Source organism: Lycium ferocissimum, chromosome 7 (assembly GCF_029784015.1).
Source record: "Lycium ferocissimum isolate CSIRO_LF1 chromosome 7, AGI_CSIRO_Lferr_CH_V1, whole genome shotgun sequence".
In the NCBI taxonomy this organism is placed as follows: domain Eukaryota; kingdom Viridiplantae; phylum Streptophyta; class Magnoliopsida; order Solanales; family Solanaceae; genus Lycium; species Lycium ferocissimum.
Window position 1 is genome coordinate 42,632,215 of NC_081348.1, and position 71,841 is coordinate 42,704,055.

General features: G+C 36.3%; 4 protein-coding genes across 9 annotated transcripts; 1 reads left to right on the top strand and 3 right to left on the bottom strand.

Moving 5' to 3' along the window:
* Positions 1-5,664: 5,664 nt before the first annotated feature.
* On the top strand, positions 5,665-11,116 carry LOC132062864 (uncharacterized). 2 transcript variants are annotated; one of them, XM_059455340.1, is made up of 14 exons: positions 5,669-6,017; positions 6,120-6,231; positions 7,491-7,603; positions 7,714-7,836; positions 7,940-8,148; positions 9,023-9,098; positions 9,196-9,282; positions 9,386-9,466; positions 9,717-9,749; positions 9,833-9,886; positions 10,012-10,053; positions 10,320-10,398; positions 10,500-10,570; positions 10,745-11,116. In XM_059455340.1, the coding sequence occupies exons 1-14, from the start codon at positions 5,853-5,855 to the stop codon at positions 10,823-10,825; spliced, it is 1,326 nt and encodes a 441-aa protein (XP_059311323.1). In that variant the 5' UTR covers positions 5,669-5,852; the 3' UTR covers positions 10,826-11,116. The 2 variants fall into 2 exon arrangements, 1 of the variants encoding a protein (XP_059311323.1); XR_009416268.1 differs by lacking the exons at positions 10,500-10,570; positions 10,745-11,116 and having other exon boundaries at positions 5,665-6,017; positions 9,967-10,053; positions 10,320-10,370.
* A 2,992-nt stretch (positions 11,117-14,108) lies between these two features.
* On the bottom strand, positions 14,109-15,873 carry LOC132062225 (protein ASPARTIC PROTEASE IN GUARD CELL 1-like). Its single transcript, XM_059454841.1, has 2 exons — positions 15,039-15,873; positions 14,109-14,629 (listed from the first exon to the last, which is right to left on the bottom strand). Exons 1-2 carry the CDS (start codon positions 15,871-15,873, stop codon positions 14,109-14,111), a joined length of 1,356 nt encoding a protein of 451 aa, XP_059310824.1.
* A 1,108-nt stretch (positions 15,874-16,981) lies between these two features.
* Positions 16,982-22,963, bottom strand: LOC132065187 (uncharacterized). 2 transcript variants are annotated; one of them, XM_059458454.1, is made up of 5 exons: positions 22,764-22,963; positions 21,608-21,859; positions 21,209-21,352; positions 19,604-20,353; positions 16,982-17,496 (listed from the first exon to the last, which is right to left on the bottom strand). In XM_059458454.1, the coding sequence occupies exons 1-5, from the start codon at positions 22,872-22,874 to the stop codon at positions 17,275-17,277; spliced, it is 1,479 nt and encodes a 492-aa protein (XP_059314437.1). In that variant the 5' UTR covers positions 22,875-22,963; the 3' UTR covers positions 16,982-17,274. The 2 variants fall into 2 exon arrangements, with proteins under 2 accessions (XP_059314437.1, XP_059314436.1); XM_059458453.1 differs by having other exon boundaries at positions 17,402-17,985; positions 22,764-22,949.
* A 3,826-nt stretch (positions 22,964-26,789) lies between these two features.
* Positions 26,790-47,233, bottom strand: LOC132065188 (serine/threonine-protein kinase ATR). 4 transcript variants are annotated; one of them, XM_059458456.1, is made up of 18 exons: positions 46,914-47,233; positions 46,669-46,813; positions 45,567-45,679; positions 44,588-44,925; positions 44,340-44,464; positions 43,582-43,726; positions 42,868-43,434; positions 42,717-42,792; positions 41,290-41,602; positions 39,740-41,002; positions 34,818-38,205; positions 34,171-34,737; positions 31,956-32,582; positions 31,621-31,815; positions 28,949-29,261; positions 28,465-28,657; positions 27,253-27,536; positions 26,790-27,177 (listed from the first exon to the last, which is right to left on the bottom strand). In XM_059458456.1, exons 1-15 carry the CDS (start codon positions 47,068-47,070, stop codon positions 29,094-29,096), a joined length of 8,187 nt encoding a protein of 2,728 aa, XP_059314439.1. In that variant the 5' UTR covers positions 47,071-47,233; the 3' UTR covers positions 26,790-27,177; positions 27,253-27,536; positions 28,465-28,657; positions 28,949-29,093. The 4 variants fall into 4 exon arrangements, with proteins under 4 accessions (XP_059314439.1, XP_059314438.1, XP_059314440.1 ...); XM_059458455.1 differs by lacking the exon at positions 28,465-28,657 and having other exon boundaries at positions 28,953-29,261; XM_059458457.1 differs by lacking the exons at positions 28,465-28,657; positions 45,567-45,679 and having other exon boundaries at positions 28,953-29,261; positions 46,914-47,054.
* Between the last annotated feature and the right edge of the window lie 24,608 nt (positions 47,234-71,841).

Genomic DNA, 71,841 nt, shown 5'->3' on the forward strand with positions numbered 1-71,841 from the left:
GGACCGTCAACCTGTATATCGTTGCCTGCATCGCGAGATGCATGCCCCCAAGTAATAAAAAGGGACATCAGCACATTTGAATTGTAATGGTATGTAATGCAACTGAAAGAAGAAATACAAGTACTGAAACTGAACTAAACAAGAAAGTAAGAATCTGAAGTACTCCCCGCTCTGAATGAAGAATCACCTGTATAACTATAAATATAAACTGTGGCCTAGGGCCCAAATAATGTGCACAAAAACTGTGGCCTCAGGCCCAAGCAATACGTATGCATAAACTGTGGCCTAAGGCCCAAAAATACAGATACAGGTGTTCAACATTAAACAATTTACAAGACTGAGACTGGCTATAGCTGATGGGTGTACAAGGACCGGGTTGGTTCAGATTTTTTAAACACCAAACCAAACCAATTGCGTCGGGTTTTTAAATTTATACATCAAACCAAACCAATAAAATTCGGGTTTTTTCGGGTTATTCGATTTTCTCGGGTTATTCGGGTTTTTTTTCGGAATAGTCTTGATACAAAACATATAACTTTTACTTCAAATATTTCTTTAATCCTAGTAAGATACAACTATGTAATTAAGGTGTTTCAAAAGAAAATAACACAAAATGTGAGAAGAGTGATGACATTGTATTAAAATATTCAACAAAATATAATAAAATCGGTTAAAATAAATATTGCTAATTAATAAGCCATAAAGAAAATGACCATAATCTAAAAATACTAAGTCATGCTAAAATAAGTACGGCTAATAAGTATTAATTACATGACAAGAAAAAAAAAACTTAAGTTATGTATTTTCACTCTTTAAACCAGGTTATGCAAAACTAAAGAATAGATATCCAACATTATTGTCATTTCTATGGGTAAATTGAAATTCTTTTGTTAGTATTAGTGTTGAGTTGGTTTTGGTTTGGACTTTATATGAGTTACTAACATCAATATAAAACTTACTCACATTCAAAATCCTAAGTTCAAGCTTGAATAATATGATAATAGATGAAAAACTACGAAAAAAATTAAGAAATATTTATAAATTACATTACAAATAAATATTTTTATGTATAAAATATTTAAAAATTTAATACATGTAATGTCGGGTTGGTTTGGTTCGGTTTGACTTTTTTTAGCTAAAACCAAACCAAACCAATTATGGTCGGTTTTTTTTTTCCAACACCAAACCAAGTCAAACCAAACCACTAGTCGGGTTTTTTTCTCGGTTTATCGGTTTGGTGCGGTTTATCGATTTACTTTGTACACCCTTAGCTGATAGCATGATAATCAAGTTTCGATTATGGAACATAAACAAATAACTGATTATATACTGACTGAGACTCATATGATGTCAATACACAAGTCTATAATGATTACGTACTGAGTTCATGATATTCAAAGTGATTACCATGAACGAATTATGAAACTATAGCCCCAGAAGATAACAATTCTACAACTATTCAAGAAACTAGGGCTAAACTGTATTCTGAGTCAAATTACTGATAAACATGTAGAATGAGGCGTAAGGAGAATCATAAATGTTCCCTAACGTAGATAGTTAGCCTCACATACCTGTAATCGCTCCAATCCAACGAACTAAACTGCTTTTCTTACGTAGAACGCCAAAACTCTAGCTTTGAATCACTTGGAAAGGATTTACCTTGGAAATCCTATGTTTTGGTTGAAGAATCATGTTACTAATCATGAATAATTGTTGGAATTACTTAGGAATTGTTAGAGCGATCTTACCTTGACGTGGGAGCATGAGGAGAGGAGGAAAATGACTGCTTAGGGCTTTAGAACGAAGTTGTAATGTCTAATAATTGAAATTTCCAGTTAAGTGTTGAATTTATAGCATGGGGCATTTTGGACCCCAGGCTCGCCGAGCGCGGTCTATGGCTTGCCCCTGCCTCGCTTTGGGGCGTGCTCAGCGAGCTCCCTTATCCATTTTACACTTAGACGATTTTCTTGAATTTGTCCCACTTTTGGACCCCTACCTCGCTGAGAGCGGTCCAAGGCGAGCCCTTTCCTCGCTTTGGGGCGAGCTCGGCGAGCTCCCCTGTCACTTTTACACTTAGTCGATAGCGTTCATTAAAATGGGCATAACTCCTAGCATAGAGCTCCGTTCGGGCTTCACAATATACCGTTGGAAATCTATTTCAAAGGGCTACAACTTTCATGTTTTACTTTTTCTCAAATTCTTAACAAATTTTTACTAAATCGGGCTGGAAGGCAGACCTACCGAAAAATTAGCCGATTCTATCGAATCTGAGCACCCCTCTATTAGCCATTTTGAGACGATCATATCTCCTTGATTTGGACTCCGATTGGCCTGATCCTTATATGCTTGGAAAGGCATTTCGATGTACTACAACTTTCATTAGGAACCTTTTCCAAATTACTAACGAATCAAGGTATTATGTTTGCCCGAAGTAGGCCCCTCAGCCACTTTCGCAAAGCGTTCAAACCTTCAAATTTCCTCTGAAACTCTAACGATACGAGTCTAACCTTTATTTTATGATATGGGTGTTACACGCTGATCCTCTTTTGTCAACTTGCTTGTGCTATTGGATATTTTGTGATATTTAGAATGCATCAAAAGTATCAATTTATGAAAAATAGACTACCTAAAAGCAAGATATGACAATTACTTGGTGACAAACAAAATAATAAAATTCCGCCTGAATATTCCATGGAAAAACAAATGTATCTGATCTGACTAAGAAAACTGACAACTGTAAAAATTACACGTAATATACTTTGTTAACTTTTCAAGCACAATTGTAAAGTAGATCCACTATCTTTTCTTATTCCTACCTTTTCCTTTTTTCTACTATAAAATAGAGTAATTTTATGATGCTTTTGTATTATTTTCGTCTTTATCCTGATGGTCTCGACGAAAGTTGCCGGGCAGTACAAAGAAAATTTTAGGTAAAAACGAAAAAGAATATGAAGTTAACGCACCAATCTATATCATCATTATAATTTATCATTATGCTATTATTGCAAAATTAGGTAAGAAGGAAAGAAAAAGTAATCGAGGAAGTCTCAGATTCAAATTGCCGGCTCACAAATTGTAAACTGAAATGAAATAAATGTTACAATTGTCAATCAACTGTTGATATTGGTATTATTACTATACTAATGATCATATACTAATTGTTAAAAGAACTAGCAATTATGATCATAGAAAAAGGCATTGAAAAAGCAATTTAGCACCATAAGACCAGTCACACCCATCCAGTTTAGGAGCAATTTCTTGTCCCGGATCCTGCTGACGCAGAATGCTTTGTGTCGAACAGTCCTTCTTTATGTTTTTTTTGGTCAAAATGAACATAGATTCTGCAGTAAATTATGTCAATGACAAAATAAGAATGTAGTGAATTGAAAAAAAAAAAAAAAAAGAGTGTCAAATGAATTTCAACAAAGAAAGCAATTTGTTACCATAATTTAGTTTACCTTGTTCATGAGTTAAATAAAAGGAACATTCAGAATTCTGGACATGCTTCAGTAAGTAAATGTGAAAGGAACTTATGCGTGTAAGTGTAACTGAAAGCAAGTTCAGAGTCTTCCATTGACCAATACTATCAGAATTTCAGAAATTATGACTTTATGAGTTCAGGATCCAGCTAGATTATATGTAGGAATCCTACACAAACTAAGAGTGCAAGGTGGATTAAGAATTTTGAATCTATTGATTTTGGATTCCAAAAAAGGCTTCTTACTGAGTTTTGAATAAATTATTTATATATATAAAATAATTCTTTTTAATACAAATACAGTTGATCAAAGTTATTGAGTTTTACTGGTAACTGATAATCTAGTGCAAGAAAGAAGGGTCATTTGCACTACTATCCCTCTTTTGTGCTGGTCTTTAATTTCTGTCCCTCAATGCAAACAACTTTTTCGTGGGGCATAAGTTTTTATTTCGGATCATAATATTCCTCAAATTATGTCTCACACCGAACTTATATCTCGATTTTGAGGAACAAACATATTAAAGATCAGCCCATTTTGAAGGACAAACCGTGCAATTTTATGAAGAAAGAAAGAATTGGAGAGCCCAAGGAGCCACTGTCCATGGTCCAAGGAAAGATGAAAAATGGCCAATTTGCATGATTGTCCATATTTGGGGGTGGTGTTTAATTTTTGTCCCTCAAATTGCTGGTCGTTAATTTTGTCCTTCGCCTAAAATTACTGGGTTCCGAGTTCAAACCCCCCCCCCCCCCCCTTCAGTCAAAAATTAAAAAAAAAAAAAACGCAAGGAAGAGTTTGTCTGCAAACTCTCCCTTATAAGACAGAGTTTGCCTTAAGGTAGCAACTCTATCCATAAGGCAGAGTTTCCATGAAACTCTACCTTGGCATAAGGCAAACTCTGCCTTGAGAATCCAACCTTTGTCTTGCGCTTTTTTTTAAAAAAATTTTTTTTTTGATTGAGCGGGACTTCGAACCCGAAAATTCAGAATATTTTTGATCACTTTTTTAAGCGAATGACAAAAATTAAAGACCAAAAATTTGATGGCCAAAAATTAAAGACCAATGCCTTTGTAGGGAAACCTGCGCAAAATTTTTTTGAAAAAACCCAAGAATCCAAACCCAAGGAATGGCCTGGGCTTTTGCATTTCTAAACGAGGAGAGTGGGAAATAGGGTGAATTCACAAATAGCCACTTTTCAGATCCTAATTGAAAAATAACCAATCACGCGATTTCAAATTTCATAAGTGAAACTTTAGGATATTGTCCTATGGTTTCTCTCGTGGAATTTGAAAATCTATGATAATGACTATTTTTTAAAGTAAAGCCGAAAAGTAAATAGTGAGCGTTTTGTTTACGCGCAAAATGCTCTTCCTTTCTAAATTGCTTTTACATCATGTGTTATTTCTTTTTTTACATAGTTAGCAAAAGAAAAAAATGAAAACTTAAAAATTCAATTCATATAATTAGATAAGAGTTCGAATGTAACTTCTTGACAATCGAGATGTCTGTATCTAATCATAGCTTTAGCTTTCATGCATATTCTTTTTTCTTTCATATATACTCCCCACCGTCAATATTTAGCTTGACATATTCAGGTAACTTTCCCATTTTCAATCAAGAAAACATTAGATACACATGCAAGTGTACCTTTCAAAAATTAGTTCCTAAGTTAAAATTATTCTGAGAAAGTATGATTCAACTAATTAATAGGACTCGGTTAAAAAAAAATGAAACTAATATGATTCGATAGGAACTACTCACTTCGCCAATAATCAAATTTAAAAGCAAATGAAGAAAGTAAATATGCAGAATAATCCAATATATTATTCTAGTCAAACTAATGATCGACAGTTTAAAAGGGTCCCTCATAGTGCATAACATGACCTAATTCGTCCATGTGTAAGTAGTACCAACCGTGTTAGTTAGAGGTTGGTAGTATATGAAAAGATACTATCCGCAAAGGCGTTCATCCAAATATCCTTGGTATAATAAATACACTGTACATATAAGGCTAAAATTATTTTTTAGGTATATTAATATGAGCTTTTTTGTATGTTTACTTTTTTATATTTTAGATCTCGTTAGTGAAAATCTTGGCTCCGTCACAGCGCCACTGCATCAATCTATAATTGTCATTAGGATAAGGCTATGGCCTTTGAAGGTGTCTTAATCCCTTTCTCTTTTTCACCAACCATACCAATAAGACAAACAAATTGTCAACTCTTGAAAAAAAAAATGAAGAAAAAAATCATCAATTATCTGTAACTACGTTGAAAATGTTTGTTGAATATCAAGCTACAACAGCTCTCAATTCAATTTATAAGAAAGGTGATCACTTGAAGGAGGAGCAAAGCAGAGTGAAAAACAAAGCATAATATGGACAAGCTTAGCAGTTTGAAACACTTATTTGTGACAGTGTTTCTCTCAAATTTTGCGTTAAATGTGGTGACTCCAGCAATGACTGATATTACTATGGATGCACTTTGTCCTTCTCAAGACAAGTGCTCTCTTGCCATTTATCTTTCTGGTTTCCAGCAAGCCGTAAGTTAATGAATCGGTTCACACCAATTCTTCTATTTTTTATAGAAAAATATCTGAGTTATCTTTGTTTTCGATGTTAATTCGTTAATTAGATGATTGCAGATTATGGGATTGGGATCAATGTTGTTGATGCCATTGCTTGGAAAGCTATCTGATGTATATGGAAGGAAAGCTTTGCTCACAATTCCCGTTACTGCTTTGATTTTTCCTTCAGGTAAATCTTGTCTTCTTAGCATGCAACTCATGAGTATCACTACTGGAATTTGTAATTAAACGAAAAATCTCACTGAAATGTATTTATGACCACGATAGAGTTGTCAGAATACAATTGGTTGATAAAACATTATAGAGAAAAAAGAAAAAAATCGACTGTTTCTTGGGTACGTTAAGATGGTGCATTTTGGAATATTTGGACAGCAGCCCATCGGAAACATTTTTCGATGGCTAGAGTCTATCAAAATAATATTACCAGTACATTTTTCAACAAACAAAATATTCTGATAATTCTTTTAGGAACTTCCCATTACACGATCGAAAATGTTATATTCTGCAAAAAACTTAACAGTCTTATTGACGTACAACCTGTGGCAGAGCCACAGCCCAGCAAGGGTGTTCGACAAACACCCGCCAATTTTTTTTACCAATTACTCTCTCCGGACAAAAAAAGAGTCCACTTAGCCATTTGCACACCCCTTAAGAAAATACTAACTCGTAGACAAAAATAGATAATTTGACTAAATTACCCCTAATCAAATAAGCATTGGGATTTAATCATATAACACTTAATAGGAGCAAATCTGAAAAAATAAGATTAATTCTTTCTTGATTTGATAAGTGGACACTTTTTTTTACCCAAGAAAAAAAAGCTACGTGGACACTTTGTTTGATCCGGAGGGAGTATTACATACACAGAGATATATTACATATTAAACACCATAATATATACTCCCTCCGTTTGAATTTATGTGAACCTATTTCCTTATTAGTCCATGCCAAAAAGAATGACCTCTTTCTAAATTTGAAAACAATTTACCTTTCTACAATGATTTATAGTCATTTAACACCACAAGTGACTCATTTAACACCACAAGTTTGAAAGTCTTTTTTACTTTCTTAAACTCCGCGCCCAGTCAAATGGGTTCACATAAATTGAAACGAAGGAAGTGTGTGTGTGTCTATATATATATATATATATATATATTCGAACATCCTTGACAAATGTTGAAATTTTTTACCAATTATTACATATTACAGATATATATTACATATTGAACAACCTTAATATATATATTATGTAAATTCAAACATCCTTGACAAAATTTTTAGCTCCGCCATTGCGTCCAACCGTTGAAAATCTCATTTTCCCTTTGAAATACCTTAAGAATTTAGAAAAATGCTCGTTTTATGGTTACCACATAGCCTTCCAGTTACAACAACGTAAACAATAGTACCTAATTTGTTCGATTTTTGAAGTAATAATGGCATACCGGAGGACAACAAACTATTTCTATGCTTACTATGTCATAAGGACCCTGACTGGCATGCTCAGCGACACTGGCATTCAGTGCCTTCCCATTGCTTATGCGGTAATATTTCAATTTGAATTTAAGCCTAATAATCCTAGCTCAATTTATGAATTCTTTATTAACTCGAGCTTTATCGACTCTAAATTTTGAATTCACTTTTCTTAAATCAGGCTGATTGCATGTCAGAAGGGAAGCGTGCTTCTGCTATTGGAATTGTGTCAGGTGTAGGCTCTGCTGCATATTTATGTGCTACCTTTGCTGTTCGTTTCCTCTCCACAGCACAAATATTTCTGGTTCACTTCTCATTTAATCATCTTCTTATAATTTCTATTTATGACTCATTAACTTTTGCTCTTAGTTTTGTTACAATTTGTCATAAAATTTGTTGGAATGAAGGTGTCATCCATTTCTTCATCAGCCGCAGCAATATACATGACAATATTCCTGAAGGACACAACTAGTCACATTAATAAGAACGACGATGCTCTCAATCAACCAATATTAGCCAATGGTGATGATAGGTCTGAAAGTGACTCTTCAGAGAGAACGCTGAGTCCTAAGAATATTCCACCATTTCACCATATTATTTGGTTGCTCAAGAGTAGGTAAGATGGGTGACCTTACCCTACAAATTCCTACTCTAGCTTTTAGTTTTGTTATTTATGCAATTCAATCATTTGGTAGGTAAAATAATTTAACATGTTACACATGGGAAGAGTGCCAATTTTTTTTGTTTGAAAAAATAAGACTTCCATTATTCATTGAAGATACTGATACCACTTAGCACCAACTTTTGGTATGCTATTATAGTCGTTGAAAAAGTCATTGAGTTTTCGTTCAATTAACACTTGTAAGCTATTAATTCGGTTATCTTTATTTTATCTCCTAACTTTGGACCTATGAGAATCTATAAAGAGACCATTGATAAAAGCTCTTGAAGATAACTTTTATTTATGATGGTACCTACCTTTTCTATATACTCTTCACTACTTCAAATTCTTTCAGCCAAAAAGGAAAAAGAAAAAACCTGCTTCACAAATATGGGGAAAATTTCATAAATAATGACTATTCTTTCTTTGATAATATGGTTAATAAGTGGCCAAATGGGTGCTATTTTTATCAAGCATGGGGTCCAAAGTCTCTCTCGAGCCCAATACCAACTTGGAAATTGGGCAATATTTATAGTTAAGCCCATGTATCATTTGGAGCCCATCATGGATTATGTCTGTTCTTTTGCTTGCTTCTTTAAAAAATCAATCAATTAATCAACTGCATCTCAATTCTAAATCAGTTAACGTCGGTATAGTTGATTGGGAAAAAAATAAAATAAAATCAAAGTATACTTATCTATAAGTAAGTTTGAGAAAGAAAAGAACTAAACACGCAACTAAGCACGCACATTTAACAGAGTATTATTTACTTTTGCACTTCTCTCAGATTCATTTAGTTTTCTATTTTCTATTATTATTATTTTTGCAGTACCACACTTTTATTGGCAACAATTATTTCATTCTTGTATGGTCTTGCTGAAGGCGGAATTCAAACTCCATTTATGGTACTCACATATCTCTATCTCTCTAAAGTGTCAATTGCATTAGAATATAACAACCTCACAACTAACATTTATTTGTTTATTTTCTAATATTTTGTAGTACTTCTTAAGGGGTCGATTTCAATACAACAAAGACAACTTTGCTGTTCTAATGTTTATTTGCTACAGCGGAGCGACATTTTCTCAGGTACATGTTCAAATTGATTCTTTTAAAAAAATTAGCTTAATTCATTTACTCAGTTTATAATTGTTTTATAATATTTGTCTTTCCTTGTTAAATTTTGGTGCAGTTGATCTTAGTGCCTAGATTGGCTCCTATAATTGGAGAGGAGACAATACTTTCCTTGGCGCTCATAGCTGGTTTTAGCAATGTATGTACTTCTAAGATTTGTGCAGTTTCTCTTCTTTTATTTTTTCCTCAGAAAAATATTTTCCTACATTTTTCAATAAGAATATATCTAGATGAAAAAGAACTTCTCATGTCATACCAAACGCTCAGAGGATTGTATAGTCAATCAAACTAATTTTCAAATGAAGGAGTAAGTAATTGATTGATATTTCTTTAGTCCTTTTTATGTGTATGTATTAGTGATGGTTTTCTTCTTCTTCACTATTCTGCAGATGCTAATAGATAGCATTGCATGGGCAGCTTGGGTAAGCTAAAGCTTTGTATTACTCTTTTTCCCAATTTAACACCTTTAATTTTTTTTTTTTTTTAACATTTTTCATGATTTCAGGTTCCTTATGCAGTTGCTTTGTTTCCTATGTTTCTCTTTTTAGCAAAACCAGCTGTAAGTTTTCTCTTGTTTACTTCCCAGGGAAAAAAAAAAGATTGTCAATTTGTTGACTTTTTTAGTTTTTTCGTTGATAGATTATCATGGTTGGAATATTAATGTAAGTCCTTTATCCAATTCAGTTACAAAGCATTGTATCAAAACAAGTTGGACCAAACGAACAGGTAATCAACATATATACCTTTCATTAGCGATATGCGGTATACGAGCTTAACTTTATATACTGACAATTAAAAAAAAAAATTAAAAAATTGTACTATCAGGTCATCTAAAAAAAAAACTACAAATAACTGTCCATATAGGTGAAATTAGTGATATAAAAAAATAAGATAACCTGGTACGACACATTAAAATACACATATAGTATTAGATTTTTTTCAGAGGATTTGAGTTCGCTTGTTGACCATTGTTCTTTTATTCAACCTAATAGGGAATTGCTCAAGGGTGCATTTCTGGCATAAGCTCCTTTGCCAACATTCTCTCTCCATTTATATTTAGTCCTTTAACAGGTAATTGATTAATTAATTAAGTTGTTGTTCAACTGTATTGCGTAAATTTGACCTAGATTTTCAAACTAAACTAACAATCTTCTTCATCTCTATATTTCTAGATCTTTTCTTATCTGAGAGAGCTCCGTTTAATTATCCTGGTTTTAGTATGTTTTGTGTCGGCCTTGCTTGGGTAAGCACTACGCTTATTAGATTAACATACATTAACGCTTTAATTTTCTTGTTCCTCTAAACTCTTTTCTTCTCTTAGTTGATCTGATAGTTGTAATTTTTTATTATCCGTATATAAAAATTACATTATTAATTGCACAATGTTAATATTGATTTCCTTCAACGTTTTGTGCAGTTGATAGCAATTGTTCCTAGCATGATGATAATGTTTGGTACCTATAATTCAAGAAACAAAATCAGGGACGTCCTTTGCTAGGAGGCTTGAAGGAGAATTCGATCAGCAAGCTATATTAATTTGTATATCCAAAATCCTATACACAACTTTCAAATTATGTATTTTGTAGGAGACTTTTTGTGAAGCATCTAATGTCTTGTAGTATCAAAATGATACTACTTGATAAATTTGTCATGGCACCTTTAATACTTTTTGCTACTTATATTTGAAAGCACACGTGGAAGAAAGATAAAAGAAAATATACACTTCTGTCATCTTTCTTAAGTTTTAGTCAAAGATACTTATGATATACTCACAAAAGTGGCATTCAGATGAGAAATTAATTAATCAAAAAAAAAAATTGGCGGCTCGTTTTCACACACTTAAATTTTATAACAGCATCCCATCTGCAAGCCCACTTTTTAATTTTCATTAGCTATACTAACCCAATAATCATCTCTATATAATTTTTAATTTAATATTATTCTTTTTGTGACGAGGATTGTGTTTTAATTGCATAAGGAAGGAGAAGGAAAAAAAGAGAACAAAATGTCACGTAGGTTTAAGCCTTCCATTCAGCAAGATAGAAAGCTCACCAAGTGAGTTAACTCTCATTCCCTCAAGTGGTGTTCAATTCAACGTATGCGCATTTTAACTAATCGATAGACATAGAGTAATTAACTTGCTACAACCACTGCTTTATTATATTTCCACAAGGGAATGAAACTTTTGGCAAAAGTCAAAATAGGAATTAATCTCTTTATTAAGCAATCATACCATGATACCAATATGCAATGGTAATAAATACCCCTTTATCTCAATTTGCAACGTTTACAACTTTGATTGTTCGAAAATTCTGAATTCGCGCACACATATGGAAAATGACTGACTACTTAAATTGGCATACGTATATGGAAAATGACTGACTACTCAATTCCCCTTTTCAGATAATCACATCAAAGTTGAAACTATATAACATAATCCCCATGGTATTAACTTAAATCATTGACTAAGAAGAAGGGTCTAACTAGCCCATTATAAATTAAAGAACGAAAGCAAATTTCAAATTTAAATATCACAAACCAACCCCGGTTGTAAGCTTGTAGGATTTGGGGAATCAAAGGTCAACCCAATAGTCTGGAGTTGTTAGATGCTTTTAGCTTTTGGTTTAATTTAATCATTGTTAGGTGATACTACCTCCCTTTCATGTTAAATGTCCTCTTAGCCTTAAAATTTGATCAAAATACGGTGTCATGGTAACTGGTAAGTATTCAGGAAGATATTAATTATTATTTCTTGTTTTGATCCTTGTGTTCACTACGCTTTATAATATTTGACAATAGAGATTGTTTTTAGAATCTCATTCCCAAGCAATCATCCCACTATGTGATGATAATTAATTAATACCCCTTTATGATCGCAAAATTCAATGTTTACACCTTTGATTGGTCAAAAAATTCTAAATTGCACACATCTAATGGAAAAGTTGAGTAATTAACAAGATTATCACAAATAGTCAAAGTTTAAACAATTTAATAATATAATCACAATGTCATTAACTTCAGAAAATCTATATATAATATAAAGCTAGGCATAGACAAGGTGATGTGGCAACTCTCTATGACTAGCATTCCTATTTATCTTTTTTCTCCTTTTTTTTTTTTTTTTTTTTTTTTAGCTTTTTACCCTATTATTTTTATCATCATAATTCAATTAATCTTATTCAATTAATAGGCTATAAAGTCCCTCTAATAAAGTGGGGTTAATACTTGTCTTCGTGGGATTCATGCTTGTAATCGCGGGGTTGTTAATGCAGCCTCTATGCCTTGTCTGTTGCCTTGACAAACCTCAATAGGCTGAATTTATTCTTTCAGTTATAATATTACTTTGTCCAGTTATGAGTCTTGGAAACTTAAAAGGCTCCATAAGCATATCAAAGAACTTGAGCACCACTATTATATATACACCTGACCTAAGCACCAAACGAATATAGCATTTCATGGTACATCTTCATTTAGTCTTATCATGTTATGAACCCAGGATATTGGGGTTGTGAGCATGAGTAAAAAATTGGTGGACTTTTGCCAGTGTATTCATTTTCGGACGGCAGTACAATGAGGTGTATTTCTTAAGAAATTATTTGGGTTTCTGTTGCTTATTCGCTCATTTCTCTCGAATAGTAAAAATTAATAAAAAAGTCACTTTGGTCAACATATATATATATATATAGCCAAAGGAGTGAAGGACTGCCAGGCTGCAAACAATATTGCTTATGATGATCTGGAAAATTACTACATTATTGGCTATAATAGACAATGTTTCTATTCAAACTTCAAAGGTAAAGCATCTGATTCGGTAAGAATACAGATCACATAAATAAAAGAACATATATTTGCATTTATTTTGTAACTAGAAGTTATAAAAATGAAAAACTTGATCAGTATTGTGAACTAGGCACACTTCCACCATTCCACGTCTACAAAATGTGTTGTGAATTATATATTTTTTATTTTACTCTTTTTGTTATTTTGCTGCCATGGAGGCTACTTTTTTTTCTTCTTTTTTTTTTTTCACTTATTGCTTATGATAAATATACAGAAGATGATTTTATGTGATTTTTGGTTTAGCATTTGATAACTTAAGTTTTGTAAAAGGACCTTTTGGTTGAAGTTATAATTTCTTCTGGTTAGATTACTTTTGATAGGAGGAATAATTAAAAATAAAATTAGTTTTGTTAAAATATAATTTTAGAGTATTTTAATATTTGAGCATTCAAAAAAGAATAAATCCTAAAGCGCGGATAAATTCACTAGTCTTAGAAGAAGAGTCTAACTAGCCATTAACTTTAAAAGTTGTTTCTTTCTTTTTTGAGCCCCGTGTTCAGTTAATTCACATCTAAAATGAAACGGACAGAACAACAATTTATACTTCCTCCTTCTCAAATTATTTGTCGTGGTTACTAAAAATAGTTTTCTTAAATTATTTATCGTTTTAGGAGTTTAAGGCACAATTAATTATTTTTTTCCCATTTTACCTTTAGTAGAATTTTGTTATTAATGGAGATGACACATAAATAGAGTAAACATTTAATGGAGAGAGCCTATAACTCAGACATAAATAAGAGTAAAGTTAGTCAAATACCCGTCCTAATTAATATTTCTTAAGGGGGCGTGTAAAATAAAAAAGCGATAAATACTTTGAGACGGAGGGAGCATAATCATACGATACTATCATCCAAGTAATGAATTGACACATACATTGGCTTAAGTATTTTTTTTTTCTTTTTCTTTTGCTGAGAAACAATAACAACAACCTTTTACATTTTTCATTCACAAGCATCTGGTGAAAATGTGAGCCACCAAGTATCAAGATCAAAGGTCAACCCAAAAGTCTGTAGTACATTAGCACCTATTATGGACCAATTATGACCTGAACTCCGAAAACCCATGCAATATCTTCTACGATATAGTATCATCACTTGTTGTTGTCTCACTTCCAGAGGTATTGCACTATGTTTAAAATAAAACCTTACAACTGGAAAATTGGCCCAATTAACATTTTTACCAGCCCAATAACATGTGTCAAATAAACCTGGTGGGTTTGGAGCCAATGGCTTATCTTTAACTTCTGACCTAAAAATGGACCTAAATTGGACATAAGCAACAAGAGGAAATTGGGTAATAGAGGTTCCCGTATCAACAAACACACCACTATATTCATCTTCACCCAAATTAAAATGAGAAGGATCAATAGGAACTTCCTTATTGTTGATCGTAATTTTCTCCAAGTCTCGTATGTAGTAAAATGGAGGAAATCTGTTGTTCCTCATCAGGGTTGCCCTTATACCTGTTGTCAAATTAATTTCACTTATGATCGTTGAATTTTATTTTAAGAAATAAAAATAAGTTAACTACTACTCCTAGTATAGTCACAACTAAACTTTACCTAATATAAGATAAAACCTATGAAATTACTGTTATAAACTTTTAATGGCTAAAGTTTAGTAATTTTACACTTGCTTTAGTAGGCGTTTGGACAAGAATTGAAGCTGTTTTGGACATATATTTTACCTGAAAAGGTTTAATTTTTGTGAATTAAAAGAAATTCACTTGAAAAACTGACCAAAAAATTATTCTATAACCAAACATTGTTTTGAAAATATTTTTTGAAAAAAAAAAAAAAAGAATTCATGTCCAAAAAACCCTTAAAAAAATTATAGTGGGTAAAATTCAGTAGGATGAAATGAAACATTCACCTGTTGTCCATGGGGTTTTGTAGAAGTTAAGTGTAGATGGTTTCCCTGAAGTTGTACTAGGAATGCATAAAGAGAATAAATTAGCACCAAGTTGTGACGGTAATGAATATTTCTCAAATCCATTTGTATATAGACCAGCACCAAGACCAGCAATTCCACTGAATTTTCTAGTGAATTTCCTGAGCCCTCTCATTTGATCTTTTCCACAACCAAATATTATTCTTGCATAATCTTGGATTGAACTAAATGTTATTGTTTCATAAGCCATAAATCCAGAAGTGACATAACCATTATATCCAGAATCTCCATAGCTTACTTGATAAAGACATTTTTTTTCTTGTCTAGAGCACCAAACTGTACTGCCCTCGAAACAACTTGAAGTGTCGGTGACACAATTAATTTGTTCAAAAGTATTGGATTCTGTTGAATCGTATAATAAATCGTTCCTTTGTTCGTAACATTTGTTTGGTACATCACATGGACCACATTGCCACCAAACGTGACGACTTCCAGTATCAAGAAGCAAAAGTTCACGTTGTAATTCACTGCCAACCCAAACGGGGCTCACAATTTCACCACGAGAAAAATAGGCTACTGTGTTAATTGGTACAATTGGGCTAACTGGGGCAAAATAGGTACCAGTAGTAGAATGTTCAGATGAATATTCAGACATGGAAAATAAAATTTCTGATCTCTCGATGCATCGAGCAAGACGTGCATCGAGTAATGAGTCATAGTCCTTAAACTCCGATTTTTCAAATACATCGCGATGGTAAAGGGGTAAACTGTAAGAGGACGGTGAATGATACCAAAGGTTGGAGATATCAAGAGCCATGAAATTTTTTCTGGCTTGTAAAATGGATGTGTAATTGAGAGAAAGATGGAAGTTTTCATTTGTTGAAACTGAGATATTTGAGAATAGGAGAAGTAATAGTGTCATGGCTAGAATATTGAGGAAATTTCCCATGTTTGAAACTTTATTCGATTATGTGCTTAATTTCTAGCATTTATATAGAGTAATTTCATGTACTCAACTTTACCCACCATATTGGTAAAGTAAGTACTATCTTTTCTGATATTAAAACAAGTAACTTTACTCGTAATAATATTAAAGTCATTAATAGCATGTTTGACCAAAGAATAACTACTTTTGTATCAATGATGGTATCACCCGAATCCTTTGACCTCATGCCTATAATTGCATATTTGTATTTTGTATGTACGTAGTAGCAGATTACTGGAGTTCCTCGGTCTTTTTACATGTACTCTAAATTGATAGCTATTAAATTGGATTCTTTCGATTTACATCATGTAAGTAAGGGTAAGGTTTATGTCCTCCTACGTGTAATTATTATTTTTGAAATGAACATGTTAGAGTCTTGCCTTAACTCCTCCATCAATACGATGTAAGTTTCATAAAAATAGTAAAAAAAGGCTTTTAATTCTTACATGGCTTAACGTTCTCTCAACTTTTTCGTGGGGCAAGTCCGATGTTGATCTATAGAAAAGTTGTAGGATTTTACCTAAAATAAGTAGGTTGAGTGTTGATCCCAATTTATTTGGGACTAAGACGTCTTTATTGCTATTGTTGTAAGTAGGCTAAGTGCTGGGAGTCAATTCCTACGTTTTTGAAACTAAAATTTGAATATACTAATAAAATTTAAAATGTCAGCTTCGTATCGATACCAAATGAAATAAGACACCGAAATTGAGAAAGAAAGTAAGAACACCGTACCATTATCTTTTTAAGAGCAAAGATTAGACCTGAAAAGGGTAAAATCATCATAGCATCATCCTTTTTAAGAACAAATATAGACCTGAAACTGGATCAAATTTCTTCACCTATCCGAAAACAAAAATTAACAAGAAAGAAGTTAAAAAGAGAGATACCCGGCGAACTATAAAAGGTTCTTCTAATACAACTTAACACGCTATTCAGTAGATGTATGAAAAATATCTTATTTGTCACATTAAGTAAATTAAGAGTTTTCTGAGGAATAGACTGCCTTAACACTTGTTGGCAGAGGATATTCCACCGTGCCCAACAAAGAGAAGCAGAACAAAAGCACAATCCATATGAGACAATCCAAGATAATAGAAATCAACAGATTCCGGCTCATTTAAAATAGATCTTGCAAAGAAAAAACAAATACTATAAGTTAGTTTTTTTTTAACTTATTCAGTATATTATGTACACTTCTTTAAACATGTAGAGTTAAGGTTGCAACCAAATCACTCAGTCAGAACAGTCTTCAGCACTCGTAGTATCTTCACCATCATCAGAAGAATTATCACTATTTGCGTTAAATGTCAAAATGAGTTGCAGAAGCTCCCTTCCAACCTCTGAATTCTCTTCAATGCTCCCCAGGTTTGTTCTTTGCCTTTGCTGGGAAAGTAATTGCGACATTAGGTCCTGTGGAGAAGCCATGTGATGCATCCAGCCCCTTGCTTTAGGTCTCTGCTGGAAACAGAAAGTGCAAAATCATCAGCATATGTAAGAGGCATTATCATCTTCACGAGAAGTAACATAATCCCTGTTACTGTTGCAACATCATCATTCATCAATGTCATTGTCATTAGAATCATCATCGTCATAGCATGAATCGCTAGGAGCATCTTGGTCATTATCCAAGGAATCGTCAAAATCAGGGTCCCCTACAGTGTCAAAGAACTCATCAACATTTCCATCTTCGCGGATATCTAAATCCTCAAAACCATCAGTATCGTCATCATTTTCATCGTCATCATCATCACTCTCGTCGTCGTCATCATCATCATCATCATCCATACCATCGGAGAAATCATCTTCATCTTCATCCATATCACTATCATCTTCATTGTCACTACTACCACCATATTCATCGTCACTTCCATCGCCAAAGAAGTAGATGTTATTATCTTCATCACCGCCATAACCGAACAAATGAAATCGCCGAGGTGTTGAACCCTTAATTGATAGAAATATTAGCAGTTAAATAGAGCTGTTTATGCTTCCATAAGATCAATAGCACAGATTTGGGATCTAATATCATTTTCTTCTTGGATAAGTCATGGATTATTATCCTTACCACATACATGAACTTTTAAGACACTCACGAAAGGGGTCAGGACCACAACGGATAACAAACAAAGATTAAAAAAAAAAACGACTCTGTCGGTCTAGCTTAATCTAGATATACCCTTTTTGGGATATTTGACTACAGCGAGACAGATTAAGGTATTACCAAAAATACTTTCTAAATTTTTTTCTGACAAACACAATGTCAATATTAGAGTGTTGGCATAAAGATAATCATGGAGCAATGCACACACATGGATTAGGACTACAATCCAGAAATAGAAGAACAAATTAGTTAAAGGAATAAAATAAATTACGAAAGCAATCTTTCCCAGCCCGCTAAACCCCACAACCCCCCAGAAAGAATACCCAAATCTTTTTAAAATTTCCGGTTTCCAGATTCACCTGTGCTTCACTAAATATTTTCCAAGTACCATCCCTTAGTTTCTTTCTTCCTTTTTTTTTTTTTTTTTTTTTTTTTTTTTTTTTTGGTAAAGATTAGATCATTTCTCAGTAAGACTCTTCAGTGGAACCTCATGTATCTTCTTCTTTTTTTTTTTTTTTTTTGGGTAACGAAACCTCAATCACCTTTGTGGCTTTCTTTTCATGATAAGGTGATAAATTCTAGTAATGTTGCAGGAACATTCCCAGAATACAAGAGGTATGCCAAAAATGGTGAATCTACACAGAAATATGATTCCCTACAAGTAACATCCAATCATCTGTAATAACTGGAACGGCGGAACCTCATCCATGCACCATACCTTTGTGGCTTTCTGGATGATAGCTACCATAATATGTGTTTTCTTTTTGGATAAATACAATAATAATAACAAGAACATCCGTCAGGGTTGAAAGCAGCCTTACATTCATCTCTTATTAGAATGATCAGAACGAGCTTGATATAAGTTTACAACAATAAGTGTCTTAGTTTAATGCTTAACATCTTTACACATCCTCAGAAAAGTTTTGGGTAAAAATCCAATTCTCTTGTAAATTAGGTTCGAGAGTATCCGTAAATATTATCACATTAAATGAAGTTTAATAAAGGATGCAATTGAAATAAGAACCATTCAAATTTCAGGAGATGATATTTCTACTAGTTTCGATATCTATAAGGTACGAAGTTTGAATGTTTATAATTATTGACCATTTGTCGTGTGGTATTACATCAAATAAGTAGCAAACCCCACTAAATGTTGTCAAATTACTAGCATAGCTTTACTCATGTGATCAGGACATGTAGGCAGCTGAAATCAAAGAGAACTATTCTATTATTACCCCTACAATCTTGGGTATACCTGAAAAAGGTGAACCAAGTTTATAATGACCCAAAGATAAAATCTTGAGATATTGAGAGCAATTAAAATATTTCCGTTACATCGTCCATCAACAGAAGTGACATGTAATTATTTCCAACAAAATGGCTAAGACGAACAAGCTAAAGAACCTACACTAATGAAATTTACGTGCTTCATAATTGAGTTTTTATTTTGATATCACATACCTTTTGAATATTTGTAGGTAAAATAGCTCTTTCAATGGCTTTTGGAGTCCATATTTTTATGTCATTCTCAATTCCACTGCTGGCAAGCATCGCGGTATGAGGATGGGACTCAATGCAGTTCACTACACGCTTATCTGCTTCCATAACACGAACAAGATCCCCACCCTTTTTCTTCCATATGAAAATTCTACCACAATCTGATCCACTCACAACATATTCACACTTGGGCCCAAAAAAGTTCACGCCCTTTACTGTTTCAGAGTTTCTGTGCCCCTTGTAGACTTGTGGACCAATATTTGCTCCAGACTCCATGTTAGCTGCAGATGCATCAGATTCGTGATCTTGGCCCATTTCACTCTCATCACTGTCATTGTACAATGGCGAAGCAGGTGATGGATCAGGTCCCAGCCCCATGTCCTTTGTGAAAAGATATATATATTCTTCATTATATGAAACAAGAAGCTCACTCTGGTCAGAGAAAGCCAAGCCTGTTATTCCCACATTCTCATCACCAACTAGATGTGGGGGACAGAAATAGTCAACCGGCTGGCTAAAATCAGTGGATCCATCCCATTTATATTTGCGAATGTCGAAAATTCTAGCAAATTCATCCGATCCAGCAACAGCAAACATATAGGGATTCCTTGGATCTATCGTAATTGCATTTAGATGAAGTACAGACATATATCTCCTCACACGCAGGGGTTGGCAAGTAAAAAGCTCCGTAGCGGTGTCTGTTCTCAAATCTATCTGTTAAGAACAAATTGAATCACACCATTAATCATATAACGCTCAGACGAAAAGAAGCTGGGGGGAACCTCAGCCCCGTCTATACCTACTTATCAAAGTCCCAATCTCTTGATATTTCAGTCTTTTAGTTTTTCTGTTTAGGTCTTCCTATTCCCGTAAAACCCTTACACTTTTAGTAATCATTTACAACAATATAAAGGATATTATGTCATTATTTTACTGCAACATACTACTCCTTAAGAGTTTGATTTATAATTATGTTTCTTTTTTTCTTATAAGTTATAATCACTGGTATTTCAGACCAGCTTGCGCACCTCACTAATTCCACGAGTTACTTGCTACATCCTACCAACACAAGTACCGGATAACTCTATCCGCCAAGATTAGGACAGATGGGAAGAAACCACCTAGTGTTTTTGCCTCTACTGGGATTTGAAAAAGGATGACCTAGTATTTTTGCCTTAACTAATGTTTACATATATGTCATTCCCAAACAGAAGGAGGATGAAGTTGTTCTGGTATATGAGAAGCAATACTCTATAATTGTTCAAAATTAGACAATTTAAGCATATAATTGATCCACATTTATAAACGATTCTAAGAAAAAAATTGAATTACCTAATTTTTTGTTCTCTGTTTTTACCACGTGCACACATGATGCAAATTCTTTTCAAGTAATATCCAAAATGTCAGTTTTCAAGAGAGCTTAATCCATGAGAATTGTATCAACTGTTTTTCTTAATACATTCTCCCTGCCCCACACTATCCAAGTCTTTCTAAAAAAACAACTTGAAAAGAAATAGAGAAGAAGGAAAGGACTGTAGAACTACAGGAACCACGTAAGAACTAACTCACATGTTGAACCAACCCATCTTCTCCACAAGTGTAAATAATATGAGGGCTTGCAGGTTCAATTGCCAATTTGTGAGCTCTTCCTTGATGTTTGGCCAGCAACTTTGTTTCCACCTTCCCATGTTCTAGAATCTGTGCGTGTCTCACCTGCATGATTGCTATCATTTAAAAGGGTAAAATAACAATGTCTTTTTTCTCACTGGATGTAGTAGCAGAAGTGAACTATAATCCTTTTGTAATTTCAAAGTACATTGGCAATCCCTAAGAAGGAAACCAGTGCCCTCCTTCCAGGAATATCAAGGAAAAAACAATCAAATGTAAGACGAAGATACCAAACCATATAGGAAAGCCATGTCCTACATGAAGCATCGTGATGAAAGAAACCAAAAAAGAATTAGTTACCTGGCCATCGGCAGCACAGGTAACAATGCTTCGATCATCAGTGTATGGCATGATTTTTGCTTGAAATACATTGTTATGATGACCTGAATGGAATGAGAGCGCAATTTTCCCAGTTTCCCATTCCCAAAGTATGATCTTTCGGTCATCAGAACCTGATATGACTATATCACCATCAGCATTGAAGCTAACCGTATTCACACAGCCCCTGTGCTTCTCCAGCTTCCGGAAGACATCAAGCCGGAGCACGAGATCCTGGTACAACAGTTAGCACACTCTGGGTTCTGAGACTTACTTGGAAAATAAATAGCACACAGCTAAAAGAACCTTTAATTAAATGAAAATAAGCTCTTCAATTGACGTCATATTCAGTATATATTCAGAATAACTAAGGACACAAATGGAGAATGGGAGTGCACTTAACAATCACTTCACCCTTAAGTCAATGTAACAATTAAGCAAATTGATTTTGTTTCAAATTTACAATCCTCTCTCTTTCTACTTGCTAATGAAATGGATATTTCAAACTTCCTCATAACCCAAAACTAAAGAAAGGAAATAAAGTAAGAGCTGAGAAAAGCAAAACAACCTACTCTCTAAGCTCCAATCAGTATAATAACATATGCTACATAATCTATATCCCTAATAATAATATGGTCCGCGAAACTAAAGATATAAGCATGAATTTACACAAAGCAGCAGCAGCAACAACAACAACAACTACTACCATGCTATTGCTTTAACAGCATTAATAATGATAAATACAATAGGTGAAAACACAACATTTAAGGATCCTAAACTCATCTGAACAATGAGTAAAAGAATATGTATATCATACAGCTTAATACATTTATGTATTTCCAGCGGAAAATTAAAAAAGTGTCACCTTGACATCTTTCAATGATCATAAGCTCATGTAATAAAAAACTACTCTCTCTCTCTCTGTCTGTCCCAACTTACCTTTTTAGTCCGTCCCAAAAAGAAGAACACAATTTCATTATTCATTAACCATCTAACTTTTAACTTCCTATTTTACCCTTATCGAGATGATCCTTTCATTCTTAAACTTGGTACCCAGTCAAACTATATTACATAAATTGGGACAGAGGGAGTAATATAAACGCATAAGAAAATGAAAAAGGGAAAGAGAAGAAAGTACCTGAGAAGCAGCGAGACGGTGAGCGAAGTTTCTGGTAGAGAGTTGACCCACTTCCCTTTTCCAAACATCCACTACTGCACAATCAACACTTCCACTCCTTTTCCTCATCATCGCAATCACAATACACTCAATTTTTGCTTCTTCTACTAATATAAATTACTGGGAGTCGAATTCTTTCTATATATATGCAGATAAGTTAATGGCAATCGGACTGAATTCGATTATCAAACATTCTTGGACGATCTCGCCGCTACTATACGCCTTTGCTTGTTACTGCGACAAATGAACAGACTCCACTTCCCTTTTATTTCTCTCCCAAATTTTCTTTTTTTCCCATTTTTTAACCTTTTCTTCCTTTGATTTTCTTTTACGTTATTTTGGTCCTTCAAATATAACATTGAGCATTTTTAGTCCATACTAAATATGGAGCACTTTTAATGACTAAGGATGACTATCAAAAATCCATCCAAAAAAACCGACCGAAGAATCAATTGATTTGATCCCAATTTTTTAAATCTTTTTCGGTCAATTTTTGTCGTGCTTTTAATAATCACCGTTAGTTTTTACAGTCCATTTTGTTAGTTGGACTGAAAATAGTTATATTTGAAGTACCAAAATAGACCTACGCACATAGATGAAATTTTTTGACTAAAAACTCTTTATATTATCACTTACGTTTCACATAACTCGAACCTCAAATCTAATGATTAGATTGAAATTGCCCAATAAATTGACAAAAAAAAATCTTCTCTCCCACCTTTTTTTTTTTTTTTTTTATAATCGTGGTGTCCACATCAGCTTGCGCACATCTCAATTAATTCCACAAATACCTACTACCTCCCATTATAGTTGAAAAATGAACTCGTTGTCTTTAGTAGAGAATAAGTAAAGTTGTCTTGCGGTGTCATAAGATGTTAAGAGCATGTATGGTCATATTTTTAAAGTCTATGGTCCTAACAAAATTCAATAATAAGTTTTTGGTAAGTGCAAAATAGAAAAATTACAAGCTATCAAGGGTTTGAAAGGGGAAGAAAATAGAAAACTTTGGGTAAGAATTGAATGTGTTTTCTTTTAGACCACAAGTCTAAAGCTATGAATAACCAACTGGCTATAATTGTATGGGGCCTTCTTTTCCTAAGGTTACCCTTTTCCACAACAACGATGAGGACTAATAATACTAAGAAATTACTATCGCATGAGCTCACATTTACAAGTGTTATATACTATGTGATTTTTTGATACGATTGAACATTTGTGAAAGTCATAAAGAGCGGACACCATAACCTATTGGATATTAGTTGATGTTTATGAATATTATGTCCCAACTTCCAAGCAACACGGTATGCTTTTACTATCCCGTTTCATAATAAGTGGTGTTTTTACACGACGCCTTCTTAAAATCAATTTTCACTCCTAGAAACTTAAGAGTATTTTTACTAACTTATCCCTAATCAAGTTTTACTACTTCCTAAAAAAAGAAAAGATAGTTAATAAATCTTGACTATTTAATCGCTTATTTTGAAAAAAAAATGAAAAACCTAAAAAATCACTTATTATGATACGGAGGGAGTAATAGATATTGCTTATTCTTGAAGTATGTCTTGACTCAGCAAAATATAAAAATAGTTTGTGTAGTTATAGTCCATGGAACTATGGCACTTGAAGTGACACGTGTAAATAAATCAGCAAGTTTAAGCTATATAACAACATAAACAAACTTACATTTGCATAAGGACACAAGGACATTCGACTTTCCACAAGTCAGTTTCAAAATTCCCATCTCAAGTAACTCAAGTATTATATTCTCAAATTGAGTTTTTTTCATAAACGTAATGACAATACTGGAAAGGAGTTATCTCAAATTAACAACAACAATAACATAACCATTGTAATCCTACAAGTAGGGTTTGTGGAGGGTAGAGTGTACGCAAATTTTATCCCTACCTTGGAAGTAGAGAAGTTGTTTCCGATAAACCCTTGGCTCAGGAGAGAGCATATCAAAGCATGTCAGAAAAGGAAATAACAAAAGTGACTACAAAGCATGTCAAAGCATTCTGGAAAAAGAAATAGTAATTGCAACAAAACAGTAAATAAGTGTAGTACAAAGACAACAAATTAATAGTAACATAAATCAAAGGACCAACAAATAGTAACATAAATCAAAGGACAAAAAACTACAGGGAAAAAAAAAAGCAATGGAAGTTGTTAATTTTGCTTCAAAATAAGACTCAGTGGACTGAAATTTGGTTCAAAAGAAATGCGGGCCGAGTCAATTTTGAACTTCAACTTAGGGACGACAAATCTTCCAAACTTCTGATTCTGAGGATCATAAGAATAAATAGTCGTGAAACAATGGGCTTGTACCAACATAATTTCACCAGTAGGGAGGCTTCCAATAGGGATCAAGTTGTTCCACTGTTGAATCAATTCACTAGGTAATTCGAAGTTCCAATCACTCTGTTCCCGTGATATAGAAAATATATGAAAACGACCGCCATTTTTATATGCAAAAGCCAAACATCCCTTGAATTGCAAGGCAGCACCAATAGTATAACAGTAATAATTTAAATAGGGGAGCAAATAATAACCAAAACGGTGTGTATTCAGATCAAAAGAAATCACCTCTGTATTGTGTAGCCACCAATAAAGAACCCCGTTGATGCAAAAAGATTCTTCCGGTTCATACACAAAAGGGCGAAATTCTACAACAACACTCTTCCACAAATCCTCACACATATTTTCACCTAGTGTAAGAATCTCGAATTTATGATGATTTATTTTAAGCAGCTTATAAGTACCAGAAATCGGATCAAACCCGAAAAAGTATCGATAATTTTGGAACAAACCATCATAATGGGATAAAGGAAGATCCAACGTCTCACCAGTGGTTAAATTGCAAAGACGTACACGACATGCTACGTACAAACAAACAAGGCTATTAATAACCTGGGTGACACCATAATATTGGGTATATGGCACACTTAGCCACTCCTCGATATTTAATAAATCTGAAGTTGCTCATAAATATCTTTAATTTGAAAACCACCCCTTGCCATCACTAATTGAAAGGAGAAGCCTTGAATTTTTTTCTAGTCGATTTCTATACGATGTTATGAATTCTGGACGAGAGTTGATTGAGAACCAATCCTTGCAAACGGACTTACATACAAACAGTGACTTGGGCGGTAATCTTCCTAGAACTTCGAATAAGATGTCATCAAGGAAAAAGCAAATTATTACTATTATTGCAAGTGGATTCCGTGATCTTCAACTTCTTATGAATAGCCATTAGAAGTGTTACTGTTATTCTGCCGATTAAACATCTTGCATATATATAGGCTGAAGGGAGTTTCTTATCACATGTGTTTTGGGATTCCAAAACCAAGGTACACAAGGAACAACAGACTATTTATTTACTACTAGGTTAGGTTGTCTGTCGGCGAGAGGTTTCTGGGAAGTGCATAAATTACCCTTATAATATTGCGCAGTTCTAGATAATCAAACATAAATTATTATTTTTTGGTTAAAATCTTTTTTTCGCACTTTGCGCCCTTTTAACCTTTTCTCCCCAAGATTTTATTTTAAGTTATATTCCCACTTACATTTCAGACAACTCCAACCTCAAATCTAGTGGTTACATTAAAATCACCCTATAAATCGAGAAATACCTTCCTCTTCTCCTTTCTTATTTTGATCACCCTACTACCACCCATCATAGTTGAAAAATGAACTTTCTGCCTTTAGTAGAGAATAAATAAATTTCTCTCGTAGTGTCATAACATGTTAAGAGCATGCGTGGTCATATTTTAAAAGTTTATGGTCCTAACAAAATTCAATGATAAGTGTTTGGTATGTTCCAAATTTTATAAGGTTTATATTTTACATAAAAAGGAACAAATAGAGTTATATAGGTTCATTAATCACAGGGATCAAAAGAACACAGAATTCAGCGTCAAGGAAAAGCAAAGTAAATACAGATATGGGGCTCAAGGGCATACGGATTAAGATTTAAGAACAAAGTTCATTTCAGCGCATAATTCAAGCCACAACATTGGAATACATCACCTCAATACTATGGCCAGTTACGTTCCGGCATCAACTTTCTGATGGTTTTTCTCTATTAAGGTGGGGCTAAAATTCGAACTGCACCATGGGTGACTCATCATCTGAGGTGTTACATCCATGCCAAATTGGCAAAGAGGGTGGCTTCAAATACCCTTCAACTGTTTTTTATCGTCACAATCAATAAGACAGCTTAGGAGAAGTATGCAACTTGTGCCGAATAATCTTCAGCCATTGAACCATCAGCTCTTCAAGAGCTATTCAAGCACCTAATATTTGGTTATCATATGAATGTCGGGCTTACACGTGGACATCATCTTCAGCAATTCCAAGTCCGGCTGAACAAATCAAACTGCAACAGCGTAGATAAGAAGTAATCAATCAGAGAGATTTTGCAAGATATCAAGCAAATGTGTAAGAAGCATACAGAAGTCCTGTCTCCTGATGGATTCATACGCAAACCAAAGTAATTGAGAACCACGTATGGATGGAGCATTCACGAGTAAAACAAAGACAGTGGCAAAACCAACTTGCAGCATAGATTGCTCTTATCCAACCAATCAATCAAAATTTTCTACAGGTGCTGGAAGATCTACTTGGTGCACGCGAGCATATCCCAAGGAAGACCGGAGGATCTTCTTACAAGAATATGGTCATACTGCCTACGGAAAGTGTATTACAAGCTGCCAGCCACTGTTCAACCACATCCTCCTGTGTGCAAGAAAGGCAAGATCCATCAGCAGAAAAAGAAATAAGATTTCACAATTGTATTCAAGATTTCCAGGGCAATAAGGGTGAAAACCAATTCAACTAGTTTCTCATATATTATCCAGAAAGTTACACCACAACGAAATGACAGAGATTTTTGAGAAATCAGTCCTATCCTAAATCAATTGCTTATACCTGCACTACTACCTAGATGAATCAAGAACCACCAAGACATGTTGATTGTAATTATGCAAATACGTGACTACTGTAATTCCATTTGTTGATGTTATTCTGTAATAATTTTGTAACCATGTGACAGCTGCTGTCTTTTGGTTCCCACTTCCCACACACAAAAATGCAACACAGGAGTTAATCACACAAACAAGCTAATGCACCATATATTCATTAATGCAGATTAACTATAATAAAGCTATACTAGATCAAATACATAAGAATGAAAAGTGCAAATTGCCAAGCACTTCTTTCAGGACTATTACTAGTTCCTCCTCAAATAACTTAAATATTTGGATTTTATAATGAGTTTTCTTCCTTTTTTTTTTTTTTTTTTTTTATCAGGTAAAAGTTTTCATTAATAATAACAAGGCCATCTTGGCCGTATACAAGTAGTATACCAAAAAATGAGAAACCTACAAAATATGGTTCTCTCCAAAAGACACTCAATCCCTAGATATTTGTTTTATCAATAAGAAACGCTCTAATTACAAAGGTGCGGGGCCAAATCTTTTATCTTAACTAATTTGTTATATTTACACCCACGGGTGTGGCCTATTGATCAATGAAGCAGGAGGAGAACAATAAGGTCTCCGGTTCAAAATCTCAACCGAGGCAAAAAGCACTAGTTGATTTCTTCACAGCTGCCAAAGCCTTGAAGGGCTTATCTACTACTTGTGCTGGTGAGGCTAGCAGGTACCTGGTGGAATTAGTCGAGTTGCGCTTAAGCTAGCCAGGACACCGCCATCATAAGGAAAATATTTTCCTCATCAACCTTCCATGTGACGAAAAGCCATTCTTGGAAAAAGGTAACTGATAAACTCTTTAGATTTCTTGTTCTTATAACTGACTGAGTTGGATCATTTCAGGCACTAGGCAGTAGAAAATTTTAACTTCCCGTTAAAGCTCCCAAAAGCAATCAGTCGGACCAATTACAGTGCAAACAAAAATTACATAATCAGGAGTTAGGTAGTCTCAAAATTCCCATTGTGAAATCTAGCAGTACAAAAAGTGCTAATAAGAACCATGTGAGGTGCCTCCAAAAATCCTTTTACACCCTGTATCATTTCATGCATATACATGCCCATCGAATGATCACATGGACATGAAGAGCACTATACAGAACATTTGAAAGGGCAGATCATGTACTTTTTTTTATTTTCAAAAAAAAGTAAAAGGTTTACTTACAGACGTATCTTCCTAGAGATGCCTTACTGCTCAAGGTCACAACCAATTTTGCAGAATTCAACGCTGAAGGTTTCAACCAATTTTGCAGAATTATGAGAGAGCATAGATATACGTATTGCAAATAATGGGCATCACAGAGGTTTAAAACCACGGCATCCACCATATATACATTTTCCCAAGATTTTTATGTGAAACAGCTTCAGCAATCAGGCGACGAGCTTGCCCTTCCACAGCAAGAGGCAACGATGGTGCAGCTCCAACACCAACAACAATTCCTTGCAACCGCGCTTCTATGTTATTGATTGCTCGCTGCAAATTTCAAGTAAATCCGTTTAGCAGTTATGTCAAAAATATTATAAGGTAAAGTACAATTAGAGTAATAGTAGATAGAATCCCTGTGCTTAAGGCAATCAATGCAATGCGCCGACTCATCCTAGTTTTTTCTTGCCGCAACACATTAAATATATAACAATCTTGTTAAGACATCACCACAAGAGATTGTTGCCTTACTAACTTTAACACAAAAGGATAACACTTAGATTAACTAGCAGAAGATGGCTGTGGTGGGAGGACGTGGATCACTTTCTTCTGCATTGTCAGGTAGCATCACGACTTTAGAGGGAGAAGACTCTGAGATGGTCTGGGATAATGTGCCAGGTACAGTGAAGGATTCTCTATTCAGCTGGGCCTTCAGAAGACATAAGATGAAGCAGGGTGTGGGATATTGCTCCTTCAGAGCTTTAGGTGATATTAGGGTTGGCACTCAGCTCCAAACAGATTTCTCGGTCATAATAAAATGATCTATATAGGCGATATCTACTAGTTGGGAAAGGTTTTATTCTTGCCAGCAAATTTCTATTATTATTATTATTACTATTACTATTACTATTTTACATATTAAAAACTTATTTTTCACTTTTGTCTTTATTCGGTATGATGATAACATGAGTTGAGCTTAAATGGAGAATTAAGGATTCACATAGCCAACTTGGGAGTGAGGGCCAGTTATTTGTTTTTGTTTGCACATCAGCTATTAACTCTTCTTAACCCAATAATTTTTGGCAGATAATAACACACGCCATTCACTAGTAATTATGTGAGGTATTCTATTCTACTAGGCTAACAGGCTAAGAAGTTCATATATCAGCAGAATCATCCTCCACCCCCTTCCTTCTGCAAGATCTCCATTCTTGCACCCCATTCCCACAAGTGCTCCATTTCTTCTCATTCCTGGCAGCGGCCCTCCTGCCAGCCTTCCACGTCTCATCCATCTGCTCCCCTTCTCCTTCCCATCTACTGCCCTCTACCTTCACCCCAAACACCCCAAACCCCATCAACTGCCTCCCTCTTTAACTACCAACTCCTACTCCCATCTCATGACATTTTCAAACAGATTCCTCCAAACATGACATAGCCAACCAACCATCAATCACCTGTGCTCCACGCATCCAGAATTCTAGGGTATAGATTTAGGAACGTGATAAGGAGAGGAAAAGATAGGTTTGGCCACAAGAAAGGCAAAGTTGGAGAAAATTGTGAATCATTGTTTAAAGAGTTTAAAATGGTCAGAATACCTCATTTATGTTTGATTTGATTGGCACGGTAAGGTTTTCCATCAAGTGGGCATCAGGATTGAGTATCTTGATCAGTTAAAAGGTCAAAAGCGCCAAAATTTGGAAGATAAGGTATAACAATGTTAGCCACGAAACATAAAGAAATAAAAGTCAACTTTGCCTATCAAAACTCATTAATTTCATTAACCAGAGACATTAATTTCATTAATGTCATGGGTGGCTTTACCGCCATGCCCAATGACCCCTTGGTCGCACCCCATGGCCCCAGTGTCATGGACGACCCCGTGGTCTCGGTCGCACCAAGCGACAAGAACGCCCATGCTAATGTCGCCCCATCGTTCGCTCGTGACCGAGCCCACCAGCCGGCTGTGCCCAAAGCGCCCATCAGCAAGCAGCGCCCTCAACGCTCGCCTGCAGTCAGCGCCCATGCGCCCATGCCAGGCAGCCCGCGCGCAGTGCCCGACAGTCAGCGCCCCAGCGCGCCCGACAGCCAGCACCTGCGCGCGCACGACAGTGCCAGCGCCCCAGCGCGCGCGCACGACAGCCTGCGCCCACAAGCGCCCGACCGTGCCCGCACCCCGGTGCGCACGGCAGTGCCATGATCCGAAGTTGCTGTAATGGACCTGCTCTAGTTTAGGTCACTTTTGATGTAAATATAGAGTAGTTTACTTCCTGTTCTTGTAGTATGATTCTCTAGCTTTTTTATGTCTACTCCTGTAACTTGGGTTTTTATTTTTAAAGCATTATTAGGGGGGATATAGTTGGTGAAATCAAAAAGCATTCAAATCTTCTGCAAAGGTGTTCTCTCCCCCTCGAACACCCCAGCTCTCTTGTAATCAATTCTCTGTTAATACAAGCAAGCATTTTCGTTTTCAATTCTCTCATTGCAAATTGTTGACGACACGGTTTTCCTACACGGCACTGACAATCTAGTCTAGCGTGTAGAGGGGACCTCAGGTTGGCGGATAGTGATCACACGGAAGTCGGATTACTTAGCCTTACGTCGCCCTTCTAAACATCTCAAGAAGGCGCCGCGTAACAGTATAACTGAAATTGTAGCACACATATTAAGGACAAGTGATAAGAGTTCTAACCTGTGCATGAGGATTTTGAACCTCCACCCCACTAGATTTATGAGATTTAGTCCATTCCACCAGAGGATCGTGGATGAAAGTTTCAAGGACACTCATTAGCGTCTCTCTATGTGCCCGTAATACAGAAAGTGTGATCTCGCAAACCTTTAGGAAGATTCCTTCATAACCAGTAATGCCCAAGCCATCAATCATGTTCTGCATGTGGGCAATGTAACAAGTAAGTTGCAAAACGAGAATATCCCCACAAAACTCAATTCCGACCTGATTATCAAGATAAATTTCAAACTTTTCACCAATGCTAATATGTCAAAAGATCTTTGTTCTCTTCTTGTTACCTGTGTTAGCCTGAAAGGAACCAGTTCTGGTTTCTCTAACTGCAAACCTTTGTCAAATAAGCAGCTGAAATCAACATGAACACAGTCACCAGTGGTCGAATCAAAGAGGATGTTTTCGCCATGCCTATCTCCAAGGCCCACTATATGACCAACCATTGACCAAACAGCAGTAGTATGAGCATATGCAACCCGAGCCCTGAACCAAGCGGCTGGTTCTGAAAACATGTTCAAGAACCATTTATGGAAAGCTGGAGGGAACATTGGAAGGATTTTCTTCTTCAGCATTTCATCTTCTGGCATTTTATTACCCAGGCACTGATCATAAATACGCTTAATTTGAGGATTTGTTTTCTGTCTATCAAATTTTCCACAGCTTACGTAAATGTCTTGGAGTATTTGTCGAAGCCCACGGGTATGAGGAACCCACTCAACCATACCACAATCTTCTGTCAGTGGTATCACTGCAAATGTGCGAATATAAAGCTTCCTCCTACGACTTTCAGAGCACTTAGATAGTAGGCGATTAACCATAGCATTGAATTCCATCATACGTGCATCTTTCCTGAGATCATCCTTGGGTTTGCAAAGGAATGGGCGCTCAATTCCATCACTTCCCAAAAGAATAATCTGCAAAATACAAAAAAAAAAAAAAAGGGAAAAAGAGGATTAGCTCAAGTATGAACGACATAATACAATTAGCCTCTGCAAGAAGATCCACCTAATCGTAAAATATGCTCTGCACAATCCCACTGGGCATACTCAGTGTTATGGAGAGAAATAGCAACTTTTTCTAAGGAAGCATAAAACCAATGTATCAACTTAAGTGTATCTGTTTCCGCTTTCTACTTTTTGGTGTAAACAACAGGTTACAAGTAGTATATATTAACTGTTACTTTATTAGATGGAAAAAAATGTGAGACTTTATTAGCTACCTACCCAATTAAAATAGCGGGCAAAGATTGTACAGTACATAAATAGCACCCTTATGGTGCTCGAATTAATAATAACTCACCTTTTATCAAAGAAAATATCAGCTGTACACAACCATCTGATCAAGCAGTCATTTATAGCTGCTGTATCCCTAATAGTGCTAAGCAACAGCTTTGGTACAAAAACTTAATAGGGCATCGCATTAAGTTAAGCTTCAGTATCCATACTAAGTTAGCTATAATTAAAGAGGAAGAAAGAAGAATTACTAGTCGAGGGTGAAGCATTTCAATACAACATTAAAGAAGCCTGGCAGACTTTTTATTTTGATAGGTAAGTGAAGAATCTTATTACTGGAAAAAGTAGCAGCCAGGTGGTGCTTACGGTAGTGATCATCTTCTTCACACTGTAAAGCGGCTAAGAAATTCCAATCTTCTATCTGTTAGCATTTTTTATTAAATGAATGAGAATGCAAAGTAAAAATCACCACATTAATTCTCTGGAATTACTTGTGCAGATGAGAATGCAAAGTAAAAATCACCACATTAATTCTCTGGAATTACTTGTGCAGATGAGAATGCAAAGTAAAAATCACCACATTCATTATTTGGAATTACTTGTGCAGATGGAATGCAAAGTAAAAATCACCACATTCATTCTCTGAAACTGATTGTGCAGAACTGCAATGTATGGCCTTAATGAGAATTATTCGGCCACTATGTTCATAACTGATGGGCTGGTTATTTCCTCACCATAACATTCAATTTCCTACACTTATATATTTGGATGTCTTCTTTTATGAGAGAAAACACAAAAACACAAATACTCTCTCCTTCATTAGTTCTCTCCCTCATTGGCTTACTTTCTGTGTAAATCTCTGGCAATTGTATTTGTGCAACTCCAAACTTCCAGCCACGAGCGCACATGTTTGGAAGAGCTGTGGAAACTTAGAGAGTGACCGGCCTTAACAATTTGCTCCGGAGTCAGGCCGAAATCGCTTTCAAGGCAGTGGCTTTAAGTGTTTGTGACAATTCGCTTACTATTTTTAATTCCAGATCAGTATCAGTATTGTAGTATTTTTCCTAGCACTATCCACTTTCATTTACATTATCACCAAAAATCCATAAGAGAGACCTTTGTAGTTTATGTATGTTCTCAACTTTCCTTTCAAAGCTTCTTAGATTCCTTTCTTTCCGGTCTGGAGGACTTTATCATGGTTAAACAAATAGAACGAAGAATATCTTCGGAGAAAATCAAATGTAAAAGCATCAAGAAGAGAAGGCCTTACTTTCTTTGGTTTCTGAAGCGAGGAAAGAATATCAGCCTCATCTGCAATTCCTGAAATTGTAGGAAGGTCTGCTGAATAGAAGATTTCAGATGTAATGGACTCAGGTGTATTCACATCATATGTAGGTAGATTAACAGTAAGGGACTGTTGGGTTGGCATTATGATTTCCAGTGGCATCATCCGCTTCAAAGCACTAAATTCAGTCGCAATATTGATTGTTTTTGCCTTTGTTTGACCAGGATGGAAACATAGCTTAATTAGGTGATCAATCAGCATCGCAAACTGCGCAAACAAAGAACTGACACTTGCTTCATTGGATTTTCTTCTTGCTTCATTTATAATCTCTGCAGCAGCCTCCCTCCTTGAAGGAACCGTAGATTTTGTAACAGCTGCCATCGTCCAAAGGGCTTGTTGGGGGTATTTCCGGAGAACACTTGTTATTATGCGTTTCACCAACCGAACAATTTCTTCATTCTGATGGCAAATTCTGGAAACCAATTGAGGCAGAACAGTTAGCCACTGATATGTTGGAAAATCGTTTGAACAACCCCGCATGACGCTCATAACCTGCAAAAGAGGAAAAGTTATGAAAAGAATCCGAAGATATCAGCATCACAACAAAAAAGAAAGCATGTGTGTTACACCACCTTCAAATGGATCAATTCCAATTTTTTTTTGGCTGAAGAGCTGCTTATATGATAAATGCTACCAAAATCAAACCACAGTGTCAACAACCTAGGAAGGGCCTGGAAAAGATTCCTGTGGCCCCTGTGAAGGCCCTTTGCATAAAATAAGAGCACATCAGGAAGATATGACCACCAACAACTCTCAGTGTTCATATTGGTCGCAGCAGCAAGGGCAGAATTTGCTCGGACTGCTTTTGAACACGGCTCCTTATCATCTTGCCGTTTTCGGGCATCAACAAGTAGTTCATCACAGTATTTTGCCAAGTAAAAGTATCCTTTTTCCCACTTGGGCTGTAATTCCTTCACCCTAGAGTACAGACTAATCACATCTTCCTTCTGCTTTTGACCAGTGTAATGTATCCACCTTGAATAGAGTAGAAGAGTTTTGGCAACGCCTTTATTCTCGTTGGAAGACTGAGTACCACAAAGTATAGGCTGTGGGTTCAATGGAACCAATGAGAGGCTAGTGATTGATGATATTGCTGCAGAGCCTACAACCTCAACAGGCATATTCAGAAGGGTCTGTTGCAGCTCAGCAATGGCACCATCAGCTCGTCTGGTGCTCCACAGAAGCTTAGCCTTTTCCATGTGAACATTAGGTGCACCTGAGGCCTTGGCTTCTAGAATTGCTCGACTTGCTGTCTCGTAATGACCAGCAGAACGACAGAGCTTTGCATATTGAACCCAGCACTCCCCAACTTGAGCATTAAGACCACTTGCACCAAAAACTAATCTCCGAAAAGCCAAGAGTGGTTCCCTAGCCCAGAGAGATGGTTGAGTGAGTTTGAGCCGATTTTCCCAGCTTTCCATCAGTTTTGAGAAACCTGAGTCATATAGAACGAATGATTTTTCTAAGAAAGACTCACCACCAAGGAGAGAGCTATAATCCTCTAACTCCCGCAGCATGTGAAGCTTGACAACAAAGGGGTAAGCTCTCGCATAAGAATCCATTCCTGCAGCAGCCAAAGGAGCAATCAGAGCTTGTTTCGACAAAGTAATTTTCTTAGCAACGGAGAACTGATCTCTCTTCATTATTGCTTGAAGAATCTTAGCGACATCCATGTCAAATAAAGCATTACTCTCAGAACTGCTACATACTAAACCTTCTTCATCAGCCCCATTAAGATATTCATCCATCAAGTCCCACCTTCCAAGCCTCCATGCAGCCTGAACACCTTGCATACACCAAGTTTTCTTGTATTTAGGTATTCTAGATATTAATCCATCTACATGGGTAACTGTCGCCTGCAAATGGCACATGTTTAGCAAGCAGTTGACAACGTCTGAGTGCCTCTGGACAGAAGTTGGTTCCATCTGCAAAGCCTGCTCACACGAAGTCAATACTTCTGCCCAGTTTCCCGCCTTCTTATTTATCAATAGATGATCTTGCAAGCTGTTTGACTTGCGTAAGGAAGCAAATCCACATAAGCCATCTGGCTCATCCAACCCACTGTAAATTTGCATCAGAAATGAGATGTCTTCATCTTCAAAGAGGCCACTCTTCTCAGAGGCAGGATTAAATGATCCTGACTTCTCCCGCACATGAGATTCAAAGTACAAAAGGGACCTGGCATAAGCTTGGCATCTGAAAGATGCCCTTGCAAGAGTCATTTTATGAATTGCAGCCAAGAGTTCTGAGACATGTTTACATTGAATAAGCACCTGGTCAGAATCACTTGACAGATTGATGGTCTTCTCCTTCGACTTGAGAGCTTGTTGCCTCGAACTGGAAGTTTGAATAGACTGGGAAAGTGAAAGTTCCTGTTGTACGTCATCCACCCATTGACCAAGATTATCAAGAAGAGTAAATACAGCTTGGATACAAACTTCATTGTGCCCTGAACTTATACCGTTAACAACATCAGTGCTATTCTCTGATGCAGCAGCATTGAGAACAGATAAAATCTCCTCTGTTATGCCGCAGCGTGCCTCTTCAGTACCATCACATACTGCATTGAGGACCAAATATGGAAGAAGATACACTGCTATTTGCATATCATGGCGGACTATACCACGACAGGCAAAGAAAATACTTGCTCGAGAACCTGTTGCATGTGCAGTCAGTTTCTTGATCCAGAAAAATATCCATCTTCTAAATGACATTGAAGGACGATAGATTGGACCAGAAGATGTTGAATCCGACATACTTGGCAGCTGATATCTGGAGGTTAAGCAAGGGGCTATTATCTCCTTCACGTAACTAGAGAAACGATTCCACAATTTTTGACCTCTTCCCTGCACTTCAGTGTACTTACCATCTACCACTGATACAGGCAACTTCCCCGGTCGTTTCCCTCTTGTCTGTGAAGTAGAAGTTACAACATTGTCGTCAAGAGATGCCTCACAGCCTGCAATCTTTAGTAGTTCCTGAATCGCCAAGGCTGCAGAATCTTGAATAATGGTATCAGGAGCAGCCCTGAAGGCCCGGGCCAGATGCTTATGAATCAACTCAAAAATTACATCATCATCTGAGCAAGCAATTTGGAATCGCGTGCTTGAAAATCCCTTGACTTTTGAAGGATCTATTGCACCAAGTGCTCCAAGACAATCTGCACATATCAACTTCAGCCGCTGACCAACCATTGTTCTTGATTGTTCTGCACATCCTCTAAGCAGAGATGTGATCAAAGCACTCATTACTTCCATGTTTGCATCTCCTACCTTAGTAATTAAAGCCATGATATCCTCCCTCCTAAGGTTGAGCAATTTACTCAATTCAGATGCAACCATATACCTGACGTTCAAATTTTCATGATTCAAACTATCAATAATGTCCCGCAACTGATCATTCAAGGTCATCATTCCACGTCCCGCGCTTATCATTCTGTTCACCCTATCTAAAGCAGGAATACTAGGCAAAGGAGGAAACTCCCCAATGTGTTCCTTTAGAATTGCTATATTCTGAGGTACGAGTTCTTCCAAGATCTCCACAATTTTATTCAAATGAGAGGAGGAACTTTCACTTTCTCTCTCCAGGAAGGGAACCAGAGCAGCAAAAACTTGAGAAATCACGTGCTTCGTGCTAGATGGTGATATCTGCGCTATCCGCTTGATGAAAAAATGTAAGACAGAAAGACCATCACCCTGAAGTGATTCCTTATTAACAGTCTGCATGAGAAGAACCATAAGTTTTGGTACATAAGTGCTAAGATGGGAACCCATCATACTTATCAGCATCTCAATTCGCTTGATAGCTTGTCTTTGCAGTGATATATCCTCAGCATGCAGCATTTTCCTATCAATGCTGTTTAGGAGACCAACAAAATGATTCCTTAAAAACGCAGGAATGTCTTCGTCACCAGTTAGAATCCCAGAAACTTCCTTTATCACCTGAGGCACCTTCAGTAACCTGTGAAATTAGCAGCATCATTCATACAATGTAAAGCTGACAGTAATTTTCGTAATTTCTGGAATACAATTAGCTACTTTTCATTTTAAATAATATTGATAGGATGTTTTTTAAATGAATAAGATACCTTGTGGAGAAAGGTTATGAATGCTAAATATGGTTTGGAAGGTTCTTGGTGCGGTAAAGTTGTTTCCAATGCATATAGAGTGGAAGTTATCACGAATTTATGAGAAGAGTTCCGAACAGACGTATACTTTGAATAGGGAGATGGAAGAAAGATAAAATTTTGGCAGGATAATTGCTCGGTCACATTCCTGCGAAGGAAGAAGTAATTTCATGATCTTTTCAGATTTTCCACTTATCCAGATACTGCTATAGCCCAACAGGACAGATGGAATCTGGAAAATCAATTTCAGCAGCTACTGTCAAGATAAGGAGCTTGACAGTCTGATTTCTTTGCAAAAGAAAATGGACCAGAGGGTTTGTCAAAAGGCTGATTCTATGAAGAGAAAAGGTGACACAATAGGGAACTTAGTTTAAGGCTTGTTATCAGAACTTTCTTAAAATGAAGAGTTTCTCTAAGCATTGGTCTTAGCATTTTCTCTAGAGAAAAAGAGCTGTTGAAAAGGGGTTTTATGTCGCGAAGCATATGTTTCTTGTGTGAATTGTAGGATCATAAATCATCTTTTTTTACATTGCATGATGGCAATGGGTTTTTGGATACATTGTTAACTATTTCTGGGATACAGCGAGCAATTCCTTGATCCAGAAAGTCCATTTGAAAGATAATACATACCAGACAACTCTGCACCTTTGGGATCTTATGCGGGTAAAGGAACCAGAGGTGCCTTGAGAGTAGCTTGATCCAAGCAAATATTGAACAATTCTTATGTTTCCGTGTACTATTGATGTTGTAATTGTAAATGATTGTACATATGTTGCTAGACTTTACTGATTCCCTTCGATTTTAACATAGGAAATAACTAGCACTACCTCAACTGCTGGTTTTGTTAATTATATCCTTACTTTACCCCCACCCCACCCAAACCAAAAGAGGAAGAAGTAGTTAGGAAAGAGAGGTGAAAATCCATCTCCGACATCATCCATCATTTGCATTTTGCAATTCAATTCCTTCTTCTTTTTTTTTTTGGGGCCAAGCAGAATAGAAAATTACAATTAACTGGTGGAACCAAGATAGTAATACTAGAAACTAGGACCTCTACCTGCTTCAGATACTATCAATTTGTGATTCCATTTCTAGAAAGAATAACCCACTAGAAAAAGGTAGAAGTTCAGAATTATCCAACCTCACCTCAACCACCCCCCCCCCCCTCCCCGCGGCCCAAAACAGACACACACAGACAAGCTAAAATAAGTGAAATAAAGAAAAAGAAGAGCAAAGTAGAAAATATAAGAAATAAAGAACCAAGGCCGAAAACTGCCTCTTTAACAGAAAATGAATGCAGAAACTAGAATCTATCCTTTAACAAACTCAACAATGTAATCTTCTTTGTGATTTCTGAAGCTATATTACCTGTTACTTGCCTCATTTGACTCATCTTCATCTGTGAAGCACATAAGTTCATCCAAAAGAGCAGGGAGTGCAGCAGCAAAAATTTCTTGGTTGTCAGAACCAGTCTGCTCGTGGTAGAACTGAAGAACAGAGAGCAATTCTTGGCCATTGGCACGATGAAGAGCATAAGCAAGTACTTTAGGTAGCCAGTTAACAATTAGTTGCACCATATCTGTATTTAAGCACTTGGCGAGCTCATACAAAGTGAAAATCGCTTGTTCATTATCCTGCTGAGTAACAACCAACTTCGGGAGAACGACAGGAACCATTCTCTTGACAAGTTCTTCGGTATCAGTGCCAAGAATAGCTGCCGCAAACTCTTCAATCATTTTTGGTCGGCTAGCAAGCCTTGTAGACAGGTAATCAAATAAGTCATTTCGAATATGAAGAAATCGAGAAAGGATTAATTCAAATCCTCCTCTAAGATGAAAGTAGCAAGACTTCGTTATCAACCTTGATGCAATTATTCTAACTGTCACATGGGGATTATCAAGCTGTTCAATCAATAAAATTAGAGAGAACATAAAGGACCGACTCTGCACATCAATCGCCTTCATAATCTCAGCTGTAGCTTCTAGAAGAGTTGCAAAAACCAGAGGATCATCCGCTGTTTCCACAGCGTGTTTTATTTTGTCCATGAACTTTTGTTCTTTGGATCTGCTAGCAGCCTCATGGCCCTCCTCATCCAAGAACAAACAATTCAGAATAGGTTCCTCAATGAAGAAACCAATCTGTTTAGAAAAGGATTCTCGAATGGCCTTTTTCCTGTGAATGAGTAGGAAATCAACACATTCTAACCATTCAGATCTTGTTTTAAGCAGAATACTTTCAGTTCCATGGAGGAGTATTCTATGAAGCACACCTACACAAGCTAATTGAACATCTTCTGATGATTCATCCAAAAGAAGACGGAAGAAGATGGATTGTAAATGAAAATAATCATGATCTGTAGTAGGTTCGTTCTTGTGTATGTCAGGAAGACGCAAAACAGTTAAATTTGATCGGTTCACAAGTCCAGCATTTATATCACACTTTGAACACCAAAATCCTCCCACAAGGTCATCCATTGTCATATCTAGTCTTATATTACCCTTTGGCAAGTAAAATTTGCATTGGCATTCCCTTAGTACACCAGTTGTACAGGATCCATAAAGGCATGCCAAATAACCAAGACACGCTGGGATTACTTTGCTAATTCGACCATGTGCCTCTTTTTCCAGGATCCTGCAAACCAATATAAAAATAATTAATACATTAATGATATGGCTAGAATTTCTTGACATTGTAGATACGGAGAAGCAGAAATTTTATGAAATTACTCCAACTTCATTCGCACATCCATATGCACAAGCTTGTATGTCTAAGTTGATATGAGCAGATAAGTACAAAATCACGTGACAACATATAACATACCAAAGTTGAAAAACCTTGTTTTGACTGTTATATAGAGCAGTCTTGTTCATACAAATATACATTAAAACATAAAGTATATATAGCTTATTTTCACTTACTCCAGCATCTTGAATATGTGATTCATTAAACCAAAACCAGACCACATTAATATAACTGGTATGGATATGACAGCTTCAGTTCTAACATCCTCGGCGGTATCACGGAGTCCCAAGTCCAATATATCAAGATCGTTTCCATCTTGCAGTACAGGCCCAATTTTAGACAGCACACACAGAGAAAGGATCTTTGCCTTCGATGATGAGTAGGTATCAGTAGATTGAGATCTGGTCCATGGTAGCCTTAGCAATGACTGCATAAGTGCTAAGTTGTCACCCTTGGTCTTGAAATATTTACTCTCATTGGGAAGGGAGCCTAAATAGATTTTACATATTAAAAAGGAAAAACAAAACAAAACAAGGAAAGAAAGAACGCAGTTAATGGAAGGTTGATACTTATCTTTTCATTGACTACAGACACACCTTCTTTGAGGATATCATAACTAGCCAGATAAAATTAAATTACTCTAATTGCTACGAAACAAAGCAAATATCTTTCAGCTGCCATTCACATTGAAAACACAAAGGTTTCCCCAGTTATGTTGACAATGACAATAGCGACAAGTTATGTTGATATGCGTAGTAGCGCTAGCTAATTCAATAAATGGAACACAATGAGAAGAAGCAACGGGAGAGAATTATCAAATACTAAACTGATAAGACTTATCTGTAAACTACCAGGATGTCACAATCTAAATTAAAAACCTATTCCCACTGCAATTGCTTCACAAGGATGATATAACTTTAGAACGTGGACTGAGCAGTAATATTTGTTCTGGCAGAAGTTTAAGAATTAGTACAAAACATGCTGCTGCCTTAATAACCAACAAACTGAAACACGTCTAATTGATACTCCCTCCGTCCCATATTAGTTGGCCACATTACTAAAAATATATGTCCCAAAACACTTGTCCATTTACAAACCAAGTTACAATTAATTCATTTTTTCCTATTTTATCCTTAACATTAATTATTTTTCAAATTAACCATTGATTAGAGTGCAATTTATTGGAGAGAGATAAGGGTAATACAGTAAAAATACACTTTCATTTATGATTTCTTAAAGGGTGTGTAAAGGAAAAAGTGGCCAATTAATATGGGACGGAGGGAGTATGTCATCTTAGAGAAATATCAGCATCGAAAGAGCAAGCAAGTCAAAACATGTCAGTCATTCCAATTTCCCAGGAGTTTAGTACCATACAAATTAACAGAACCACATCAATCAAAATAGCCAATTAGGTGATAGACACAAAGATACATAGAGTAACAAATTGACTAGATATGAAGTTGTTAACAAAATATATTGGAACTCTTATTTCTTCATTCGACTATTGTTTTTACAAGTAATGAATATTTTTTTTCCTGATAGATTATAAGCAATGAAAAGTTACCAGAAATGCAGAATGAATTAGCATAGATCTACCATTTACCTGCTATGATCAATAGGTTGTGAATTGCTTCTAGAAAGAAATGTAAATCAATAGGGATTGGAAATTTCTGCTTTGCCTGCATGACGATGACCATAATTATGGGGAGGAAGGAGTGCATAATTCAAATGAACATGCATAACTGACAACCAACCTCTTCACACAACCAAGGCACCCATTCATACATCTGATGGAATATTTGAATTGAAAGTTCCGCTTGAGGATGTCTACAGAAAACAATACAGAGTGTACTAAGAGCTGTCAATGCAACTTCTGGGCCCAAAGAACTGGATTCCTGACTTGGAGGCTTTAGAAGTTTAATAAACCGAGTCAATGAGTTATGCATATGATCAGCATATTGCTTCTTCCCCAGAGAGCTAAATCCATAGCTAAGTTTAATCACATCTTCATAGTTCGTACTGGAATATCGATTTTCATCATCAATTTTCTGATGTTTGGCATTTGAAATCTCCAAGTATTCACCTGGTCTTTTCTCTGCAATCCTTGGACTTTCATGCACGTCAGATAAACCTTTTCCATCATTAGTAACGCTTTCAACTCCACTAAGATCAGGAAAAAGCTTAGATAAAGCCACTTGAAAGCACTCGATTAAAGGCATGATAGGCGTGGGTGAGTAAAGCAAATGTATCAGAGATTCAGGTCTCCAGATATGAGGAGGGCAACTCATTGCAATACGAGTATAGGCAAGACATAAAGCATCCTGAAACAAGTTTGTAACTATTAGGACAATCAAATCAGAGTGCAAAAATCAATTCAAGTAGGTCGCTTAGACTATCCAGAGAAGTAGTTTACTTGCTAAAGACAGAGATATATAAACAGAAGGATGAAGGAAGAAAATTCAGTGCACCTTCAGGTCAAGACTTCTTGTTTTAAGCAACGAATGGGGAAAGATAGTTACTAAATCGGCAGATGTCGATCTAACAATGTCATCAGGACAATTGGAGTATAATACATGAAGGCATCCACCAATCGACGAATCATAAGCTGTATTGCTGCAGTGAAACAAGGCATTATGTGCAGAAGCAAACAATCAAGCACGGAGGGATTCAGAATAAATAGAGCAATTCGGATTTTAGACGTAAAACTTCAATTCTAACTCTCTATCTCTTCAGAAAATGGGTCGGTGATGGCTTCAAGATTTTGCTAACGCTGATGTTGCTCTTCAACAAACTTGAGATTTGAGCCATAACCATTTCTGGTGCGAGTTTAAGAGATGTTCATAACCATTTCTAGAGAAGTTGCCACGACGTTGCTATGTGATTGCTAAAGTGTATCAGAATGATAACCTCAACCTAGATCAAGAAACACTATGGATTCTCATATACTTAAGTCCACAAACTAGCAAAACAAATATCCTATATTCCCGGATTAAATGGCAAAGGAATACACAAGGATTTTGAATTTATACTAAGCAGAGAAGTCAAATTGGCCCATCTCCTTCATTTCCTTTCTTATTAACATAAGTGGAACGCCTACTACATTCTGGTGGTATTCATATTCACTGAGCCACAGGAGAGGAATAGCAATGTTACTCAAACTTTAGAGGAAGTTCGCACTTTTCCCCTGCAGCATCAGAACTCCAAAGTCAAAAGTTTAGCACTCTACCTGAAGACTGGAAGCCCATCCTCATCTCCGCGTAATATGGCCGTAATCAATTGAACCAATCTCTCAGCAGGAATGATTTCATGATTCATAGCTGCTCCAGTGATTCGTAGAAAATCAAAACATGCCTTCATTGAAAATTTGAGAAGGAAAATATCAGATTAAAAAAAGTAAAGAACAGAGAATAGGACCTCAAGCTATGAATAACAACAAAACATGTTATGAAGATATCTTGCTATGAAAGTACCAACCATGTGCACATCAGTATCTCCGTAACACAGAAGGGTACATGCAGACAAAACAGATGAGGTCTCAAGGAGTCCTTCAACATATAGAGTTCCTTCAGTTAAACATTTACAGAGAATCTTGATGGAAGAAGAAGCAAAAGGCTGCCACCTTTCTTTGCCTTTGACATTAATCAGAATGCCATTGCCATCGGAAGGTTTACAACACAAGGGGAGATCACTTAATATTGTTGTGTCATGGTTGCTCCAACCTCCACCGAATGATTCACTGAAACACCTCAAAAGTACTTCTCTTGGTTCTGTAGGGCTTGGTTTATCACATATTGAAGCAACATAAAGAAGATCTATATGAAGAAAAAACAAGTCAGGTTTCTGGAAATAGCAATCAAATGAGGAGGAAAGTTGTCTACTAGCTCATTTGAGTTTCACAAAAGATGTTAGGAAAAACCACATATCTCAGGTTGAATGAAGATAAGCATAACATCACCATATTAGCTGTGCAAGTGAAATTCTAGAGAAATGTTCATGACAGTTAGAGCATAGTCACAATCCAGAAACCTCAAGCACGCATCTCAATCTTAACAAGTTATGATAGAAACCAAATAAAACAAAAATCATTTAGCCAACTTTGTCCAGTCACCAGGTAGTCACAGTAATATAATTTTTTGTTTCCATTTAACTCTATCCTAGACAAGTCAAAACATTGTTTCAAGACAAGTCCTAATATTGTTTCGACTTATCTCTTCCCGTCTTATCTGGCTTTTCTCATCAGTCATTCTTCACATTGATGTTTTTTCTTTGAGCTCCCTTTAACCTGATCGAAATAATCTTAATGTACCTATGGATAGTTTATCTCACAAAGGTACTGCTTTAGCAATTTGCTGACTCTAGTCACGCTGAATCTTCTGTTTGATTATCTACCATCAATACATATTGCAATTCGTAGATCTACTGGAACTACTTGAAAACAATTTTCAATGTGTACCTTCAACAACCAATAACGTGTCCATAAAGAATTGCCGATAAGCGTCTCGATCTCCTGTACGAAGAGTGGATAAGAGTGCTCCAATTGTTTCAATAATCACTCCGTGTCTAGAGCTGGAAAATTCAGAATGGCTGTTAGCTGTTACTTTTTACTACATGGAATTAATCTGAGGTAACTCTCGTAAAACTTCAATTTTAACTCCTTATCTCTTCAGTACCTTGACACATGAAAAAACAGACAAATAGGCAGCTAACAGCATCGCTACGTGTTTCTTAGCAGCAGATATCTAAAGAGATTATCGCAAGGCAAGGCTAACAGATTCAAGCTTCTTTTTTATAACAAAAGTGATGATCTGTGTGTAAAGCTGGAAAGATCAGAATGGTTGTTAGTTGTTACTCTTAACTACATGGAAATAATCTGAGATTACTCTCATAAAACTTCAATTCTAACTCCTTTATCTCTTCAGAATGTTGAAATAAGCAAGAAAAAAAAAATGGGCTCTCATCAAAGGTCCAAATTCCAATGAGTAAAAAGGATACGTGTTTCTTAGCAATAGATAATAAGAGTTTATCACAAGGCAAGACTAACAAACTCAAGTAAGCTCTTTTCTATCAGTGATGTCTGGTCCAGCTTGGGCACACCTCCACTAATTCACCTGGCAACCTACCACTACCACGAGCACCGTTGCCGCCAACCAAGGCTGGGGCAAATGAGTTCAAAATGGAGAGTTATAACCACGATTCAAACCTAACATCTCCAGGTCTCTTTCCTAGGCCTCAACATTCAGAAACTGAAGGAAAATAATTTATTCATAAACTAATAAACCTTTGAATGCTCTCTACAACCTCCGCAATACCTACTATGTGAAAATAACTAGCAGCACTCCTATTTATAATCGTATGAAATCTACTCTGACTAAAAAAACAGGAAAACCTATTCTTCTATAAATTTGATCAGAAATCCTAACTAGACATGAATTAAAAATACCAGAACCTAACTAATTTTGGTTTCCTGCAACTTTGAATTATTATTTTTCCAACAGAAATCACGGACACATATTTTACGAGAGCAGTTACTCAAATAATGTTTCAAAGCAACGAACCGGAAAGCAGGTTCAGCCAAAAACGGCAATATACGTCCGATAACGGGAAGAACAGCACCAGCCTTGCCATGATAAAATACTCCAGGAAAGTTCTTAGCAGTGTGTGCTATAAGCTTTAGCACTGCAAAAACCTCTCTCTCATTCGCTAAAAACAAAAAAGAAGAATCAAACCAAAATTACGTACAGATATATATATATAGTGAGAGTTAGCAAGAGAAGATTCTAGAAGAAAAAGAGAGAGAGACCTGAGGAAGAAGGAACGACATAAGCATTGAGAAGATTGGGAAGTACGGCACGAAATCGGACTTCCAATGCGTCGTCGTTTCGTATGTTGGGAGGTGTAGATGATGAAGCTGCTATGCGTTCTCGAAGTTCGTGTACTAAACTCGACAGATTCGCCATGCTGCACTCTTTTCCTTCAGTTCAGTTGAGTTGAGTTTGCTTAATTCCCTCCTTTTTCAAACTGTGTCTTCCCTAATTCAATCGGGTCGACCCGGATTCGTGTTACCGGGTTGCCTGCTTTCGTCGGATTTGGAGGGAAACTCGCCCCACCAGCAGTGCCTCAATATTTATTTTTTATTGGTCAAGGCCCCTCATACTTATGAATTCTTTCATTTTACACCTAGTCTATGCCTCGTTTCAATTTAATACCCATCCAACTCAAAAATATACAACTCCAAAATTGTACTCCTTCAGAGTAAAAAAGGGTGTCCACTTAGCCTTTTTTTTAATCAAAAAGAGTGTCTACTTATTAAATCAAGAAATAATTAACCTTATTTTTTCAGATTTGCCCCTATAAGTGTTATGTGATCAAATCTCAATACTTATTTAATTAGGGGCAGTTTAGTCAAATTATCTATTTTTTCTAGGAGTTAATATTTTCTTAAGGGTGTGCATTAGTTTCTTAAGGGTGAGCAAATGGCTAAGTGGACACTCTTTTTGATCTGGAGCGAGTACTTTACACACAACAGGTCAACAAATTAAAATGTGTGGTGTATACGCGCAAATAACGTGTCAATGGGACGAAATAAACAGTGAAATGGAGATTTTTAGCCTAAAAAAAAAAAGTAAAACAAAAAAAATTTAAAAAAATCCCCCCCCCCAGGCTTGTCTTCTTCCCTCACCCTCTCATTCCCTTTGTCTTCTTTGTTGTAAAAAAATTGGCATGACCTCAATATAGTAGAAAATAGAGTATTAAATAAATGTTGTTGGCTGGGTTAAAAGTAGGCACGCGCAAGTGTGGATTAACTAATTTTCAAAAGCAACGGCTGAGATTAGTTTTCAATTAATGAGTAGCAAGGGACGAGATGGTGCCACGTCAACAAAAGCTAACAAAGGTTGTTATATGCCAATGAAGAGAGCAGGCACTCTTTCTTCTTCTAAAACTCTTCTTCTTCAATCTCCAATTCTCTTCTTCCTATTCTAATTCTCTTTTTCTCAATCTCTGCAGATCTTCTCGGCTATGGCAAACCTTTCATATCCATTAGCTTAGTTTAATTCAACATTTCTAGATCTATTATTTAAGTTTCATTTTTTCAGTTTATATAAAAGAGAAAATTGTTCTAAAAAAATATTTCTCTATTCTTGTTGATTAATTGATTGAATTGAGTTGAGATTGTGACAATTGGTATTAGAGTAGTCGATTCTACAGCTTGTGGTTGAGAAAATGGCTGAGGGCACAATTTGCAAACTATGGATGCTAAATTGACTCAACATGTGTTAGTTGGGTTAACTGCAGGTCAACAAACCATGCAGCAAACTCAGAGAGGCATAAAAGGAACCTTGGATATGATTCTCAATCGATTAACAACATTGGAGAGACCCAATGGGCCTCAAGGTGATGGAATTCTTCCACGACCTGCTCAAGATGAGAGACCAAACAGACCTCAAGAAGTAGCACAAACACCTATTCCTAAGTAGGTACTGCCTTCATTTGAGGGTTATGCGCCTAAGGTACAAATTCGAAAATATAAAAGACATTTTCAATTTATATAAGACTCATGATAATCAGAAGGTTGAGGTTCTTTGCACTTTATTTGAATAGAGTAGCTGAAATGTGGTATCATTCTCTGGTATTGAGTAGAGGAACTATTGATTGGGCTGAATTTAAAGAGGAATTGATTGTGAGGTTTAGTGATGAAGTGATGGAAGATATAGTGGAATAATTCAACAATCTAAGCCAAACAGGAATTGTTGATAAGTTTTTGGCACAATTTGAAAACAAGAAAGCTCAAATACTGGTGAGGAATCCTCACTTAGATGAATCTAATTTTTTGTCTAGCTTCATAAGTGCTTTAAAAGAAGACATCAGGGTTGGTGTGAAAGTGTTCAAACCTACTACTTTTAGGCTTGCAATTGAGCAAGCTAAACTACAAGAAAGAGTCATTGAAGTTCTTTGAGAGGAAGCTTAAAGCAGCTGCCAAACTCTCAAAAAAATTCAATAGTTATCCTACTAGTAAGACTCATGTGACTACTATAGCTAAGCCTAATTGTTTGACTTACTCCAGAGGTGTATGAGTACAGGAAGAACAATCACTTGTGTTTTAGGTGTGGATAAAAATACTCTCCAGGCCACCAATGCCAGAAGAATCAGTTGAACTACTTGATGGGTGAAATTGAAGCTAATCCAGAATGCCCTACTAGTGTTGAAGATCCATCCATTGAAGATTTGATCATTGAGAGTGATATAGAGTAAGTTGTTCAGGAAGTCATATGTATGGTAACAATATAGGTGTTAACACTATATTGGTCAGTGGTTTTGCAAAGAATATGAGCCTTGCCTTGTTGATTGATTCTAGCAGCACACATAGTTTTATTGATGAGAGAACTTTTAAAGAAATTACTTATCAAGCTAGTTATTGTCCTTCTGTGAGAGTGACAGTAGTTGATGGCAATTATGTCATGTGTATTTCTCACAGCAAAGGCTTTATGTGGAAAATGCAAGGCAGGCCTTTCCAAGAAGATTTGCTCATCATACCAAGTGGAGGAAATGTAACACTCCACAAATTCAGGTTATGTGTGAATGTGTACAACTATTATTAAGATGATATTTTAGCTATATTAGTCCATTCGGGATGAATTCGAGTGATAAACAGTCGTTTTGAAGTTTAACCGAATAGTGAAGTTCGTAAGAGTTCTCAAACTTGTCTAAATTTCGGTAGGTCTGACTTCTAGGACAGTTTCATGAAAATTTGTTGAGAATTTGGGAAATTTACTTAATCTGTTGAGAATTTGGGAAACTTACTTAATAAAAGTTGTAGATCTTTGAAATACCATTCCAACGATGTATGGTGGAGCTCAAATAGAGCTCTGTGCTAGAATTTATGTCCATTTTACTGAACATCATCAGTGCAGCGAAAAAATTAGGCGTGCGTGTCTCCGGGTGCGACACCCCAAGCCAAGTTTTCATTAAACTCAAAATTTTGACATTGTCCAAGAATATACAGTGTGCGGCACGGGGCGTGGCGCCTCACGCGAAGCGTCAAGCCATTTTATGCCTGAAGAGATTTTTTTCGAATTTTATAAAAGCCTGACTTCGTAAAACTTTTTCCCACTTCGTCTTGGCCGACTTTTTGAGAGGAAACAACCCTAAAACTTTCAAAAAACATCTAAGGTAAGCTTTTGATCAATTCTCATCATTATTTCATCATTCTAACCTGAAATTGGCACTAGTTTATCTTCCCAAACCCTAGGTTCTTGAAAACTCAAGAAAGGAGAAGAAGGAGGCGTGTAGAATTTTATCTAAAAGGTAAGAATCTTATTTTTTTTTGGGATTATTAATGAGGTTGGGACTAGTTTATAGCATACTACAATATTAGAATTTACTAATGATTCACATAATAATTCAAGAATAACTTTTAAGGCTAGAAAAGCCCTAGTTTTTCGAATAAGGGTAGAAATCCCTAGAATCGATTAAAGTTCTAATCTTTATCATCTAAACCTATTGTAGAGTGATTGTTGAACCTTGGATTTGGTACTATTTTGGAGGGATTTGAGGTATGTCTCTTTTGAAAACTTTTTTTTTGACGTATGTCTCTTTTCGTGTGTTATAGTATATATATGTTTATATGATCTTCTTTCAAATGTTTAAGGTCTTCGAACTTGTAAGGTTTGTGTGCGTGGGACAAGTTTGCTCTACGCATTAAAACTTTATGTGTATTATAGTATATATATGAATTTATATGTCACCCCAACCATCTTCACTTATCAAAGGATGATTGAAATTGAAATATGTGAATGCTTTGGTCTTAAATGCAATAAGAACTTGAATTAAACAATGAAAGTAAATAATATGAATGAGCCAAAAGGGACGTTTAAATTCCGATTGTTGGAAAACATAAGTCGGATAATTCAAGCCCCCAAAGTTTGCTCATTAAATAAAGAGTTACGAACGGATTGTGTTGGACTTTAAACTTGCGTAGTGACTTGATCCTATTTATAAACCTATAAATGAATTGGTGCACCCCTATTAATTGGATTATGAACATAATTCATAATGAACCGGCTATCATGATATGATTTGAGATTCGGCTCCTAAGTCATGATTTGTATTTTCATGAATATAGTATGCTTGCACAATGGATATCATCTACATTAACTTGTAGTTCTCGAAAATAACATAATATTTCGCATACATGAACCCATGGAACGGGATATATGGGGAGGATTCTTAATAATCATAAAGTAGTAAATATGAATACTAGTGAGCGGGGTTTTGCCTAGTAAAGTATTCGGGAGGAAGGATAGCGTTGAGGGTTTATAACCCCGATGGTTTTTGCCTAACTATTCGAAGAGAAAGATAGCGGGTGTTTCGATCGAGGGTGACAAATCTTTAAAACGAAGTTTTAAAATTGGTGCTTGGCAAAGTTTTACCACCTTAGAAACCGTTAAAAAGGTCGTGGACCCTTCATTATATTGATGATTCCACCGGGCTTGTATTGATATGTATTATATAATTATACCGTTGTTTGTAAGGTGGCTACGATTTTTTTTGATGATCAGAAACGGTTCACTTGAAAACACGCTCCGTGATAGCTTCCGACTTTACTTAATCGTGGTTTCAAACACCATTTATACACTACTCAAATCGGGTTCATTATACCCCCGTCTTACGAGTCAAATCTTAGCCCGAATGAGATTGATATATCCTTATGTTGATTTGGATTTTACTGGTGCGATTTACTAAGCTACTCGGTTTACTCTATCTTTGGATTTTAAACGTGGCTCGACTAACTTTGAAAGAACATAAGGTAACGAGAATGACTTAAGGACTCAAAGTGATTATTGCTCATCATTGTCTTATATTGGGTATTCATGAGATGTTATCATTTATTTTGAATTGTTTCTCAATATTGTTCAAGTATATTTATTACTCATACATTTTGCTATTAACTATTGTCCCGGAGACACTCACTGAGTACCCGATAATCAGGCATACCATTGTTGTTTTTGATGATATGTTAGGTTACGAAGAAAAGCAAGTACAAACAGATCTCACAAATTAGGAGTACTTGCTGCTTTCTAGATTGTTGGTGAGCCCACACACTTGTTCGTGGGTTTTCATTGAGTCATTTATTACTTCTTAGTAGTTTCCGGGCTGCATCCCGATGAGTTAGACATTTATGCATTATCTTAGAGGCTCCATAGATAGATATTGTGTGGGTGTTGGTTGAGTCGTTGTTCGACTCTCATGGGTATTGCTACGCTTTGACAATCTATTTATTACATACTTCCGTTGATCTTATTTCTTAAATTATGAACATTAGTTTATTTAACTATTTTATAACGTCTTTTAATTAATTAATGGAAGATTATTAAAAAGGGACTCGATGGTTATCGATTTATAAGGTGCTTCCAGTGTTGTTCATAGCATCGGATGCTTGTTACGTCCAGGGTCGGGTTTGGGGTGTGGCGGGGTGTGATATTGTTCTAGGAAATGATTGGATGAAGAAGCATAATCCTACCACGTTTGACCATGAAAAGAACTATGTCACAATTGGTAGGAAGGGCAATAAATTAGTGTTGTATGGTATTATTGAAGAAGGCAAACTAACTATGGTTTCCAGCAAAACCATGAGTAAGTTGTTAAAAAAGGACAAGCACTCTTAGCTCATCTATTCATGTTGAGTGCAATAGTGACTGGTAAGCAGGATCAAGAGGATGAGACCATTCAAAAAGTACCAGAACAATACAAGGATGTGTTTATCAAGCCAAAATCCTTACTATCTGTCAGAGCCTTGGCCCATACTATTCCTCTCAAACCTGGTTCTATGCCAGTAAGTTTCAGACCCTACAGGTACAACTTTCACCAGATGGATGAATTAGAAAGGCAAGTTAAAGAAATGCCTACTAGTGGCATCATTCAATAGAGTCAATCACCATTCTCATCTCTAACACTTCTTGTCAAAAAGAAGGATGGGATATGCAGATTCTGTATGGATTAGAGAGGCTTAAATGAAATAACTATCAAAGACAAGTATCCCATTCCCATTGTTGATGATCTGTTGGTTCAGTGATATTTTTCAAGGTGGACTTAAGAGCTGGTTACCACCAAATCAAAATGAATGAAGGAGATGTGTATAAGACTGCTTTCAGAACTCATATGGGACACTATAAGTTCAGATTAATGCCATTTGGACTAACAAATGCACCTGCAACCTTTCAAGCCTTGATGAACCAGGTTTTCTAACCTTACTTGAGGAAATCTGTTTTAGTCTTCTTTGATGACATACTCACATATAGTGTGTCATTAGATGAACATATTAGTCACCTAACTGCTCTATTTAACTTGTTGAGAGAGCATTCTCTCTTGGCTAAGAAATCCAAATGTTCTTTTGGGCAGAATTAAGTTGAATACCCAGGCCATGTAATCACCAAGGAAGGTGTTTCTATTGATCCTGCTAAGATACAAGCTATAGTTAACTGGCCCAAACCAAGTTCTATCAAGAGCCTAAGAGGATTCTTGGGTTTTATTGGATATTACGGGAAATATGTTGTTGTTTATGGCACTATTTGTAGACCACTAACTTATCTCGTTAAGAAAGGTTCCTTTAGGTGGAATGAAGAAGCTGAATTGGCATTGTCAACTCTCAAATCTACCATGACAACTACACCAATTTTGGTATTGCTCGACTATTCTAAGGAATTCATAGTTGAGACAAATGCTAGTAATGGTGGAATTGGTGTTGTTCTAATGCAAAGGGATAAACCAATGGCTTTTATCAAGAAATCTTGGCACGGAAACACATGAGTAAGTCAATTTATGAGAAAGAATACATGGCTTTGTTGAGTACGGTGGATAAATAGAGGCATTATTTGCTGTACAAACATTTGTAGTCAGGACTGACCACCATAGTTTGAAATATTTATTGGAACAAAAAGTAACTTCAACTATACAACAATTTTATTTATGAATCTTTCTAATATTAAGATGGTATTTCATGAATTAATGACTTGTGAGATTGAATCTCTAATCTAGACTAAGATTATGATTATGGTTAGTTAGGGTTTAATCCCAACTTGGGTTTTTTGGTTGTAATGATGGAATTGGTAGTTTAATGAGTCTATTTAGCAATTAGAGGTTAGTATGGAATGTCTGTAATGTCGATTTACCAATTCCACCTTTGAAATCCCCGTTTTTCCCTTGCGGTCCGATCTTCCTTTTTTTAGAGATGTTTTTCCTGTAGAATGCTTATATAGAAATATGGGTATTATTAGTTTCCAATTCTAACTTAGAATTTGATTATGGCTAGATTGTGAGTATTCGAAGTCTCTTCGAAAAGACAAAGTGCACGTGTGATTGTTCGTGATTCCAACTAGGCACCGAGGTAGGTTACAACTTATCCTTGATTAGACTTCGGTTAGTGAAACATATGTAGCAGCAGATGTGACAGAGAAAGCATGTTAAGCCTTCGAGTAAGAAGTTGGGATGAATATTCTTAGGTTAGTATTGTTGATTGATTGTTTGGGCTTGCCGCCATGATTGTTATAATTGGGCTTGTCGCCTTAGTGATATGAATGGGCTTGTCACCGTTATAGATATGATTGGGTTTGTCGCCATTGTTGACATGTTGTTGTCGCCATTGTTGACATGTTGGGCTTGTCGCCTTATTTGCCTTTGCTGTGATTATGATGCATTCATCTCTCTTTTATTATTATGTCACTCATCATCGGATAAAGAAGAAAGTATAGTGAATTAGGCTGGAATTGTGATATGTGTTAATGAAAGACACATTTGAGATAGTGAACATGATTTACTGCTGTTATTGATATTATGCATGGCATTCATATTCATCTCATGTGCTACATTGATATGACTTCTGATTGGCATTGATGATGATGACTAAGAATGACGGTATCCGATTGTGAAAGAGAGATGGAATCCGTAGTTGGTCTTGATTTTTACTTATCATTTCTGTTATCATTTTTCTTCATGGAGATTCCAAATAATGCTGGTCTCTTTCCTTATAGAAAAATAGTAGAAAAATGAAAGATGAATCATTATGGCGTGAAATTCAAATGAATGAATTTGTAGTGAAAAAAGTACAATGGATATTATTACGTATTCATCATTAAATGATTGTAATTTCTAGTCCCATTATCTTGATTTTTCCCCTATATATCATACACCTGTGATGTAGTATTCAAACGCTTATAATATTATTACTCAATACTTTGTTCTCCCATTCTTTGCCCATATATCTTTGAAAGGACGTATATGTTCCTTCTTTATAATTGTATCCTTGCATAATATCGTGGGATTTTCTTCTTCTTCAAACTCTTCTTCATCGTCAACTTCTCTCTAAACTTGTGATTTTTAAAGCTAAATTTACGAAAAGTATGGAAGAAGATAAAATGTCAATAAAGATCAACCTCATTAGTTAGTGTATCGAGAACATTTCCGAACAATATTTATTCAATAGCTCCATGAAAATCTGAAGAAACAAAAAGCAAAAGTTAAAAAAATTAAAAAGTTTGATTAAAAATTTAAAATATACAGTGAATACATGATTACAAAGCAAACTTTTAAAAAATAATAACAATTTTAAAAATAAAGGTGAGAAAAGAATATCGAACCTTGTAGACTCCTTGCATAAGGATCAATTATAAACCTCAGGAGCACTTTAGTGATTTGGATTCCTTGATCTATACTCATTAAAAAACTTTCGTACACTATCTGCAAATAATAAATTCAAAATGACATTCACACTTGAACTCAATTGAAATATATATACAACAACAACAACAATAACAACATACCCAGTGAAATTCCACAATGTGAGGTCTGGGGAGGGTAAAGTGTATGCAGACCTTACCCCTATCTTGGAAGATAAGGAGGCTGTTTCCGAAACACAACCTTTCTCGTTGTGTTTTCTCTTGAGCCGAGGGTCTTTCGGAAGCAGCCTCCTTATCTTCCGAGATGTGGGTAAGGTCTTGCGTACACTTTATCCTTTCATCCCCACGTTGTGGATTTCAATCAAAATATATATATATATATATATATATATATATATATATATATATATATATATATATATATATATATATATATTTAAAATGTTATAAGACTCGTTCTCAATCCAAATTCTCATTTGAGAATCTTCGCACTTTTTTAGAATAAGAATCACCAAAGATAATAATTGTTTTTTTTGGTAATCAATGTGAAATTATTACCATAGACAAACAAAGATAATACACTTAAAGAGCCCCTAGTATCACAGCCACCTCCATGAAAGCTGCTATGATTTCCTAGGCCTCAGAGACATCAAATCAACTAATTACATAATCTTTGAAGTAAACTATCACACCTAACAGCTCTTTTTGTACCCAAAATCCCCTCTACTCTGTGTCGAATCTCCTTTTGTATCTGCTCAACTATGACACTTGTATTTACACTTACATTTCTGAACTGCTTCCTATTCCTAGCTTGCCATATGTGATATATCATGGCTCCCCATATACCTGTTATCAGCTCTTTCTTCAGTTGGCTCCATGACCTCCTCTTGATCCATTTTATTGTTTGTTTTACTCCATTTTGCTGAATTTGTACACCCGACCATGCTACTAGCTTGTTCCTAACTTCCATTGTCTATGAACACTCAGCAAACAAGTGTCGTTGAGTTTCCAGTATTCCTTCTTCACACAACCAGCATGTTTCATCATCAACTGGTATATGCAATCTGAGTAATCTCTCCTTCGTTAGTAACCTTTCTTGGTTTGCAATCCATACAATAAACCTCTGCTTAGGTAACATTACTTTAGTCCATACCAAATCAACTTCTTGCATTTTCCGCAGGTTTCCTAACAGTGCATTGTAGCTCATTGTAACCGAGTAAGTGCCCTTTGGAGTTAGCATGTATCTTCCATTTTGGTACCAGTTTTGCATCGTTATTTTTACGGGAGTTAGGCTTTTTTTCCAATACCAGTATAGTCTCCCGTTATGTGATTCCATATGTTTACATCTTGCTTCATATACAACCCATGAACCCACTTCACCCATAGAAAGTCCTTCTTCATTGCAAGTTGCCACAGTAGCTTACCTACAGATGCCACATTCCATTGCCTACAACTCTTAATATTTAATTCTCCAAATTTTTTTGGAACACAAATTTGCTCCCATGCTACCAATTTAATCTTCCTGTGCTCTTCTGAACTGCCCCATAGATAGTCTCTGCATTTCTTGTCCACCTCTTTAAGCACACTCTGTGGAAGGATAAAGATGGATCCCCAGAAATTATAAATGGAAAACAACACTGCATTGATTATTTGCAACCTTCCAGCGTAAGATAGGTGTTTGGAGTAAGCTGTAGTTATCCTGTCCGTAATCTTGTCAACCAACTGGTGACAGTCCATTTCGCACCATTTCTTTGAAGAGAGGGGCAGTCCCAAATATCTTATTGGTAGGGTTCCACTAGTAAATCCGGTATACGATAGAATTTCCTGTTTCTTTGCATCATCCATTCCAGCCAAAAATATATTGGTTTTCTCTGTATTTGCAACCAGCCCTGTCACACTACTAAAGTGCCTTAAAGCCTCCATTACCCTCCTAATTAAACTTATCTCACCTTTGCAGAAGATCATTAGATCATCCGCAAAGATAAGATGTGTCAATTTGAGATGTTTGCACATAGGATGAAAATGGAAATCAGGCAGTTCACTCATTCCTTTAAGTGTTCTTGTAAGGTATTCCATTACTAATACAGAGATCAATGGGGAAATGGGGTCACCTTGCCTTAGACCCCTTCTCCCTTCAAAATAACCATGTCCATCTCCATTCACCTTCACTGAGAACTTGGTTGACGTGATGCAAGTCATCAATAAATGAGTGAATTGCTCAGGAAACCCATAGCCAATCAATGCTTCCTCAACAAAATTCCAACTAACCATGTCATATGCTTTCCGTAAGTCTATCTTCATTAGGCATCTAGGTGTGGTCTTCCTGGTGTAATGTCTCATTATATCATGACAAATGAGAATATTGTGAGTTAATGATCTTCCTTCCACAAATGCCCCTTGATTTTCTGCTACCAGATCTGCCAGTACCTTTCTCAACCTTACACACAATACCTTGGAAATACATTTATATATCACATTGCAACATGAAATTGGCCTAAACTGGCTGGCCATTTGTGGTACTGGAACTTTAGGAATTAGAGCTATCATGGTTGCATTTATTTGCTTAAGCAACTTCCCATTGTTTAAGAACTCTAGGATCGCATCAGTCACATCTGGTACTACAATTTTCCAAGCACTCTTAAAAAATTCGCTCCCATAACCATCTGGTCCAGGGCACTTTGTTCCATCTATGCTAAACATTGTATCTTTGATATCCTTGATACTGTATTGTCTCATTAAGTCTAGCTGCTGCTCAACTGACAGAGTACGCCCATTCCTCACAAAACTCCTAAATGCTTTTGTTCTCTCCCTTTCCTTTATTCCCAGCAGCACCTTGTAGTAATCCACAAAGACATTTGCAACTGCATCTGATTCAGTCTGTAACACATCACTGTTGTCCCTTATCTGAGTGACAGCTTGTTGCATCTTCTTATGTTTTATGATAGAATAGAAATATCTTGTATTGTCATACCCTAGTTTTATCCATGTTGCCTTACTCCTTTGTTGAAGAAACACCTCTGCCAAATACGATGATCTTCTGAACTTTTGACACTGGTCCTTTTCTTGTTTCTGCAGATCCTGATCACTCGGATTCCTCTGCAGTTCAATTTGAACTTGTCTCAGTATTTCCCTATCCTCATCTGCCTCCGAGATTATATTCCTAAAGTGTTGTTTATTCAGCTCCTTGAGCCCCTTCTTTAGTTTCTTCAGCTTCCTCACTATCTGCAGCATTTTGCAGCCTATTTCAGGTGCATCCCATATCTCCTTAGCTATCTCCAGGAAACATGGGTGGGTGGACCAAACATTACAGTATTTAAAGGGTTTGTTCCTTCGTGGTCTAGCCAGTAGTGGTTCTACTTTTACTAGTGTATGGTCACTTATTCCCTCTAGTAAGAACTTTGCTATGTAATCTGGCAGCTGCATCAACCATTGGTTGTTGACAAATACCCAGTCAATTTTTGAGAATACCCTACTATTCCCTTGTTTGTCATTCCATGTGAATCTACTTCCTTTCGGAGGAAGTTCTATTAGTTCACAATCTTCTATACATTGTTGGAAGTCCATCACTTCAGTCACAGATACTTGAGATCCTCCAATCCTGTCTGTCCTATTCAGAATGGAGTTGAAATCTCCCATAATGATCCATGGGCAGTTACACCTTCTACTAACATCTTCCATATACCTCCATAATTCCTTCCTTTCCTCTCTGTTGTTGTAAGCATAGACCACAGTCAGGTAGAAAGGTACATTAATTGTGTTACTAGTCACCTAGCATGTAATAGCCTGGGCATTTCCACTTATCTGGTGCACCTGATAGAGGTCTGGTCTCCAAGTTAACCAAACTCTACCATTATAGTGGTGATTTAGATTGGTAACATAATTCCAACCATTAAACATACTCCTGGCCACCTGTTCTACTTTATTTGCTTTCACTTTTGTCTCCAACAACCCTACTATTCCTACATTTTCTTTATTGCAAAGGATTTTTATTTCCTTTTGCTTATTAGGCCCATTCAGGCCTCTAACATTCCAGCAGATTAGACTATCCATTATCTGAGGAAGGTCTTGAATGTCCTCCCTCAGTTCTACCTTGCTGATATTGCCCTTTCTCACTTGGTCCCGGTATTGCCAATGCTTGAAAGGTATTATGTGCTTGTGCTTGCTTAGTTCCCATTTGTCTGTTGGGTGGTCTATTAGGATTCATTGGGGTGACCCAAGCTATGTTGCTGGTTTGTGTCTGAGTTTTGTCAGTATTCCTCATCACATTTGGTGTCTTTGTCACTTCTTCCTGTGTAATCCCTTGTGTACTGGTCTTTGGAGACTGATCACTGGCTGTCCCTTTGTTCTTTCCTCTGTCATCAGCTGGTTTTGTTTGTTCTGTTTGCCTCTCAGGTGCTTGTTGTGCTTGTTTTTCTTGCCTCTCAGTTTGAGGCACTGGTGGCTTCTTCTTCCTACATTCTCCCTCACCATGCCCAAACTTTTGGCAACACTTACAAAGTGTTGGTTTCCAATCATACTGCACTTTTTGCTCCACTATATTTCCCTTTTCATTCAAGAATCTCACCTTTTCTGGAAGAGGAGAATCAATATCCACCTCTACAAGTAGTCTAGCAAAGTTTAAGCCCCTCTTCTTCTCAGTATTTTGATCCACCATAAGTGGCTTACCCACCAAGCTACCAATCTTGCTAAGCCCTTTGGCACTCCAATACTTAAAATCTAGCCCCGGTAATTTCACCCAAATAGGCACAGTGTATAGTTCTTCTATAGAAAACTCCATATCCGGATTCCATGCTTTGACAATGAAGGGTTTATTGTCAAAGTGGAATATGCCCCCTTGTAACACCTCATTTTTCCCCTCAGCAGTTTCAAACCTTACCAATAATATTCCATTTTTCAACATCGACACCTTATTAATCCCATGTTTTGCCCATAATCTGTGAACATAACCATTAAGTACCGAAAATGGGGGATGAGCCCCTAGTATGTAACAGACTATAGAGTTCTGCCAATAAGCAATTTCCGATCTAATATCCTCTTCCTCAATTTCACAAACAGAGAACTCCCCATGGACTTGAGGAGCTATGTAGTCCAGCATTGGATATTTTGGTGATGTCAAAATTATCCCACACTGACGATTTCTTCCCCAATTCCGGCTCTGGTTCCACTTCATTTGCCCATGACCCGTTCCCATTTCCAGTCGATGCTTGAAGCACTATCCACCGTCATACCGGATTTGTTCTGGGCCCATTGATGGGGGTGGAGTGTTTCCGTGCACCCACTACTAAAAACCAGCGTTTAGTGACGGAATATTAGCGACGTACATATTCCGTCGCTAATTAACGACGGATTAGCTACGGATACCTCATTTTGTCGCAAAAAAAGAAACTAAAATTTTATCTCATTATATAGCGACGGATTAGCAACGAAAAATGAGTTTCGTTACTAATAATTAGCGCCAATTTTTGGCGCCTTAAATTTACTACAGATTTAGCAATGTAGAGAGGCGCGACAAATTTTATTTTTAATTAGCGACGGATTCAAAGAACGAAATATCCGTCGCTAGGCCTTTAATTTTTCTAGAAAAAATATATATTTGCAAAGAACGGAAAATTTTGTCGCAATATTAACTATTAAAAGAAATCAATGTATTATTTAGCGACGGATTGTAAAATCCGTCGCTATTCCGTCGTTAAATGTAAAAAAAAAAAGATATCTCCTAGCTAGGTTACGCATTCTTTCATTTCCAACACAAGTAGCCAACACGGATAGAGAGATAGATCGTGAGAAATTGGTAACCTAGAGAGAGAGAGCACAACATAGATCAAAATAATGTGAATCTAGGGTTTACATTGTGTTTTTCTTCTTCTACCGCAATTTTTATCTAAAGGAAAGGTATGTTTTGATTTTTGTATGTGTTATGGGCGCTTTCTTTCTTCTTTACCTCCTTCTTTGTGTTTTCTCGACATTAAATCTAAAACGAAATTAAGATATCTCGTGTTTTCTTGCTTATTATCTAAATGACAGAGTGTTTTAAGTGTTTTTTTTGGCTAAAATCGAAGTTGGGTGTGTTGAAAACTGGGTTGGGTTTATAATTTATTTGGAGGTTAAGTATCGGGGAATCTCTATTTGGGCGAAAAATCATGAAAATGGAAATTCGACCTTTGTTTGTGCTAAATCTTGTAGGATAATATTATTTGGTGGTTAAAGTTTGTTTTAATTTATTGCATGTCGAGAAAAAGCTTGAAGAACTCAACATTCTTTATATAATCCGTGATTTGAAATCGTTGTTAGTGAACCGGGTTTCTTACTCGATTTTTTTTGTTTCAGCTTTGTTAATTTCAGTTTGTCATTTTTTTTTTTTTAACTAAAAGGTGAATGATATGGTCGTTTCACTAAGTTATTTCAGCTTGTTCTTCCATTTAGAGGTCATTCGGTTGTATTAATGATATGAAGACAGTAACATTAATTTGATTGCTCGTTTATGTCAACATTAATAGGAACATGAATAATCAGAGCGTGATTGGATGTACAATAGGTTGGATGGCCGAGGGGGTATAAATTCTAGCTTTGTAATCGGTGTAGATAATTTTATCCAATTTGCACTTTCTCAACGAAATTACATGAGCGGTAACAAGGTTAGATGTCCATGTAAAAAATGTCACAACATTAAATACATGGATGTTGAAATCGTTGAATATCACCTTTTAATTTTGGATTTGTCGAGGACTATTTTGTTTGGGAGTATCAAGGGGAAAAAGATGTGATCGGTGAGATAGCTTCGGTAATGATTTGCATGATGGTTATCAACCCGAATCGGATTCGATGATCCATACCGACAAATGGTCTGGACGCACGGACCCAACTTTGGTCGTGGTTCGAGTTCGCAATCTTATAGCAATATCAAGTTGATTCTTCTCATCCTTATGAACCTTTAATGGAGGAGGAGCCTAATCCTTCAATGGAGGAGGAGCCTAATCCCGAGTCCCAAAGATTTTACAATTTGCTACAAGTCGCCGATGAAAAATTATATCCCGCTTCTTCTCTCTCAACTGCGTAGTCTCCTTAATGTTAAATATTAAAATGGAGAATACTTTGTCACAGAGAGGTTATAACCAAATGATACAATTGTTGAAAGACGCTTTACCTCGAAGATAACAAAGTGCTTGATAGCTATTATCGTACTCAAGAAACTAGTGCGTAGTTTGGGTTTGCCGCTGAAAAATTGATTGTTGTGATTCGTGATGTATGTTGTACGGGGGTGATGATGAACACCTTACATCTTGTAAATTCCGTGGTAACCAGAGGTATAAGCGTCGTGTCGGCTCTCGTAAGAGGAAATTGGTCCCTTACAAGAAAATGTATTATTTTCCTTTGATTCCTAGATTGAAAAGATTATATGCATCCCATGCCACACCGCCGACACGAGATGGCATCATGAGCATACACAAGAGGACGGGGTAATGCGTCATCCATCGTACTCCGAGGCTTGGAAGAACTTCAATGAAACTCATTCTTTTTTTGCCGTCGAACCAAGGAATGTAAGGTTAGGGTTATGTACCGATGGTTTCCAACCGTTTAGTCAACTGGGAGGAAATACTCTTCGTGGCCAAAGGATTGTCACCCCATACAATTTGCCTCCAGTGAATGTGTATGAAAGAGGCATATATGTTCTTAATCGTCATTGTTCCCGGGCCAAACAATCCCAAACATAAAATTGATGTTTATCCGCAACCTCTAATAAAGGAATTGACTTTGTTGTGGGAGATGTGTGAAGCATTTGACATCTCGAAAAAGCAAAACTTTCAACCGAGGGCACTTTTTGATGTGGACAATCGTTGACTTTCAAAGATATTCTATGTTATGATGGAGTACCGCGGGCAAGTTAGCATGTCCTTATTGTATGGAGGAAACACAATCCTTTAGATTACAACATGGCAGAAAACATCTTGGTTTGATAGTCATAGAATGTTCCTGACCAACATCATCCTTTTAGAGAGATCGTAAAAACTTTCAAAGGTAAGACCGTCAAAAGACTATCACCACTCTATAGAATGAGAGAGGAAATTTTGAACCAAATTTGTGACTTTGGGATAAGGAAAGTAAAGAGTTAGATGCACAGAAGTTAATCGTAGAATACGTAAGTCTTCAGGATGGAAAAAGTTAAGCATATTTTGGGATTTGCCTTATTGGAGTTCTAACATGATTCGACATAATCTTGACGTCATGCATATTGAAAAAAATGTCTTTGATAATGTATTTAATACAATTCTTAATATTGATAACAAAACCAAAGACAATCTACAATCACGTCAAGATATGGTAAATTATCGTGATCGACCACGCTTGGCAAAGGACACTAGTGGAAAATATCCAAAAGCTATATATACAATAGCTAAGGAAGAAAGAGTTATCTTGTTCAATTGGGTGAAGGGTTTGAAGTTTCCAGATGGATATGTTTCGAATTTGGGTAGATGTCCAGACACAAACGCGAAAAGATTATTTGGCATGAAAAGTCATGATTGCCATGTGTTCATGCAACGACTAATGCCTATTGCTTTTCGTGAATCGCTTCCAAGCAATGTGTGGCAAGCACTTGCTGCACTGAGCTTATTTTTTAAAGATCTTATTTCGACCACTCTACGAGTGGATGACATGGAAAGATTAGAGGCAGACATCCCGCAAATCTTGTGTAAGTTAGAACGTATATTTCCTCCTCGGGTTCTTTGACTCAATGGAACATTTGCCCGTGCACTCGCCATATGAAGCAAAGATTGCCGGACTCGTACAATATCGATGGATGTATCCTTTTGAAAGGTAAATTTGAAACTTTATGTTCAAATTGTGACAAGTATGCTAAACATAACTTTTCTAATATAACGGTCCATCCATTTATGTATTTAGGTACTCTTAACTCTTAAAAGAATGATTGGGAATAAAGCTAGTGTCGAGGGTTCCATTTGTGAAGCATACTTGATGAAGGAGTCAACACATTTGTTTTCTCATTATTTTGAACCTCATGTCATGACACGTAATCACGATGTGGACCGTAATGATGACGGTGGTGCCGTAGAAGATCTTGAAGGAAATTTATCAATATTCACCCATCCCGCCGACTATGGGGAGAAGCAAAAAAGAGGAATTTATCCCTCAAGAAATCAAGGCCGCCCAAACTTACATTTTACTAAATTGTAAAGAGGTTGAACCGTTTGTGAGGTAACATTTGAATGTTAAACTCAATTATTATTATAAATGTCTCCATATATATCATGACTTTCTATTGAACTTAATTTGTTGCAATGAAGTATGTATGTGCAACGTCCGCAAGGAGAATTCCCGAATATATCTCAAGGTCAATAGACGAGAGCCTTGAAGCATATTTCTCTATATGGTTCAAGGAATATGTAAGTTTCAACAATCATTAATTTTTATACAATATGTTATTAAATTCTCAAAATTTAACTAAGTCTTACATTTTTCCAAATAGGTCCGCTGCAACCATATTGAGAATAAATTCTTGCGTAGTCTTGCTCATGGACCACTAATAGCGCTACATGTCATTCGTGTATTTTACTAATGGATACAAATTTCACATTATACCATGGTAGCGCAAGATCAACAATGAATAAAGGAGTTTGTATCTCGGATCCAAATTTTGGTGATTACTATGGACGGATAAAAGAGATTATACAAGTGGAATTTCGTGAAGATCCTTTAAAGCAAACTGTGTTATTCAACTGTGAATGGTTTGATCCAACTATGGATGTTGGTGTTAAAAAGCATAATCAAGACAAATTGGTTGATGTTAATCATCGTCGCCGATATAAAAAATATGAACCTTTTATTCTTGCGATGCAAGCAACTCAAGTGTGTTATGTGGTCGTATCCTAGCAAGAAAAAGGATAAGGATGATTGGGTCGCTGTGTTGAAAGTCAAACCTCGAAATGTTGTTGAATTAGCCGATGAGGAAGTAATGGTGACAAGAAAGAATACTCCGCATTTGAATGTTCCATTCCAAGTTGAAGAAGTCAAGTCCACGAGATAGATATGAATGTTTCGATTGATGAAAATATACTCTTATATGATCCAAACGGGAATGCAATTGTAATGGATGAACCCATCGATGATAGGTTATTGTGAGAGCATCATGAAATCCAAAATGAATCTACATGAACAAGAGTTTGAAATCAAGAGTACGAAATCGAAGAAGAGTATGAAACAGTGGGAAACTACTGAGAGACGAGGAAGAGTTCGAAGAAGGAACAAATAGTGACTAATGCTTAGTAACATGTGTTGTTGTATCTTTAATGTATTTTGCTTAAGATTTGTGTAAAAATTTTCTCGATGGATGGTTGAGTGTTTTGATTTGCACCACGCTTTTTCTTTGTTGTTTTCTTTAACCTATTTTACCACTTTCATCATTACTTACCGAATCTTGTAGTGTACTATGCGACTATGTTGTTTGATAAATGCCATTATAGTTTTAGTTCAACCTTTGATAGAATCCTCTCGATGTTATTTATATTACGTATACGTAGTGGACAAACCGGTCGAATTCATCGACGTGCTACTCATCAAGGTCTCGCATTTTAGCCGTGTGTTGTCGAGGTATTGTTCTTCGGTCGTATTGAAGTTCTTCTCACTTAAGTTTATTTATCTCTCTCTCTCTCGTACAAGAATTTGACTATTGATTTGTATAAAATGATAAATAGCAAGTTTGTTGATGATAAAGAATCACATACATTTTTTCTACAATCGATGAGCAAGTATGGCCAAAATTGAATTTGATGAAAACTACCGTTTGTGTTGTCATGTATTCGTATTTTCCTCGAAATTTCGTATAAATCGTTAACTCATCATGTGTGTCATACCATGTGATTCTCGTTGTCATGATTCTTGTGGTGTTAATATCTTTCTTGAAGCCGTAATGTATGCCTAGATTCTCATCAATGTATCAAATTGCGACGTGACCTCGTAGTAGAAAATCTCGTATCCGTCGCTACTAGTCTTAAAGGGAAAGTCCGCCCTCCGGCGTACTTTTAGTTATGTTTCAACTAAAAGTCCGCCGGAGGGGCGTACTTTTAGTGTTTTGATTTACAAGCTTTTTCTTATTGTTTATTTTACCAAAAGTCCCAGGTACTATGCGATGTTGTTTGTGCGTACTTTTAGTTGTGTTTATAAAAGTCCGCCGGAGGGGGCAGTTCTTCTCACTTTTCTCTAGTCAGTTAATTTGTATAAAATGTAAAAGGTGCCGCTACATTTTTTCGCCGAGGGGATGTAGACTTTTAGTTGTGTTTCAAGTAAAAGTCCGCCATGGTGAGGGGGCGTACATCAATTTAGTTGTGTATAGTAAAAGTCCGCCGGGAGGGGCGACTTTTAGTTGTAACAAAAGTCCGCCGGAGGGGGCGTACTTTAGTGTTTTGATTTGCACCACGCTTTTCTTTATTGTTTTCTTTAACCTATTTTACCACTTTCATCATTACTTACCGAATCTTGTAGTGTACTATGCGACTATGTTGTTTGATAAATGCCATTATAGTTTTAGTTCAACCTTTGATAGAATCCTCCCGATGTTATTTATATTACGTATACGTAGTGACAAATGTACCGGTCGAATTCATTGACGTGCTACTCATTGAAGGTTCTCGTATTTTAGCCGTTGTCGTTTCGAGGTATTGTTCGCTCGTATCAAGTTCTTCTCACTTAAGTTTATTTATCTCTCTCTCTCCGTACAAGAACTTGACTATTGATTTGTATAAAATGATAAATAGCAGCTTGTCGATGACAAAGAACTCCATACATTTTTTCTACAATCGATGAGCAAGTATGGCCAAAATTGAATTTGATGAAAACTACCGTCGTGTTGTCATGTATTCGCATTTTCGAAATTTCGCAAACCGTTAACTCATCATGTGTGTCATACCATGTGATTCTCGTTGTCATGATTCTCGTTGTGGTGTTAATATCTTCTTGAAGCCGTAATGTTTAGATTCTCATCAATGTATCAAATTGCGATGTGACCGTAGTAGAAGCACCGCATCCGTCGCTACTAGTCTTAAAGGAAAGTCCGCTCTCTCCAAAAGAAAACTTTAGTTATGCTCAACAAAAGTCCGCCGAGGGGGCAGATTTTTAGTTGTGTTAGTAAAAGTCCGCCGAGGGGGCGTACTTTTAGTTGTGTTTATAAAAGTCCGCGGAGGGGGAGACTTAGTTGTGTATAAGTAGTTCAAAAGTCCGCCGAGGGGTAGACTTTTAGTCGTGTTTAATAAAAGTCCGCGGAGGGGCAGACTTTTAGTTGTGTTATAAAAGTACGCGGAGGCGTACTCCTTAGTTGTGTTAAGGTAAAAGTCCGCCGAGAGCGTACTTTTTATATTGATTATATATAGCTTTTTCTTTATTGTTTTCTTTAACCTATTTTACCACTTTCATCAAGACATCGAATCTTGTTTGTACTATGCGACTATGTTGTTTGATAAATGCCATTATAGTTTTAGTTCAACCTTTGATAATCCTCCGATGTTATTTATATTACAAGATACGTAGTGGACGATGGTCGAATTCATTGACGTGCTACTCATGGAAGGTTCGCATTTTGTTGATTTTAGCCTGTTGTTGAGGTATTGTTGCTTCGTATGAAGTTCTTCTCACTTAAGTTTATTTATCTCCTCTCTCTCTGTACAGTAACTTGACTATTGATTTGTATAAAATGATAAATAGCAGTTGTTGATGATAAAACTGCAACTTAGTGTTGTTATTTGGATATTTTGACAGTCATGCTTTGGATTTAACCATGTCCACATTTTTTTTGTAGATATGGCTCGAGGCAGAGGTCGAGGTAGCGGAGGTCGTGTAGGAAAGTCCTCATTAAGGTGTGATTCTACTGGTCGTGCAAACATGCCTACCATTCCCATTCCCACCACAGTTAGTCCTCAACAAGGTGGTACGAGTTCCATAGGTGGGCCAGATCCTATAAACCAAGTTCAAACTTTACGTACGCCACCGGTTCAAGCCTCAGGTCTGTTTATTACTGCCTCTCATAATAGAAACTATAAATTGTAGGTTTGCTTGTGTAACAAGCTTTTGTAAACAAGCTGCGTATTTTGTAAATCATGATTAGTCATATTTGTAGTTTGCAAATTTGGCATTTGTATAAAAACCTGGTTTCTCGATGGTTGCTTTAATTTCCTTACGTCAAAGGTCGAGGTAGTCCTCAACAAGGTGGTAGGAGTTCCATAGGTGGGCCGATCCTATAAACCAAGTTCAAACTTTACGTACGCCACCGGCTTCAAGCATTTCGTAGCCGTTTATTACATCTCTCTCATAATAAAACTATAAATTGTAGGTGGCTTTGTTGTGTAACAAGCCGTGCATTTTGTAAATCAATTTCGCATTTTGTAAATCATGATTAGTCATATTTGTAGACTTGCAAATGCCTTGTATAAAAACCTCTTTACCGATGGTTGCTTTAATTTCCTCACGTCCACATTTTTTTGTAGATATCGCTCGAGGAAAAGGTCGAGGTAGTCCTCAACAAGCAAACATGCCTACTATTCCTATTCCCACCACAGCTTAGTTCCAGGTGGTAGTTCCATGGGCGTATTCTATAAACCATGTTCAAACTTTAGGTACGCCACCGGTTCAAGCGTCGATCACGGTAGTAACCCAACCATCCCCGAATTATCTCCCATTACACCCGATCCGAGCAGCCCAAAGAGATGAGGGTACATCAAACCAGCAACATCGTCGGTCAAGAAGAGTCCAGTAGTCGTCGTAGGCAGCGGACACTTACACTTGTTACTCTTACTCCTGCAGGGTTAGTCCATGCTTGTATTTTTTTTTTTATATATAATTTGTGGTAGGCCTTGAAATAATATTTTCAAATTTATGCAGGCTGTTGGAACCTTCTAAAGAATGCTCTAATACCATATCCGCATCTTTCAAAAATCAACTTGATCCCAATGGAATCAATTGGAAAGGTGTCTCGTAAGATACTAGAAATTTTTATTTTGGGGAATTCAAGGTATAACTTTCATCATAATTCGTTTTATAAGTGTATTAGCTTTTATAGTTAGGATACTAATAATATTAGTTTATAAACCGTTTTCGAAGACATACCATTGGGACTCTTTCGATTCCCGAGAGTGTAATAAAAAAACATTGGAATACTAAGGCAAAGAACAAAGTATAGGAATTTCATTAGCAAAATTAAACAAAAAAGGATTAAGCCGGATTATGTGTCCGATAATGTGGGAACGCGGTTGCAACTTTGGGCGGATCCTAAGTGTGTCGAAAAGTGGAGATAAATGCAAAGAATCGTTGTGGAGGGAAAGAAGTTGTCGCCGGACTCACACGGTGGCTCTATCCGCATTGGGGAGCACGCAAGAGACTTGTAAGTATATATATTTCTTTTCATACACTCTTAAATTTTTTATATTTACTACTTGAAAATACTACTTGAAAATTGTTTTTTCAAGGTGTTTTTGCAGTTCTTGATTCTGGTTTACCTAGGTATATATATTGCTATTTTCTTGATTACTATGTTATTGTCTTTCTTGAATTATTTAGATTTTTCTATTGCTGGTTATACTGCTATTGTTCTTGGTGTAATTTTCTGAAATGAGTAACTTTTGCATAGGCTGTTACAAAGGGTCGAGATCCAACACCGTGCGAGGTACATTTGCATGTCCATACACATGATCATGATGGAGAATCTTTTGTTGATGAGCGTGCCCGAGTCGTCCATGTAAGTTCAAAATTTTATAATTTTAATTAAACTAATGACTCGTAAAGGTGTGGTAAACTAATTTCAGTAATTTCGGTAATTAATGGAGAATCTTTTACCTAGTCAGCCGTAAAAAAAGCAATGTTTTGCCGACGTCTCGTAAAGGTGTGGTTAATGATAACTAAAGACCGTGTTTAGCATAAAAGGTACGATGGTTGTGATATGTTTGTAAAGCAATGTAGGATCCTATATTAAGACGTGAAGCATACATTATGAATCCCGTTAGATAGTCCGGTGTTCGCAAGTAAATATACGACTAAGTTGCTTATGGTTATTATTATATATCAAACGAAACCAATCAATTGACAAGTAACATCACAAAATAAAAGCACAACAATAAACAAATTCTATGCTATGAATCATTGCCCAAAGACCTATCACTATATGAACTTGGTTTGCTTCCATGCATTTGTTTCCGTTAACCACAAACCAAGGTCATCAAACCAAATTTCAATATGTAAGTGCTTCTTGTTCCTCTCGTAGTTGTAATGCTATGTAGTTTTGTATTACTATATGTGTCAAACTTAGCCAGATATTGCAAGTTTTCAATAGGAATGAGCATAGCTAATACCGCCCATTAAAACCATACAATAGCAAGCACTTGGTTGGGAATATGGCTAAGGTTGGAAATATGAAACTTATCCATGTTGATAAGCCTTCTTCCAAGACTTGGTAGTTCTGAAAATGATCGAACTCAACTTCACTTTGATACTTCTACCAATTTTCCGAAAGTCTCTTCCTTTTCCTCCGAAAATTCCTTATTCGTCAATTGAATTTTCATTTCTCTCTCTCTTTTTCTCGAGCTCATTGATGGCTACCGACTTCTTAGCATGCTCCTTTTGGCGTTTTGCAAGCTTTGACTTCTTTTTCTTACTCAAGCATGTGAACCATGAAGCATGATCCTTTGCTTAACTTGTGAAAGAAATCCCGGATATAAATGAATAGAAATCGTTTTAGATGTTGTTAAGACCGATGAACCGATGAGCATAAAGACCGTGTTTAGCATAATTGTGTGTGCTTAATTGATGTTCGTCGTTCCCCGTCTGCTGATTAATATAAAGAATAAGTGCCGCATTATGCAACCTTGTGCCTGTTAGTCCGTATTACTTGTACATCGACGAAAAATGGATAAATATCTCGCTCTTTTATCTTTGGAATTCATTTCTCTTTTTATTTGGTAAAATTGAATGGTTAGTATTCTTGATGTTTTAATTTAACTAATTATTACAAAGAAAGATATCAAGAAATATTACGGGAAAAAATCACAGCCTACCGATATTGAT

Excerpts from the sequence above, each read along its gene's own strand:
- LOC132062864 (XM_059455340.1), top strand. The coding sequence starts at position 5,853 with ATGGACAAGCTTAGCAGTTTGAAACACTTATTTGTGACAGTGTTTCTC. Across the intron at positions 7,604-7,713 it reads GCCTTCCCATTGCTTATGCG|GCTGATTGCATGTCAGAAGG; the intron begins GTAATATTTCAA and ends TTCTTAAATCAG. Across the intron at positions 10,054-10,319 it reads AAGTTGGACCAAACGAACAG|GGAATTGCTCAAGGGTGCAT; the intron begins GTAATCAACATA and ends TCAACCTAATAG.
- LOC132062225 (XM_059454841.1), bottom strand. The coding sequence starts at position 15,873 with ATGGCTCTTGATATCTCCAACCTTTGGTATCATTCACCGTCCTCTTAC. Across the intron at positions 14,630-15,038 it reads CAAAACCCCATGGACAACAG|GTATAAGGGCAACCCTGATG; the intron begins GTGAATGTTTCA and ends ATTTGACAACAG.
- LOC132065187 (XM_059458453.1), bottom strand. The coding sequence starts at position 22,874 with ATGATGAGGAAAAGGAGTGGAAGTGTTGATTGTGCAGTAGTGGATGTT. Across the intron at positions 20,354-21,208 it reads AAGATGGGTTGGTTCAACAT|ATAGATTTGAGAACAGACAC; the intron begins GTGAGTTAGTTC and ends TGTTCTTAACAG. Across the intron at positions 17,986-19,603 it reads TACCTACAAATATTCAAAAG|GGTTCAACACCTCGGCGATT; the intron begins GTATGTGATATC and ends CTATCAATTAAG.
- LOC132065188 (XM_059458455.1), bottom strand. The coding sequence starts at position 47,070 with ATGGCGAATCTGTCGAGTTTAGTACACGAACTTCGAGAACGCATAGCA. Across the intron at positions 43,727-44,339 it reads GATGGGCTTCCAGTCTTCAG|CAATACAGCTTATGATTCGT; the intron begins GTAGAGTGCTAA and ends GTTTCACTGCAG. Across the intron at positions 43,435-43,581 it reads CAAGAAGTCTTGACCTGAAG|GATGCTTTATGTCTTGCCTA; the intron begins GTGCACTGAATT and ends AACTTGTTTCAG.